The sequence below is a fragment of the Scleropages formosus genome, chromosome 13 (genome assembly GCF_900964775.1).
Source record: "Scleropages formosus chromosome 13, fSclFor1.1, whole genome shotgun sequence".
NCBI lineage: Eukaryota > Metazoa > Chordata > Actinopteri > Osteoglossiformes > Osteoglossidae > Scleropages > Scleropages formosus.
This window is the reverse complement of record NC_041818.1, coordinates 16,109,384-16,170,331: the sequence shown is the minus strand read 5'-3', so window position 1 is coordinate 16,170,331 and position 60,948 is coordinate 16,109,384. Positions and strand designations below refer to the sequence as shown.

General features: G+C 39.9%; 2 protein-coding genes across 2 annotated transcripts in view; both read right to left on the bottom strand.

Annotated features, from left to right (window-relative positions):
• Nucleotides 1-18,949: 18,949 nt before the first annotated feature.
• On the bottom strand, nucleotides 18,950-36,880 carry LOC108929740 (gamma-aminobutyric acid receptor subunit alpha-1-like). Its single transcript, XM_018744478.2, has 10 exons — nucleotides 36,580-36,880; nucleotides 35,032-35,146; nucleotides 33,458-33,570; nucleotides 31,603-31,670; nucleotides 30,232-30,452; nucleotides 28,291-28,373; nucleotides 27,566-27,709; nucleotides 26,372-26,524; nucleotides 20,111-20,313; nucleotides 18,950-19,687 (listed from the first exon to the last, which is right to left on the bottom strand). The coding sequence occupies exons 2-10, from the start codon at nucleotides 35,106-35,108 to the stop codon at nucleotides 19,373-19,375; spliced, it is 1,377 nt and encodes a 458-aa protein (XP_018599994.1). The 5' UTR covers nucleotides 35,109-35,146; nucleotides 36,580-36,880; the 3' UTR covers nucleotides 18,950-19,372.
• Nucleotides 36,881-57,506: 20,626 nt separating this feature from the next.
• Nucleotides 57,507-60,948, bottom strand: part of gabra6a (gamma-aminobutyric acid type A receptor subunit alpha6a) — an 11,828-nt gene continuing 8,386 nt past the window's right edge. Inside the window, exons 9-11 of the mRNA XM_018744373.2 lie at nucleotides 58,860-59,075; nucleotides 58,059-58,072; nucleotides 57,507-57,727 (exon numbers count right to left, since the gene is read on the bottom strand). Coding sequence (XP_018599889.2) covers nucleotides 57,507-57,727; nucleotides 58,059-58,072; nucleotides 58,860-59,075 — 451 coding nt within the window. The remainder of the gene's footprint in view (nucleotides 57,728-58,058; nucleotides 58,073-58,859; nucleotides 59,076-60,948) is intronic.

Here is a 60,948-nt window from a genome sequence, read left to right as displayed (position 1 = left end):
GTGTGGGCGCACGTGCGTGTGTTTTAATGAATGCTTTTGTTCAGAACAGTTTATAATTTCACCCATTTCTATAGTTGAATGCTTTAACATTACAATTCTGAGTGTTTTGTTCAAGGAAGCTATACATTATGGTCTCTTCGGAGATTCACAGCAACGACATTCACTGCTCTTTGCCCTACACGACCTCTCATGCCATAAATTTTATGTTAGTTAATAACACAAACAAAAGAATGAAGGACAAGAAATAAGACAGATAAGGTAGTTCAGGGAGGAAAAATTGCCTAAGGCTATATAGCTACTGAAACCCCCTGGACAGATTTACATTGCACACCTGGGGAAAAGCATTAATATTCTGAAAGCTTTGTATGTCTGCTGGTGTTTTGGATGGCCCCAACTGGTAATGAGGTGATCTTCGGCAGGTCAGACAGTGCAAAATGTGAGGACTTGCAGGTCTAACCTTGCAAAGTCAAAAGAGGACAACAAATTCAACAAATGTTACTATGAATTGCCAAAGGTTAGGCAATATAAAGCTGCACCCACAGGAATACAAACAGCAGTGGGGAAAGCATGAATAGCACCTTCATTATTCTTGAGAAAATTATTGGACTTTAAGTCCAGACTTGATCAACAATCTTTAACAATCTGGTGTGATATGTCATTCTGTAAAACAGGGAACATGTTAAGAAGGTCTGCATTACTAAGGGTTGACCAATATTTTATATTCTTGGAATCATAAGAAACTCCACTTCTTCTGATCAAAGAATTTGTTGTGTTTTGTACATATTTATGACTTCTGATAAATAATTTAGGGCTGAATCCTTCAGAGTATTATATCTAAGAACGTTTTTCTAATAGCACAGCATAAATTCCCAGCTATTTCTAAAATGGTAAAATATGAAACTTAACCATATTTTTCTTTCAAGCAAAAGGACATCTGCATTTCCAGAGTTCTGAAGATTGTTTTTCATCTGTCCATTTTATAATTTTAAGAAAGCATATCTCCAAAGCAACCAAAAGCTCAGTGAAGTTTGGTTGTATCAGTAAAAACATTTGTGTGTCATTAACATATTAATTCATATTAACTTGATCCCTGTATTTGAGTATCTGTTGCAGTAAATCAATAGAGAACAGTATTGGTCTCAGCACTGGATCCAGTGGAACTCCATATTTAACTACAGACGGAGGTAACAGAACAATGATCAGAAGTCTGCACATACCGAAATAGATACAGTTATTCAGGACATTGGTTGAAAATTCAGGTGAATTTTAAAACAGGATATTTTTTTAAGTAAGTGTGGTGAATTTAATGTTTTATTCCTTACACTTGTAGGGTTTCTTTGTGTATTGTACAGCCCTGCAATGAAATCCGTAAGTATGGTACAACACTTTTGTAGGCATAGAGCAATCAAAGAATTTCTCTTAGTTAAAGTATACCAGATCCTTTCTCAAAGCCACTAAAAACCCATATAAGGAAAAAAAAACAGCCACATAACAAAATGAACTATATACAAATAAAACAAAGCTGTATTGTATGTGGGGCGTGTTGATGTGTGGAGGCGCAGTGGGTTTGGCCTGTGCCTGCTCTCTGGTGGGTCTGGAGTTTGAGTCCAGCTTGGGGTGCCTTGCAACGGACTGGCATCCTGTCCTGGGTGTGTCCCCTCCCCCTCCAGCCTTATGCCCTGTGTTGCCGGGTTAGGATCCGGCTTGCCTCGGGACAAGCAGTTTCAGTCAATGTGTGTGTATTGTATGTACTATAGATTAAGTCTCTCGTGGATGATGCCACTGTTAATGATTGCATTGGAATCATTAATTCAAATCTGAAACAGTTATAATTAGGCAGTTTTGTAAACATTGCACACTGCATACAATCCACATACGACACCTGAAAGAAGATGGGTGAGTTCTTCACAAAGACTCTGTAATGTATACTTTACTGTATATTAACAACATAATTTTTAAAATACACATGTATAAAAATATCCTAATGAAAATGTTTATGTGGTTTATTTGGATTTCACAAGTTTATGTAGCTATACTCTAATAGTATTTTTGCTTGATACAATTATCCTTTTAATGGGAACGAGTGAGAAAAAAGGCTTGATTACAGTGCAATATGACTATGAACTGCATGGATTTCATTTTGAACTGTTTGATGCTTTTTTGGTTCATACTGGTTTGTTTTCAGTGTTCTAAATATTTTTTACTAACCCTGACCTGTGGGATATGTCTACACAATAATGAAAATTTAGCCGGTTAAGCCCAAACATAGTGTCCAATATATATTTATATGAGAGTTGAAGATCCGTAGTATAATTACCACATCAAAAAGCTTCCATGTAAATAGATACCTTTCTGTAGAAATATTCACTAGTATGCTATAGACAATGCATTTCTTTTTGAGCTTGAGTTTTCCGCTCATGGATTGAAATTGTTTTACTGAGATGCATATATGAAAAAATAATATAAATAAATACAAAATAAAGTGTAAAGAAAACTGTAAATGAATCCCCCAAAGTACAAGGACTATTAATAATTAATTTTATCATTGAAGTTCATAATAAATATATTTATTTACAGGTTACTTATTTTCTATGAGCAGAACACCAGGATAGTAAGTAGTTGGTAGGAAATCATAACTGTCATACCAGTCTTCCGATTGCACTGCTAGTATGTCTCCATGGAAACATACAAATGGTCAAAGTTCATCCAAAGTTGTTTCAAGATTTATGAAACAGAAAATTTTTTTAGAAACTGATGCTAAATAAACAAAGATGTTTGAAGAATTTAGTGTTTTATTTTTTCATCATTAATACTGAGGCAATTCTGTCATTTTTAAATAATTTCACCAATGCAACTGTCAAAAAGTCAACATTAACAGTAGACAACATGAGGAAACTGAGTCTGTTATTACTCCAGAACCACACAAAAATTAATAGGCAGTCCTCTGATAAATATAAAAAGGGAATCAGCCCAGATAACCAAGGGATCTGGCCCACATCAAGCCAAGAGCTGACACATTTTGCAGTATTTCAACCCTTGTATTCATTTTAAATAACATAAGTGAAATGAGCAATAAGAGGATAAATAATAAAATATATACACACACACACACACACACACACACACACACACACACACACACACACACACACACACACACACACACACAAACACACAAACACACACTTTCAGAACCGCTTGTCCTATACGGGGTCACGGGGAACCGGAGCCTAACCGGCAACTCAGGGCGTAAGGCCGGAGGGGGAGGGGACACACCCAGGACAGGATGCCAGTCCATCGCAAGGCACCCCAAGCAGGACTCGAACCCCAGACACACCGGAGAGCAGGACTGTGGTCCAACCCACTGCGCCACCGCACCCCCTATAATAATAAAATAAATTTTAAAAATTAAAATATATGTTGAGGAATCCAGGAATGGTTGTATAGACAACTGGTAGCTAGTCAAAGTACTTTAAATTGAGTCACTTTTTCATGGTTTCCTTTCCTTCTAACTTTAATTCACTTAATGATATATAATTGTCTGCTGCTGTCTCAGTATACATTGGTGAAATTCAATATTGCCATATTTACTGCGCATTTTATGAGGCCATAAATTGCTTAACACAGTAGAAATGTAGAAATGAAAAAAAAAATCCAATAAAATTACAGAATGCACAGCACACACTCCAGTAATAAGAACAAAAAAGTTGTATGACCTCTTTCATTACTTATTAGCACATTTGTACACCTGGCTGATGTCTGCTCAGCAAAGCTTCTGTGCAACCAGAAATCACGTCCAAAATCATGCTCAGCTGTTGATATCATTCATATAAGAGAGAAGCTTTTTTACAACAATGTGTAGTACATAACACAACAGCATACTTTGGCTCCTAGTGCAGGTGACATTTCCATTACCATGGTTATGAAGCCAGAATCCCTGCAGCCATTGCAGAAGTGACATCAGCAGAAACTCCCACACACAACTCCCAATTAGGCCTGCCCGAAATATAACAGTCCAGAGCACTGAACATTCTTCCCTTGGTCTGTTTGTAGGCAGTAAAACCCTCCTTGATAAATTTTCATACACGTCATCTGGAAGAAAGTAGCGCACACGCAGTGTGACACCCTTTCCTTGAATACAGTATTTATCCACATTGATCAAAGGTCACAGAACCCCTCCGCTCCTCTCTGAAACCGCTACCCTCTGTATTTCTCCACCCTAGAGACAAAAATCTTTATAATTGGAAACAGAAAAAAACAGATAGCTCAAAGCAGGTCTATTTCACACACACACATTTTCAGAACCGCTTGTCCCAGGGAACCGGAGCCTACCCGGCAACACAGGGTGTAAGGCCGGAGGGGGAAGGGGACACACCCAGGATGGGACGCCAGTCCGCCGCAAGGCACCCCAAGCAGGACTCGAACCCCAGACCCACTGGAGAGCAGGACTGTGGTCCAACCCACTGTGCCACTGCACCCCCTCTCCAGGTCTATTTCATTTTGGTTTATTTAACTTTAGAAGCATAGTGAGACTCAGGGAAACAGGGTAACCATATGTCGCGCCTGTTATGCCTGTTATAGCCAAAGCAAGAAAAAAGTAATTTCATGTTATTTCGGTTATTATATTTACCTCAAAAATGACTGAATGTTATAGGTTGAGAGCCTTAATTACCTACAAAGGCTATAGGACCTTAATTCTTTCAATGGTTAATGGAGTTGGGTTTTTTTTTTTTCAATTCCTGAACTTAAACATCTCAGTATTTGTAAATATAGGAGTATTTTTCATTTTTTGTTTATTAATGCATATTCAGTACAATCCCTCGAGGACTAACTCAAAGGAAAGGAAAGGAAAGTATACTACTTCCATGACTATATGCTGGGTGTGGTTGTTAGTTGCAGAGTTCCCAGGCTCAGTCACAGCATCATGCTTTACATATATGGATGAGGAGGGCATGTTACGCTGCTGATGGTGGTTTCGTACCTCTGTCGCATGCAAATATCAGTGTTGTGAAAAGGAAGAGAACAATAGACCACGACAGTGTGGCAACTAGTTTAATCTAATTAAACACTTACACTTACACAATATTGTTAACTGCCAGGGTTACAGTGGGCTGGGGCCTATCCCGGAAGCACAGGATGCAAGGCCAATCAAGGTAAACCCTGGATGCTACAACAGTCTGTCTGAGCCAGCAAATGCATCTACAAATTACTGATAAGTTCCATGTTACTGATATTAACAAGGACATTTATAAATTGTTGTGATTAAATAATTGAAATTGTAATGAGAAAGTTTTGGATTTAGATTTTCTTAGCATTGCTGTACAGTCTATGGCGTTCCATATTAGTGTTTCACGGTGCAGTAATATATATGGATTTCCCAAATTTCTATCTGATTTTTTATCAGCATTGCTGAGTTTTAAATATGCACAGGAAATTAAAATACAAACAGTCACCCGACTAGCCGGAGATAATTGAATTAGGCACTTGCTGAATAAAATGTGACGCATAGTGTGCACGGAGCAGGGCTTCATAATGTTGTCAGAAAGCCCAAGACAACAGTTGACAGAAGCAGCCAACAGTGAAAACAGTGAGAAGAAAACAATGAGAATGGTAGTGCAGGCTGCCACAAAACAAATGACCTATTATCCATTTAAATGTTCTGATAATCCATTATCGCCAACGGTGGTCGACTTACTGTAATGCATTTCAGCAATATACACCCGACTGGAGAAAGTAATATATGACATTAATCAGAGGCTGTCTGGTGTAAATGCACAGCATCAGGTTTCTCTGTTCAGGCTGTGCATCAGGACCACGCAGGGCTGCACTTACAGACAGACGCTATTAGCAGGAAGTGAGGGACTTAATGCAAACAAACTTTTTAAACTTCCGCAGCACCATTACGGCATGGTCTGTTGCCATGGTTCTAGTAAAAGCTGTGAGGCTTTCCCCAAGCTATACGATAACAATAACAATAACAGTAAGAAAGTGAGCGGTCAATGTGGCACCACTTTGCCATTTATGTTACAGGCTGTGGGTTTGAATCTGAGTCTAGAGGGCCTTCCTGTGGGTTTCCGCACTTTTCAAAGCCTTCAGGTGAACTGATGGCTCTCAGATGCCCCAAATTTCTTCATGGTGAGCCTGTACTGTGTTGAGCTTCCCTGCCTTACCCTGGTTGGAGGGAACATCCTATGCTTTTTAAGCTGCAGTAAAAATATCAATATGATACCATATGATTCCAAAGACATGCTGTTCAAGTTCACCCATAGTGTGTAAGTGACAGAGAGAGTGTGTTCCACTGATGTATGAGTGACCCATTGCAAGTAGTGTAATTAGCAGTGTAAATTACCTTGGTAAATAAGGTGTGTGGGCTGATAACACTACATAGAGTTCATTGGAAGTTGCTTTGGAGAAAAGCATCTGCTAAATAAATAAATGTACTGTATGTATGTAAATAAATTTGCACTGCAAGCTATTTACTTTGTATACGTTTATGCAGTTGGTTAATTTTTACTGCAGTAGTTCAGGGAAAATTTCTTGATAAGGGGTATTTCAGCATCAGCAGGGATTTGAACCCAGCTCCCTCAATTGCAATGCTACAGCTCTAACAAGTACTCCACCTGCTGTTTCCACAGTGTATGAATTACAGTTTTCTGCCAGCTAAATTCTGCCACTCTTGTTTCATGCAAATGCCGCACAAATAACACTTAGCAGACTAGCAGACCTATCAACTCTGTTAAAAATAATTTTTATGATTTCAGCCAAAACTTGTGGAACCCCACCTTTGCTATTTCCAACTGAACTGCTTTATAAGCCAGGTCTGTGCACCATTCTCCACTGTAGCGAGAGAATCATTTCTGATGTACAGACAGTGACTTGTTTAAGACATAACAGTTTGGGGGGAAAAAGCCACTTTAGCAGTGGTGGTGTGAAGCGTCACAGAGCGGCACACTGCAAGATCTCCCTCTACTGCAGAGCGACTGCCACAGCAAGAGGGGCTCTAGCCTACAGGGGAACCTGCTTTTCAAGCTCACGTTCAGCTCTTTCTAGGAGTTAAAGCAGCAAACGCACCCATTATACCACATCAGCACCAATAATGCAGCTGTAAAAGTTGACTGGGGCATGTTTTACTTCTGCGCTGCCCTTTTCTCAAACACGATGGCAACTGCCTGATTGCATGGATTTGCAGAGCGTCAGTCAGGGGGAATGATGACATTTGCATGCCTTTTAAGCTGTCTATGATAAGAGTTGACGGCACCTGACTGTAATGTATGAATCAATGGGCGACGACCTCTCTCAAAGTCACCCATCTATATTCACAGAACGTTTGTGGTGTTACGCGCACAAAGGACAAACGAACCAAATTCGATTTCTGCCTCGTGATAAAGGTTTAGAGATTCGAGCTGCACCCCGCCTACAGCTGCCACTGACACAATGGGTGGCTGGATCCATGGGACAGATAAGACAATACAAATCTACAAAGCTCTTTCAGAATTTGTTGGGATAAACCGACAACTAGAGGAAATTTTATTGTTCAAAGAGCACAGGATTCTGCAAAATTGGGGCAGCTGGTAGTGTAGTGGTTAGAGCTACTGCCTTTAGACCCAAAGGTCACAGGTTTAATCCCTACCTCTGGCTGTAGTACCATTGCGCAAGGTACTTACCCTGAAATTGTTCCAGTAAAATTACCCAGCTCCATAAATGATTAAAAGCATATAATAATTGTGACCTTAACATCATAAGTTGCTTTGGAGAAAAGCATGAGCTAACTGTAAATGCAAAAGCCAGTAGAATGTGTACATTTGTAACACATTTTATTAATCAGCTTCAGGGTCACATTTGGTAAAGGCTAGTATAGCAGTGTAGCCTTTTGTAATAAATACAAAGTTGGTGGGTATTTTCATTACATGCAGCAATGAGGTCAAATTTATTTCAAGCAACCAAACCCAACTGACTCTCAAAGCTAATACTTAATAACTCTTTCCAGGAAGGATGTTTTTTGTTGTCCAAAATTAATACAAGTAGAACGTGCCATGTAAATATACATTTATTTCCATACTGTGAGATGAGGCTGCTGAGGGCGTATATAGAACTGCTGATCATGGAAATGGACAGGGCATCTCAGCACAGCTATAACTCGGGTGATTCATTCGAAATGCTCAGGCTTTTAACAGTGTGTCAGTTGTAACAGGATGTGTTACATTTCTCAGGTCTATGTTTGACCCTCATTTGAGAAGAATTAGTAGCAGATGGTAGCAATTTTACACATGTATCGTCAACATCTAATTGAGATGGAAAATAAACAGAAGGTATGTTGGAGGATGTAAAAGACACTTCTTCATGCCAGTTTCTTAAACTTTCCATGACAGTTAATGTCAGAACATGCTTTAATTTTTATCTTTGAGATCATTTTCTTGAAAGGCATTTTGCCGAGAGCGTATGAGTCCGATGCTGTTTAGGAGTAACATTTTGTGGGAGATGTTGGACTCTTTCTCCAGTGCAGTACACAGCATAGTGACCCAGGGGATGGGCTGCAGTCTGTTGCATGCCGGGGTTCTGAAGTGCAGGTTTTTCTGTCTAACGTGTGACTTTGACACAGCTGGCTCTTGCCTGGATAATGAGAGCGATGAGGATCAGAGGCCCAGCTGTGCTGTCAGTGCAGGAGATGGCGAAGGGAAGGGAGAGTGAAAGACAGAGAAGTCAACGATCCACAGCTGGCTGTTTTACATGTCGAAGTTTGGGTTTGTAATACAAGACAGTTCAGCATCAGTCCGCTTCTAAAGTGCAGCTGTGGAAGTCCTTTAGTTTTCTTTTTTTAACCGTCTCAGGGTGAAATTAATACCGGCAGCAGGAAAAAAAATGACTAGCTCGTACTAATTTGCAACATCTGCTTGGAAAGGGTTAAATGTGTGTGTCTATGTATATATGTTTATATATATGTTTGTGTGTCTGTGATTTTGTTATCCTCTATGTTGTGTCATTCCAGCCTTATTATAGTGGTGTTAAGAATCTGTCATTGTCAGTGAAGCGATCATGTTGTTGCCATGTATCTGCTGTACCTTTGAGGACAACCACGTCTGTGAGATATGAAATTAATTTTTTTCTGAAAGCATTTGCTCAGTGTCCAGATAACAGTTCAGCTGATATTCGATAAGCTTAAATTAGAGAAGGGTAAATCTATTTTGAAGTAAAAAAACGCAGGCTGCTTTTCCTCAGATGTAACTTTCTCCAGAGGATGCATGTTTGGCCTTCAGACCTCAAAGTATACGTGTGCACACAAGACCTAGGACTGGTTTTCCCTCTGAGCAGATGTCTCCTTCAGACAGATGTGTGAGGCGGGGCGCTGCCTTTTTGATTTAGCGACTCGCACTGACAGCGGCGAGTCCAGGCACACCCCCCGCGGGGCTTGAGCAGGTCTGCCAAACACGAGCTTGAGGAGGGCTTCAGAAGCACCGGAAACAGCACTTACTTGAACCTCCGGAGCTCAGAAATCTGGAGCAGCAGCAACACAAAATACTTCAAAGTAAACCCTTGACTATTATGGCTTCAGCATCAGTCTTGTCTGTGTTGACACTTACAGGGTATCAGTTCTTACTCACTGTTGTCTCTTTATATTATAACTGTGCCCACCTTTAGAATATTATTGCATGGTATTAATAGTGATCTTAAATGCTTAAACAGTCTTTTCCACACTGACACATCAATTGTTAATTTACTATGAACATTTTAATGACACTGGATGTTCTGCATTACGTAAGATCAACACATTTCTTCTCGGCACTTAAATTATATTCATGACCTGGGAGAGGCTTCATATTTCTAAATTAGGATTCGGCATGAGAAACAGGAATTGAACTACGGCAGAAGAACACTGCGATGTAAAAATGGAGTATAGAAAAATGATGTTATGTAACTTAAATTACATAAACCTTGCCTGCACAATGTGTAGGTGTTGTTTGTAAAACAAAAGGCCTAACTTTTCGACGCAGAAATATATTTGATAATTAAGAGCGAGAATGGGGGAGAAGAAAGGCGACGCAAATACGAAAGAGCAGGAGCGCGGATCTGGGACGAGTCAGTTTCTACTTTAATCACAGAGTCGCCAAGCTGCAGCTCGGCAGAGATGTGTCACATTCCTCCTAGAGGATTCAGGCCTCCAACATGAATAGTAGATACGGTAGGAGGAGGTAGGAGCAAGCCTTTCTTTCCCTCTTGTGCGACAACAAGCGCCCTGTAGATCTCAGAACTTGGCCTGACGTAGTCAAGCTGTGCATGAACACGGTAACATAGAGAGGTAGAGTATTACAGAGCAATATGCTCAGGTAATAGTACAGTCAGTTTTGAAAAACTAGTCAAGTAAAAGTGACTGCCTGAAAATTTACTTATAAGTAAAATCTATTGAAATAATCAAACCCTTTACCCTTTTCAATGATCAGAACCAGTACCAATGGCAGCAGCTTAAATATAGTATTTCAAGTCATGGAAAAATATATCAACATATGTTTTCAATAAATTAAATCTGTTTTAATATTTATCTGCTTTAATATTATATCTGTTTCTAATATTATATGTTTAATATATAATATCTGTTTAAATCTGTTTTAATATTTAATACATTAAATTAAATATGTTTTAACATAATAATATAATATTGTTTAATTTTATCATAATGTTATGGGCAGCATGGTGGCACAGCACTGCTATCTCACAATACCTGGGTGGTGCGAGAGAGTGTGGGTTCAATCCACGCTCAGCCTGTATGGAGTTTGCATGTTGTCTGTGTGGGTTTCCTCCGGGTGCTCTGGTTTCCTCCCACAGTGCAAAGACATGCTGTTTAGATTCCCCCATAGTGTGTGAGTGACAGAGAGAGTGTGTTTCACTGATGTATGGATGAGTGACCCAGTGTGTATCTAGCAGTGTAAGTCACCTTGGTGAATAAGGTGTGTGGGCTGATAACACTACATAGAGTTCACTGGAAGTCGATTTGGAGAAAAGCATCTGCTAAATAAACACACACACGCACATAGTCTGAAACCACTTGTCCCAAGCAGGTTTGCGGTAAACCAGAGCCTAACACGCAATGCAGGGCACAAGGCTAGAGGGGACACACCAAGGACAGGATGTCAGTCCGTTACAGGGAATCCCAAGCGGGACTCAAACCCCAGACCAACCTCAGAGCTGTGCCACCGCATCCTCTTGCTAAATAAGTAAATCTTAATAATCAGTTAGACTCATAAAATAAAAGCAAAACAAATAAAAGACCATATTCTGCTGTGTATTATTACTCACTGACTTGCTAGTGGTAACTGCTTGTTCAGGGCAGCAGTCCATAGCCTTTAATTTAGCAGATGCTTTTCTCCAAAGCGACTTACATCTTGTAGAAAATACAAAGTGTGCATTACATTAGCAGAAAGAGAGACTTAGATGCAGATGCATGATTATTAAGTTATTTTGTATTTCTTTCCACCATATAAGCCAATGCTCATCACATGAGTAGCTGCATAAAGCTTTATCCTAGTATTGACGATTTCTAATGGCCTTACTGGTAATATTTTTTTTAAATATACTATATATATATATACACACACACACATTTTCAGAACCGCTTGTCCCATACGGGGTCACGGGGAACCGGAGCCTAACCCGGCAACACAGGGCGCAAGGCTGGAGGGGGAGGGGACACACCCAGGACGGGACGCCAGTCCGTTGCAAGGCACCCCAAGCGGGACTCGAACCCCAGACCCACCGGAGAGTAGGACTGCGGTCCAACCCACTGCGCCACTGCGCCACCGCCCCATATATATATATATATATATATATATATATATATATATATATATATATATATATATATATATATATATATATATATATATATATATATATATATAAAAACATTTAAGTGAAATTACAGGAGTAGCTGCTTGAAGGTTGATCCATTGTTTAGCAGGCATGATCTCAAAGTTACAGTGCATGAACATTACAGGAACTTAAGAGATGATGGGCAAAGTGAGTCCTCGTTGCTGAGTGCTCCTGAGTGCTCGTCGCTATTTGAATTTCAGAAGTATTTTAATAAGCTCGGAAAGTTAAATAATTTGGCTTGTAAAGTGATATTTTCAAATGGGAAATTCATATCAATTTCACACTTTCACATAATTCATACTTCACATTTTTTTCTAATTAATGTTGGTGTTTGCTTTGATGTGGTAGCTGTAGTATACAGAGCTGTTGCCAAGCAGTCTGAAGGTTCCCTGTTTAAATAACACTTCTGCCATAGTCCCCTTAACAAAAATATTTACCCCATATTAATACACTATAAACAATAATGTAACGACTCGCGTTACCGAGAGTTTGTCGGGAAACGGGCCTACTGTAAATAGCTGTATTGTGGGTCGAATGGAGTTAAATGTTCAGCCGTTGAGGGGGCTTACGGGAATATAAGGGGGTGATTGTGTTTGCCAGCAAGAAAGAGAAAAGCATGAGGGGCGCTAAGCAGGCTGGGAAGGCTGGCTTGAGGTGCAGGTCCTTGAGGAAAAAAGGGTCTTCGGATCATCATTTCCCTGTGTGCCGGTGTTCTAATATAACATTCGTTATGAACGCTGCCTGTGTGTCCTTTTTTGCCCCATTCGAACCCAGAGCGCTGCGCACCACAATATGCTTACAAATGTGTAAATCATTCTAAAGTCACCTTGAGAAAAAATAGCAGCTAAATAAAGACCAATAACCAACCAAACATTGTGTTCAGAGTTCCAAGATCACTGTTTCCAGACTTAATTTTTGTGTATTTGTACAGCACAGGGATCAATAGGGTAAAATGAAGTAGAATGGAAAATCACAATTCCAGCACTCAAAATACAAAGTCTAAACAAATTTTTCTTCTGCGGTGACCTGACTTTCCCTTACTTAAATAGACAGTTCCCAGATAATATAAGGAGAATGTCTTTCAAGGATAAGAGGTGCATGGTGGTGCAGTGGCGCAGTGGGTTGGACTGGGTCCTGCTCTGTGGGGGGTCTGGGGTTCAAGTCCCGCTTGGGGTGCCTTGTGATGGGCTGGCATCCTGTCCTGGGTGTGTCCCCTCCAGCCTTATGCCCTGTGTTGCTGGGTTAGGCTCTGGCTCCCTGTGACTCTGAATGGGACAAGTGGTTCAGAAACTGTGTGTGTGTTTCACTGATGATAAGCTGCTTGTTGGTATACCTGCCCAGGTGTTAAGCCTTCAAGAAGAATAACAGCATATTGCACAGCCAACCAGCCCTAATTCTGTGCTTTTAAAAAAATACATTCAGCATATTGCTTGGAAAAACATTGCTCACTGTCACTTTGAAAAAGACAAAGGAGAACCCCAAGATATATGAAGTAATCAACCCTCTGCTGGCTTCTAATATTAATGGTAGTATAGAAATAAGACATACACAATATAAAATCCACTAAGAGTATTAATAAACAACCTCAACTTGAAATAATTTCCTCACGCACAGCACATTGGATTTATACCGCCTGTCTCATTTTGAACATTTATGTTTTGCAGACGTTTGAGCATCTGAATGTTTACTAGGTTCCTCTGTATTAATACAGCAGTGATACAGTATGATAATGCTAGTTGTATGTCTTTAGCTAAAGTACCATATGTAGCTGAATAAAAGGAAATATTTTTAAAGATGTTGAGCGCAGACATAGGTGTGCTATGAATTTCCCAGTGCCTATTCACACTAGATATTGTGCTTTTCTAAATAGTCTTCCATTCGGTTTTCATTATATCCATGCCGGGAGAAATCCGGAGGGAGAAAATATCTCTGACCCTGTAGAAGTCAGCTGACCCCACCGCCTTCAATAAAGTTACATCACAGCTTCAACACACACACACACACACACACACACACACACAGACCTTGGTCAGTGCTTGCATACTGATTTGTGCTAACTAACAGCAAGTGGGTGTTAAGTTGTATATTTGCATTATATTGAGCACATTTGCATTTTCCCATGAAAGCAATCTATGGACCACCGCAGTAGCATTGTGGAGGCAAGTTCACAGAACCGTGTTCAAATGAGAATTGTGTGCCAGTGATGTGAAAAGGTAGGCTTACTATGCTAGCAATAATCAAGGATTTTTCAAAGTTATGCCCCTTGATTCCTCTCAGGGATTTGCCTGCCGCTTGGAGACAGCAGAAACCATTTCCCAGCAGGTCTCCAGGTTCTACAGCCTGCCTTAAGACATTGCGTCTGACTGGACTCCTCAATTCACATCAAGGCTGTGCGAGGCTTCTTACTACTGTGTAGAGTGCCAGTTTGACATCTAGTTACCATCACCAATATAATGGACAAGTAGAAAAGCTTAGCTATGAGACTTACTTCATGCTTACTTCAATCAGAATAAAGAAGATAAGAGTAGGTAGTAGGTGGCGGTTGGCAGTAGGTAGAGCTGTTTCCTTTGGACCCAAAATCTCACCTCCGGCTGTAGTACCCTTGAGGAAAGGTACTTACCCAAAAATTGATTCAGTAAAAAAATGGATCTATAAAAGGGTAAAAAGATTAACAATGTAAGTCGCTTTGGAGAAAAACATCAGCTAAATGGATAAATGTAAGAGTAAGTTCCTTCCTTTGGCAGAGTGTGCACTGGATTCACTTATTTGTTTTTCTAAACGTCTGAAAGCATCTTTAGGTCATAAGCCCCTCCATGTTCCCATGGACACCTGCATCCAGTGACATAATTGCAGCAGTGTTAAAGATGAGTGTAAAGGTTTGGTGGTCATCCGTTGTACATTTCCAGAGAGTCATCCGATAACAGGGGGTAGTCAGCTACTCTGCTCCATCCCTGATTGAAAGTCTTGTGCGACCTTGTGGAGTGGAGGAGTGGGAGTGGGAGGAGTAACAAACCTGGGTACACACTCATGACATCTTGGACCCCTACCTCATTTCACACTTTTCTAAGGCTCATCCAGATTGCTCTGTGCCTCATCCTTGGGAATACTTCTAGCTTGTTGACAATCCATGGCTGGAGCTACTCATAGGAGAGAGCAGTCATGAACTCTAGTGATAATACCTTAGGAGAACACCAGATGTCCCCCTTTCCAGAATTCAAGCAGGCCTCCGGCTCACCTGATCCACACCAGCTTATGAAGACTGTCTATGTAAGGAAGATGGTAAAGACTCTTTTGTAGAATTTGGACAGTATTTTGACTGTGTTCCTGTTGATCTGCTCTATTGCAGAAGTTTCTACTATCTTGATTTTGTGTCTCTTGACGGTAGAACATCTGAAGATTTGTTTTCATTTAAAGTGCTACAGCATTGTCACTGTAAATAAAGGAAAAGTCTGATTATAAAGGAATAAAGGAATAGTTTGTGTTATTGAAAAGACAAATAATTTCTTCTCTTCCTCTACATTTTGTTCACTGTGTTAACACACTTTGATTGAAAAGCTCATGGTTTCATAAAAGGAAAGCGACATATGAACACTTGTAACACTATAGTAAGGATACATATTCTGATGATTAGTCACAAGTTTGTCTAACTTCATCCTTCAGTAATTGAAATTTGTAATAATCAACATAAAGGCAAAAAGGTTCCAGTAAACTTAATTAGCTACATTTGGAACACTTTTAGAAGTTGTATAAGTGGGTCATGAGCTTGCGTTGATTAAGTCCCTGCCCTTTGTGCACACCGCCCATCACTACTACCCTTTAGATGGTTTAGTGAGGTCTTTCGATCAGCCACGGTGGGGTCAGCCACGGCCCTGGCGGAGCACCAAGAAGATGATTGAACTTGACTATTTATTCCTGGAGGGGGGTGTAGTGGCGCAGTGGGTTTGACCAGGTCCTGCTCTCTGGCAAGCCTGGGGTTCAAGTCCCGCCTGGGGTGCCCTGCAACAGAATGGTGTCCCATCCTGGGTGTGTCCCCATGCCCTGTGCTGCTAGGCTCCAATTTGCCACAATCCCACTTGAGACAAGCAGCCTCAGACAGCATGTGTCTCTTTACTCATTTAATGTACATACACATTCTTATGCATCTCAACAAAAAAAAAAAAAAACTTATTAGGAAGGTGACCAGGAATAATCAATATTCAGAAAGTTTTACGCCGCTAGTCATGTGACGAACATTGGTTCATATGATGGAAAGTAACAAACTAACTGTACTTAAGAATCACACGTCCGCATCTATGTCTCTTTCTCCTAATGTAATGCACACGCTGTATTTTCCATGAGATGTACATCGCTTCAGAGAAAAGCATCTGCTAAATGAATAAATGTAAATGTAAATGTATAGTTGTCTGAAGTCTATCTACTGAATATTTCAGACATTTCAAACTCAGAATTTCCCTGTCATTTCCTCCATGTATTTTACATAAACCTTCTGGACTATTCCTCTGTAACCCAGTTGCTGAGATATAAGGAAGAGACATTAAAGCACTAGAGAAGAGTAAAGATCAACTCAAAACATCACTATCATCATCATCATCCTCCACAAAAGTGCCTGCATGTGCAGGGCAACAGTGATGGTAAGTGTGAATTGCTGCGCACTTTATATCATCTACAAGCATATTGTCAGAAAGCATGCCATTAAATCAAACATGCCTCCACTGTTTAAATCATTATAAAATTCAGTTGTAAGATGATACACCCGCAGTTCTGCTCAGACTGTAAAATATACTGCATAGTGAGGCCTTTTCATAATTGCTGGAGTGAGGTAAAATTTTTAAACGAGGCCAAATGGAAGCCTTTTCTTTCCTGCAGAGGGTGCGTTGAAGGAAATCCATATGCAGTATTTCAGTAATTTTTACGTGTATTCCTACATTCGTAAAGTCTTGTTTAATGTTGAAATAGCAAACAGTTTGTGTGTGTTGACAGAACACAATAACTGAAGGGTGAGTCAAATCCAGAACAGCACAGAACCACAAAAATATTTAAATAAGGTCCGCACATTTTCTACAGCTAAAACTCTTAGGAAATAGCACAGCAAAGTTTGCTTTCTTGGTAATGTGAACAAACTTTATTATTTTACCACAATTATCACAGTGTACCTTTCTGCAGTACAATGCCACATCCTTGTAATCATATATTTAGCGCGTGGAATCTTTAACCTGCATTTAAAGGAAATGTATAATACAAATAGTCTTGGTTAGGGTTAGAGATCCCTATTCACCTGGACAGCAGTGGGGGACTAATGTAATATTAAATAAGAGACAAACTTAAAACCATATTCTTGTTAGTTTCAAGTAGCACAGAATACTTTCCTCCATTTATTGTACTGCAATAGACAAAATCTTCATAACTACACAAACTTACCTATACTTAGATTAATTAGGAATGACACAGTTCACTGGATGGAAGATATTTTCTCCAAAAGATAAAGCGCTCTACTTTGCATCACCATGTCATGCAACATATTTTCTGGTTTAATCAGGAATAACTAAAATGTTTCTGCAAAGATTTTTTGATTAACGTAACAGGTAACAAAACGTTATAAAAGGATGCATTATGTCTAAAAGTTTGGCTTTATACACTATTTAAACACAACGAGGAACAAAAAAATGTGGTTCATAGCTGTTTTTGCATAGCACAAAACAGTTCTACTTAAATTATACCTCTACTGTGCAAAATGCATAACAATATATTGATAACCAATTTTTATTATATATGAAAATGTATTTTTAGAGCATGATAGGAAATATCCATACAGTTTATTTAACCAGTAATACCTACACATTTCTGTAAATACACTATATATTTATATGGACTTCATTTCTACAGAGGGTAGTATCTACAACCACCTTGAAACAGATCGGTCCCTTTACTTATTTTGGGCACACACCAGATCCAAAGAGAAAAGACAAACTAATACAAACCCAGCATTAATCTTTCTGCCACTGTATATCAACTAGGAAATATTGTAAACAGTCATTACTGAGACCTTCAAATTAGGATTGCAGATTTCAGAAACTATGGCAGGTTTTAGCACAAAGCTACAACTGATGTTAACCCATATAAATGAAACTCTGCATGTTCGTATTTTCACAAAGCACCAGCTACCAATATTCATGTTAACTGAAATATCTTGATATGTAATGTATATCAATTTTTAAAGAAATATTTAAATTCCTTTTTCAAATTAGGAAAAATGTAACACAATAAACCACCAGTAATTCACAATAATTTGTTAAAAAAAACTTTCAATAATCTATGTCTATAGTCTCAGTCTGGGCTACCTGACTACAAAAATAAGTACAGTAGTTATCAGAAAAATAAAAGAAGACATCATTATGTGCAGCACACTATGCTAACCTATAAGGCTAGAGTGTTTTCCTTTTCATTATCAAGCAGCAATAAGGTTCTAGGAAAAAGAAAGTATCTGCTTTTCAAGGGCATTTGTGACTGAAGGCAGTGTAGCTGGTATATGTAGAACGCAGTCCAAAAGTGGAGGAGTTAGAAAATTAGCATCAGTTTGTTAAATGGAAGTTTTTATTTTTAGATGATATCCTTTCCTAGCTGAATCCTAAAAAGGTAAAAGGCACTGCTCTCTAAGTGGTCACACCCTGCGGGTTACTAGCTTGACACCAAACTTATTACTTAGCAGCATGCCATCTACATAAAGGATTTGGAGCTCCTCTCCAAACTTTAGAATTGTGTGCAGGAGTTCACTATGCCACGAATGGACATATCACAAAATAATACTAAAATAATGCTAAGTATAAAATGCATTCCTACAATGAAATGTTGCTTACATTCTGCTTTGCCACACCTTAGCTTTAACACCATTTTAAAACCATCTGCAAGTGTTCCGATCAAACTGTTATTCTCTTTATTTTTTAAAGTTTTGTACTCAGACCTTTATAAGTTTCTTCTTTGTTTTAGTATTTTAATACTTGGTTTTGACATTTTATGAAGTTTTGTTTGTTACACTTTCTATTTACAGGATATTAACAAATTAAATATTAAATTCAATCGAAAGGGGTATGTTTTATTGCTATTTCTGAAAAAATTTAAAAAAAAAGATGCCAACAATGTATCATATGGAAGAAAACAATAAAGCTCTCTTTGTTTATTAGATAACAGTTTTTTTACTCAACTTAACTAGTCATAAGCTTGTCAAACGCAAACCGATACTTCTCCGAAAAACTCAGTTCATGCAAATAGTTGTTTATCTTAATTTTTAACATCTGATCTCAGGTAGAAAAAATTTATAAAGCAAGATAGTCATTGTGTGCATTTTTAAATACAACATTTTTTCCACATATACTTTATTGTAGCATCATTTTAAATGTTTGCTTCTACTTTAACCCCGCTTAGACTCCAGCTCAGTGCTCATCACCTGTCGTCTGTCCTCACCTTAAACCATTAAATGTACTCTGAATGTATGTGTGCATGGGAGACATAGCAATTAATGGGGCTGGAAGAGCCCTTGTATATTAGGCTCTCTGTTCAGATAGGTGGCCCAGTAGACAAGGTTAAAGGTTCCAAAGAGAAGTGGGAAAGCAATCCTGGACATCCTGTCAATTTTGCTCACACTGTTGAAGGTTTTTTTGGCCTCAGGAGCCTTGGATTTGGGCTCCTCTTTAGCCTCATTTGGGGGCGGTGGAGCACTTTTGGCGATGGTTGCAAGAGCTGGGTCCCGAGCAATATTGGGGGCGTAGGCTGTAGCAGTGGCAGTGTATGTGTTGTTCTTCTTGATCAGAGATTCTTTCTTCTTCTTTAGCTGAAACAGACAATGGGATTTGAGTAACCCAATGGGTTTCCATAAAACCCTAAAGGAATACTGTCAGTATGAAAACAGTAAATAAGACTAAAAATGAAATGTGCCATATTCAAATAGAAGACTTATATTCAGCTCTCAGTTAATGCTGTTTTGTTAGGGTCAGTTTAAACACTTCAGTGCTTTAATGCAATTTATCTGCATCAATCACAAAATTCTATTACATGCATAATGCTATTTTTCTTGAATTACTTGATGTTTACGTATATTTATATCGCAGCCCGACAAATCATGGAATTTTAGCAGAAAATTATAGTGTCACTTAATATATTTGCATATGATCCTGCAGAACAGTAACTTTTCTGCACTATTGTCTAAATATTAAGGCTGTAATATTCATTTTCTATCTTAAATTGCTAAACAGACCTTTTCAGGAACCACACTTTTCCCATCCCAGGCATAGCTCCGCTTGGTAAAGTAGTTGACAGTGGCGAACTCAATGAGGGCAGAGAAGACAAAGGCGTAGCACACGGCAATGAACCAGTCCATTGCTGTGGCGTAGGCCACCTTGGGCAGTGAGTTCCTCGCACTGATGCTGAGAGTCGTCATTGTCAGCACTGTGGTAACTCCTGTACGGATGCAAGTCACAGAGTTGAACTGTTGACCACGAGAACATCTAGGCCATCCATTTAAAGTTGTGAGAGCACAGTTATGTAGTACAATGTCTTATCCTTTGCTTGAATGACAAGAACAGAAGGGAACCATTTCTGCTTGCTGTAAAGCATTCAGTTGGTGACACTGCAAATCTTAAATTACTACCAGCACAGCTGCTAAACTGGAAAGCCGTAAGTTGCCATTCTGTTGACAGCACGAGTATAAAATTTTGATTAGGGAAGTGTGAAACTTGCCGGTACACCGAATGTGTTCGGGATTCCCACATCGAGCACTGCGTGAGCAATGTGACTGGCACAGTATATGCTTGTGGTTCCAGATATGTACTTAGACAGAAATAATCAAGGTAAAAGCATGTAGTATTGCTGGTTGATTTTTAGCTGTAAAATAGCGTAGTGAAAGAAGCTAAGTTGAGAAAGTTGAGTTGAGAAAGAAAGAGACAAAAAGAACACCAAATAATAAGACACATATCCCAAGAAGCAGTTCAGTGTAAGACCGCATTTGATAAAGCTTGAAGCAGGGAAGTGCAACCAATGGCTATGGGAAGAAGAAGAGTTCCTCAGGCGACAAATCCCTCGTGGACCTAAACTGCAGATGTTCACGCCACAGAACCGAGGAATTTCCACTTGTGCCAAAGTTGTAAATAAAATTCCATCCAAAAACTCCCAGGGGGGTTATTCAAACCACAAGGATTGTTTCAGCTGAGCAAAAATGCTGATACTGGGCTGAAACATTCATACGCTGGCTGTGTCTATATGACCTGACAATTTGAAGCACTGTTTGTTTTACAGTAAACTATGTTTACTATATAGAGGAGTGCGAAATCTGTTGTGAGCACAGATGATATTTTTTCTGTAGGAAGACTGACTTAAACCTCAACGGTGCCATTATCTGAGAAATGCATAGCAGAGCATTCTAATTACACCACAGTAGCAGCAGCTGCATATTCCCACATCTTTTTGAAAGTAATTTAATTTTCAATCATCTGCAAGAGGAAGTCCAAAAAGGTTGTGTAGATTATTTTTAAACACAATGCAACTGGTAACTATAAGCCATGCCTCTGTGCTTCACTGAAACGAGCCAGACGGCTGTGATTTCCACTGGGGTCCTCTTAATGGAAGCCACAATGATTAGAGAGCTTTGCTGCCTGAAAGAGTAAGGGCTCAGACATGGCCTGGTGGTACTGTATTAGGCCAAAAAAGTCACATTTCTCTTGCACATCAATAAGAAATACTAGCCGATTGTGTCTGTTAAGATCCTCGATCCCCATCGTTGTCTCTCTGGGAACCCTGGGTTCAAGGTTATGGATGCAAGTCTCCAAAATCCAACAGTCTTTTGCAAGTGTTTCACCTGGAGAACGCAGTTTGCCATAATTTCCTGGCATCACAGCCATTTCAACATTGAGCCATGGGGGATGCGTTGAGAGACGGGAGGCAGGTGTTGTGATGTGAATTCATTCTTAATGCTTCTGCTTCTGTGGGCCATGCATCCCCCAGAGCAAGAGAAATAACAATTAAAAGTACATTTAAAGACAAAACTCAAACCCTGCTACCAAGACAGAAGCCCAGTAAGACAGGCTTTGTGCTTTATTCAGTTCAATTCAATTTATTTTTATAGAGCGCTCTTCTTACACAGTGACACAGTTACACTTTAGTACCCTCCTGCACTGCAACTGCCTGTCTTCTCTCTGATTTCACCTTAAATGTTACTCATTGTACTCCTTCTTTATAATGATTAAATGCAGTATTAATTCCCATCCTTGTATCTGAATGAGATCTGAAATGAATAGACTGCTACATAACAGGCTCCCGCTGTGATAGACCACCGCCAGGTTTTCACATTAAAAATGGTTATAAAAAGGTAACTCTGCTCAGTTTTACCCACCTTATTAAGCCTGTCTTTCTCTCTACTTCTTTATCTCTGTGGATCGTAGCAGGGCAATCCCTATTTTCCATATCGATGCAGCAGCACTTGGACACATGTTTCTACTTATCCCAGTGGACTGCATAAAACCACATAACTTTCCAGTCCCCATTCATTTAGTTGGCACAGCTCAGTGAACTATAGTAGAAAATGAGTAGAAATATGCTTGTAAAAATAATGAAGGCCCATGTTTCATGATACCTCCACATGGCTCTCTTTATGTATAATGGTACATTTTTTTCCTCACCATCACCTTTCCAGCTACTTCTCTTCTGGGGCATTTCTTTCCAATCTGCACAAAGTTCTCTTTGCTTCTATGTATGTAATGCATGTACAGAAAATCATCAGCAAGCTCCTTTTTAACTTCATCTTAAGTTGTTTTTATTTAATCAACTGTAATTTGTTCTGTTAGCCAATTCAGCCAATCAGTTATGAGCCATTCAGCACTCTGAACTGCTCTCCATAAATTATTTGCAATTACAAATTTACATAACTCCTGAAAGTCTTCAGTCTCCCTCTAGTGAAAAAGAACAACGTCTTGTTACATTTATCAGGAAAACTGAATTACAGTTTATTAATTATAAATAATAAATTTGAGCTCATTTTTGGTGTTTCAGTTTTCATTTTATAATAGTAATTGGATGCAATTCTCCATTTTCCATTGTGATACATCTTGGACATTAGAAGATTTTGTTCATAAAAATCTACAGTTTATAGGAAGCTAAACATTGAACTATTGAGTTTACTAAACTTCTTTACTTCATAAGAACAATGCCGGTGTGACGGTGAGAGGGTGAAGTGAAATAATAGGCAAAATACATTCCTCAAAATACTGCTGACAGATCATTTCAGAAACCAGTCACAGCTGCCTTTAGGTGTTTTAAGTAATGATGCTGAAGACCTCTTACAAAGCAATTCCTGTTTCAAAGAAGGAAGCCCACACTTTATCAATGCACAGCAAGACAGGAAAAAAGTTTTGTTTCTCTGCCTTGATGAACTAACTGATCTTGCTCGTCAGACCTGGAATCACTCAAAAGAATTCCATGGTCCTGCATGGACTGTGACAAGCTGTATCTGCGACACATCTCAGAAAAAGAATTGTTTTGCTCCAGAAAACCAAACATCAACCCATGTCATCACTGGACAAGTGGATAAATAATATACCATAGATGACTCTACAAAAGTTTAATCTATTTAAGGTTTTATCTTTATCCAAAAATTTGATATGGGCACATTAAATTTGGTTATTGATAGGTATAATACAGTAATCTTTAATACTTTAATACTTTAAGTACCTATCCATCCATATTAAATAAATAAACTGAATTTATGCCCAGTCCAATCCAATGGCTCACAGCTCCTTAGCTTTCGATTTGAATGTGGCTTTGAATTTTCCAAGTCTGCTGGTTTTCTCCTCTAGTCCAAATACACCTTTATCAGCTGAAATGGTCAGTATAAATTGAGTTTAGTGAGTGACTCTGGATCACTGTGCACATGGGTTGACCTATGATATGGCCCAGTGCCCCAGCCAGGGTGCCCCTTGCCTTACTCTCTTTTGTTCCTAGGACTGGATCTGAATCATTGCAACCTTGTGCCGGATAAGTGGTTCTCAACAATAAATGGATCAGCTTTCATGTTGTAAAACAAGATCAGTAAATATTATTTACAGGATATTGCGTGACCTCTGATGCTCACACACTATATACTTATACTGTTAAATACTGTGCATTTATGAGGTAGTTAGAAGTTAGTGTTATACATTCTAGCCATAGACCAGTTGTTATCTGAATCTGTTTTAGATAATTACCGGCAGCAATGGCTTTCACACTAAACTGCAGAACACATTTGACAGATTTTATTAATGCTCTGCAGTGAATTATTCCTTAAGTACCACCCTGCATTTATGTTCTAATATTGATATACAATGAAAGCAAACCACCTTTTTAGATGCAAATTTATTTCCATTTCAGGAATAATTATTCTTGAGTAAGTAGATTCATTTTTTTCATGTTCGGTGGAGTATAAAAACAGAAAAAAGCCACTGTGCGAGCTTATGAATTCGCTGTTTGTATTAAGTAGCTGGACATGCACTCCAAAACTCAATTGTGCTCCTGAAGACTGGTTGTGTGCTCTGCACAAGCACAAACAGCCACGCACATTTTCTGGCACCCACAGCAGGGTCCTAGCACTCGCATAGTCACCCACACCCCCAAAACCTGTTTCTACACCTCAGTCACATCCCCCCATATCCCATTTCCTCATCATCCTTCCAGCCACATTGCTCATGCAGCAGAGTCTGTTAACCATCCTGCTGCTGGGCAACCTCTGTGCCCAGAGGCTGACATACATTCTTACTGCAATGGACAAGGACTGACTGCAGCTGAATTGAAGGCAAACGATCATCCAATCAGACATTCTGCACAAATTCATGGAAGAAGCAGACGAAGAGGCAGGAAGACACAAAAGATGTCCCATGGCATGTTTACTGATGACTGAACACATGAAACAGAGACTACGCTAAGCCTGAGTGCAGTGCAACCTAAAGGAAAAGGATGAAAGACAAAGCACCGATAGGAACGATGTCCGGAAGAAAAATAATGATATGATACATAATACAGAAGCAGAACCTCCTGCTTCCATCCTGCACTAGTTATTGAACACCATGTTGTGACTGTGCAATTTCATTGTTTTCACTCTAAATATCTACATGGCAGCATACTGAAAAATTATTCCTAATAAACTGACTGAAAAACGTATCAACTACCAGTTTCATTAAAAAGCTAAAGATATCTGAAGAGTAGCTGTGCTGATTAAATGAGTACTGCATTTGGGTGAAGACTGCATTTGACCAGCAAGTGTTCTACAACCCTCTGATCACTGGGGAAATGCTAAACTTCATCCTTGATCGGCCTCGCAAAACTACCACTTCCACCTAGTATAGTTAGTATTCTATTCTAGTGTGGACCCCACCACAAACTGACGATGCAACCTGCCTGTTGCTCACCGTGCTAAAAAATCCTGCTTTTGCTTAGTTCATCAGCAGGTCCTTTAGCTGGGAATTTTTTGTGTTGTCTTCACCCTTACAGGGATATGTTATGTTTCCCAGTTCTGCTTTAACACAGCCTTGACACCCATCACCCCGTTCGTCTTCGGCTTATTCATGTTGCATCAATATCTGGACCAAATGTCAAGCCATTTAAATGTTATTTTTATTTTTTGACTTTGTTATATAAAGAAACTTCTCAAACTTGTTGGCAGTGGCAGAAAGTATAGTTGGGGTGGTAAGGTAGCACAGTGGATAGCGCTCGTGTTTCACAGTGCTGTTTAAAATGGGTTTGATTCCCATTCAGTGTGTGTGGAATTTGCATGTTGCCCCTGTGTTCACATTGGTTCTCTGCCTTGGGCTACAGTGTCACCTAACAGTCCAGTGTCAAGAGTTTCAGGGGAAATTGTGAGTAATTTGCTCTCACTGTCTATGTACGAATGTGGTACATGGCTCTGGTGTACAGGTGGGTGAAAGAGTGTAGGGAGTTTAGTGGAAGCATGTCTAGCACTGTAAGTCACCTTGTGTAAAAGTGTCAGCTAAATACTACATACTGGTAGTAATCAACAATGTTCTTTTGGAGAAAAAAATCTTTTAATAAATGTAACTGATTTTGCTGGAACAGTTGGAAAATTGACATTAAGGCCATATGGGATATTTAAAACATTCTCACAGTATTCTTTAAGAAATTAGTCTATTAGTCTTTAGTAATAGAGAGAGAAAAGTTGACTCAAGAACAACAGACAAAGCTGAATTAATCTTAAGCTCTACAGATCTCTCCTTCCTTCATGACTTAAAAAAGACTCAAAATAAAAATATAATTTGGATAGTTCTGAAATTTCATTTTACTTCTGTAGTTGAGATGTTTTACCACAAATTCATTATGAATGGAGGACTGGCTGGTAAATGGTACTGCAACGTGTATAAAGTAGAATCTACTTTAAAAAAATACCTTAGCCCACCAAGGTCTTCTGCCTCCTTTTTATTTAGAGTGTTTGTTTTCTGAATTATAATTAACTCTATCAAAGAGGTCTAAGACGTGTACTTACCAAACACAGTCCTTGCTGGGACAGACTCTCTATTAAGCCAGAAAGACACCTGGGACAGAATCACTGTCATTATGCATGGCAAGTAGGTCTGGATAACAAAATACCCAATCTTCCTCTTTAAGTGAAAGTGTGTCGTCATGACAACATATTCTCCTGCAACAATGGGAAGAAAGGTAGAAAATTTGTGAGAAGAAAATATACAATGGAACAAGAGATCATTTCATATGTGTGTGTGTGTGTGTGTGTGTGTGTGTGTGTGTGTGTGTGTGTGTATATATATATAATTGAACTTTAGGTGAACATGAAATCTGCTCTGTTTGCATAGTAGATTGTCAATACTGTTGTCATGACAACTATCTCCCCAGTTCCACAGAGCCCTGGTGAATAAATAGAAAAATGAATCTCTCTTTCATACCAACTCGGCTTGGCTTCTACTGTTTATCAGGAATTTTTAACATGTGAAGGCACCAAACAGAGTGAAATCGGCTGATAAAGTTTAATGTATATGAAGATATTAAAATTTGAAAGCTGCCTTATTAAATGATGCAGGGTGACTTATTTTTAAGTCAAATAACAAATTCGGACTATGTAAGATGATACAGACAGCATTCTTGATATGTGTACGAACTGAAATGCTTTACACCTGATAATGTTATTCACTTAGAAATAGATCCACACAAGAAACCTATTTTGATCTACATTGATTTGAAAGTTTTACATATACTTTTTAAAAAAATCTAACCAACAGAATTGCTAAAACAACCAAGACCATTTTAATGAATGAGATATATTTTAAACAGCTTCTGCCTATGATATAAAGAAATAACCTGACATAAAACTATGATGTGGCCAACTTTAAATGTCAGGTGAAAACCAATAAAATAATATTTATTGTCAGGTAATTTTTATACTACACTTGGCTACACTACACTGAGTTGGGAAAAGTAGTAAAATATGTATGTTTATGCTTTTTGTAATACCTGAAACTAAGAATATGTTTAGTTTATTAACTAGTGAAAACCTACGTAGCTTCAAGAGCAACTGTACGACAGAACTGCCAATTGATTCACTTTCAGTTTATGCTTTGCATCAAGAACGTTAAATTAGAAATACAAGCTACAAGCATTACAAGACCATTAGAAGAACTAAAACATGACTGAGATGCGAACTGAAGCTGCACTTTAAGAAACTGACCTGTGCTGGACTGCACTATTCCAGAGTCAACAGTCTGTCCCAGCAGGTCGTATTGGTTGAGTCGAGACCCATCTTCAGCTACAACTACAGACTGCTGTGCCCCCCTAGTCCAAACATATACAACCTCGGCACGTGTGTAGGCATCTAAAAGGGGAAAAATCAGTTTAAAAGTCAGAATGACAAACTGGTTTCAATTTATTCCAGTCATTAATTGATTTAGACACCTAGTGACTTTCCTACATGTTACTGTCAGTGCTTCTCAAGGCTGGATCTACTCACAAGCTGTAGAAAACTGATACATTTCAGTTCACAGCAGCTTAGGTGCCCAGCGATTCATCCATAAAGTAGTTCTCATAATTTATACTCAGGCATTCAGTTCCTTCAATAAGGTTAAGTTTGTCTCCCTGAGATCCAACTTTATAGAAATTGGAAATGTTGTAAGATTTTTTTTTTTCTCCAGAGAACACTGAAAGATTTGGCAAACCTGACTGAACCAATAGCTTTTTCTCCAAAGATGACTCTAGAGGGCAGTTGTGCAGTCATGCTCATCAGAGTTGAAATGTTACAACAGGACAACAGCAAGGCACTCAAACAGCTGAAAAGTGAAATCTCTATGCCAGAAACCAATTCATTTTTGAGAGTCCCTCTCTGTTTAAATGTACGCAGAGAGTTGCCAGGCTGTGGATGAGTGTGCACATGCAAAGGATGAAAAAAGCTATACTTACAGCTACCAAATTTCAGCGGGCAAGCATGAGCATCCATAGGGAAGTCCTCGAGGTGCATTGGACACTCTGCCCTCACAGTCAACCTTGAAAGAGGTGGAGATGGACATGCAATGAGTAAGAAAGCCTGTAGGAGAAGAAGGGATGGCGGGATAAAGAGGACGAAAGTTACCTGACACCTACCACCCAAACTCAGTGTCTTTCTCCTCAGTAACTTAATTAATGAGTTACATTTATCATTACTTTTTTTTTTCAAATGACACCCATAATGACACTGATCCATGGATTGAAGTTGAACCCAGGTGCAGATGGTGAGAATAATTCATAGCTTTTGGGTAATCGTGAGAGTGGTCATCAGGAGTCTTTTTGGCACTGACAGACAAACAAACAAGGCTACATACAGAGCTCCGTCTGCTGGAATCCTTTTCAAGGCAACCCTGGCGGTGTGGTGGTGGCAAGGTGGGCAGTTACAACTTCAAAGTGGGGAACCTTTGGTGGTTTCACCAAAATACACAGCGAGGTCATTTTGTACTGGATAAATTCAGGATAAGTAGCTGACCAAGCACACTGCAGCAGGAGCAAGGATATAAACCCTTTCTAATCGCCACACTATCTGCACAATCCTCTGTTCAATAAATTCTGCAGTTTGAATGCACCTGTGCATGAAAGTGTGGACAGCCCTTGGTCAAATGACATATTTTCTTGATTTCTAAGTGAAAAGAAACAATCTGTCAGGGGACAAACAATCACATTACACATTTCTGAAAATTGTAATGTGCAATTACTATTTATTTGCTGAAATGGAAAGATTGGAAAAACATGGAACATAAAACAGGACAGCTGGTAGCATGGTGGTCAGTGCTATTCCCTTGGGATCTAAAGGTCATAGGTTTGATCCCCACCTCTAAGTGTAGTACTCTTGAGAAAAGTGCTTTGCCCTAAATTATTCCAGCAAAACTGTATAAGTGTAAGTTAATAATTATAACTTTAACACTGTAAGTTGCTTTGGGGGAAAGTATCAGGTGAATGTGTAAAAGTTGCACACCCTCCCATTTAATCCACCAAGGTTTTTTTCTGAAAGGTGTAGAACTGGATTTATTAGGCTGTAATCTAAGTCAGGTGAAGATAATTCCAGAACAAAACCTTTAGTTTGACCAGGGGCATCCAAAAATTTTACTCATGGCTATATAATATCTACTTGGACTAGTCAGGACTGAGGAATCAATTTAAAAGAATCTAAATTGACATGCAGCCTGCAGTATCTTTGCAGGTACTCTGACAACCCATATTTAACCAAATGCTATGAGTTCTTCAAACATTTGTCATTCGTCCTGTATTTCTGTTCTTACACTGAGCAATAATTGTCTAATAACCTTGCTTAGAAGATGATTTATGAGGCTCTCCCTGTAAATTACACACTACAGTATACTGCAAACATTCAAGATTTGTCTTCACCCTGTGGCTCAGAAACAGGAGTCGTACTCCATCTCTGCACTCCTGGATCCTGCCGATTAATTCTCTCAAAATCAGTCATTTACGAAGGAATGAATCATTTGAATTAATACACAAACTGCTACAACTGATGAAGTCGGCATCATGGAAAATTGGGATGTAGTACTGTAAAAAGGGAGTGCCACATCAGCCGCAAGCTGTGTTCAGAAACACCAGCTGTTTGGTGTGGCAGCTTGAAATGATGAAAACCATGACTTTTAATTATTATTCATGTCATTGGTTTATGTTTATTCCTTCTGTTTTTCCCTCTATGGATTACACTACACAACGTTTTAGAAGAAATTTCACGTTTCTTCAAACAGCATATCCCCATACTAACATATGGTATTGCTGGAGAGTTGCAAACTTTCAGGTTTCGATTTTATTTGTTCACATATAATTTTGTTGTTTTAAGCGCAATACCCCCTTTGCCCAGCTCCCTGCGCTCCTTACCTCATTGTATACAGCAGTGTCCCATCCTCGGTGATACGCAGTAGTTTATTGGGCATGGTCATATTATGGGCAACAGACTTCTTTCCATTGTGGAAGAATGTATCCGGAGTCCAGATTTTGCTGGCCATTAAATTGTTCAGGCGCAGCACAGTCATTGGACCTTTGAATTTGAGCCGCTCATCTCTCCAGCTTTGTCGGAAAAAAACATCAATGGTGTATTCCTAGAAAGGGGAAGAAAAATGGAGGCAAAGTAAGCAGAGGAAATATTATTACTCCTTTTTGTCAGTAGGAATATTTTGAAAAAACAAAGAAAAGCATGTAAAATGTGTCACTTTGACTCTCCTGCTAAATGGCAATGGCCCATTTTCCTTACTGTAGGTTGTCTTTTCAACCCTGGGAAGGAATGAACTGGCTTTAATAAAGATTATAGTGCTTAATTGGATGTGCTCTGCAGTGTGTTATAATGCATCCCTGCTTATTAATCTGTAATGTGTTTTCCTTCAGAATCTCAAGATACTCCAGCGCCAGTTTAGCTATAAATAGTACGATATGTCAGGAATCGAGGACTAAATCATTACTGAAAAAGCTTTGAATCCAATGTAGATATGCATGGATAGACATACATTTATTGCATATATAACTCCAGCTTATAGGGTTCAGTTTCTTACAACAAAAACGATATCATAAGGTTAGAACTTTAGAAATTGTAATACAAAACCATTCTAACATGGTCAGTATCCATAAGGCCCCAAATTTAAATTACAGGAAACATTTAACATTTACATAAAGAATCTGCTATGAAACTTTGGCAACAATTCACATTTTATAACACAGACAGATTTATCATTACTTCTTTATTTATTGGCACTTTTCTGTAAAGCAAATTAAAATATGTTTCTATATTAAACTACTGCAATTTCTCACAGCTGGGCGAATTCTTCGGTCTTTCCCTTTTTATTCTGGGTAAGAACACTGCTAAAGTGCTACAGACAGAGCAAGGATTTAAACCCAGGTCACCTGATTGGAAACCAGCACCTAACCACTGAACCACCTGCTGTCTCATATAATGTAAACTAGATACAAAAAGACTAGTCATTTTTACTGAATATCAGCAGCAAGCCAGGCTCCACTTACTGAGAACTATACGTGCAGCAGTTGTGTTACTGAAATAGTGTGTGAAGGTTCAGTTCTGCTACTTAATGATATAATACCAAATAATAATTATGATCCACAGCAACCAAAGGTAAGGAATTCACCACCACCAGCACTCAAAAGCAGCCAATGAATGGTAACTGGCACAAACTGTGGGAGCCAAAGATGAACGGGAAATGATGTAAGGGGTGAAGAAAAATAAGAGAGTGGAAAACATACCATATCATGGTCTGAGACGGGCCCAAAGCTTGTCACAAAAATGTCCGTCTTGACTTCAGTTAAACGCTCTGTTGAAGCAGGAAATTGAGAGAGTCAGCGATAATCCTGTCCACTGTCCTTCATTAGACCCCAAAACTCATAAATAAAGTGATACTTTTCTACATTTAACTCTTGGAAGCTGCTTTTACATTTTGGATGTATACCAATACTTGACAATTTAAACATTGTTGTTAGAATATATACAAATTTCTGGCATTCAGTATATACAAAAAGAGCAGCTTTACCTCGGAGTAACATCTCATAGAAAAGTTCAATTGACTAAAAATTTTTCCATTTATTGAGAAAGCAAGAGTGAAAATTAATAGGTTGTAAGTCAGTCTCATGTCCCACACCTACCTGAACAATAAGACATTTTGGAAGAAGAAAACAACTGCTTACAATAATTAAAATGTCCTTCTGTGAAGCACCTTAGTAATTAGCTATGAGCTAAAGAGCTTGATAGTCTATTCTATAAGCTGGAGCATTAAATGTTTTACTGTAAAGACACAGCGTATATTGCAGTGGCCCCTTGGGGGTTTGACTTACTGCTGGAATGGTGAGGAGCTAGTGTTAGGGGTTAGGGTTTGAGTCTGCAATCTGGTGTTGCATCAGAGTTTAATCCTTTAATTCTCACCATGGGTTATCCACAGCAGAGTAGATAAAATATCACATTTATTTATAGTATTGCTAGTAGGACAACATGAATCCATTATATTTCTTAATATCTGATACTGAGGCAAATTAAAGAGTGCTGAAACATATCTGTTTTCCATAAAGCTCATTATAACTAAATTTACATACAAACACTGTCCTATGGCAAAAAATTACAGGAAAAGGTTTCACTTTTGTTTCAACTTGTTTAATTACGTAGTTACAATGAACCCTTCCTTTTATGTAATTTCCACATATTACAAACCACCTTGTACTGAACACATTTCTCTCTTAGTGGTTAAAACTCTCCACGTGTTGCTGGTTAGGCACCCTGTAAGAAAATCTGATTTTTTCCCTTGCATAGAACTACATTCTTGAGACCCAGTGAAGATTATACCTTTCCAAATTGTTCGTAATAAACATCCAACTCATTAAGCAGGCTTGAGAATTTGGTTCGAGAGTACGAGACGTCTCTGGGAATATCCTCACTCATCTCACTAAATGTTTCTCCCAGGCAGTGGATTTAATAAACTCCAGTAGCTCATAGTGCGCATCTATTCATAATGCTGACGTCAGACATGCCTGAGCTAGGATCAGTCAAAGAGACTTGCACCACATGTGGATCACTGTACATTTGAAATTATAATATTTCCCTCCAATAAATAGTTTATTATATGTTATTATTCAGTCTCAGTACTGGGACTTGCTACAAGTCTCAGTCTTTGACAAGCTTCCTCACTGCATAGGTGTCTTTAAGCCATAGCTGCAAAATGTCTCATTTAAAAATTATTCCTATGGAATGACTTCTAGAAAAGCTGTTAAGCTTCATTTTATATAGTTTACTTTGAACTGATTTCCCTTCAATGGGTTATTTATCATCACAGAGGTCAGATACAGCAAAAACACATTGCATTTGCTTAGTTTCACATCATTTCTAAGGAACACTCTAAGCCAACTACCAAAACAGATAGTAAATGAAGTATGAGCTATGCCAAACACTAAAATGTACAGAATACTTGTCACCAAGAGGAGAAATCTTTCTTGTGTATGAAATTGATAAGGATCAGCCCTTTTCTGAAAAGAATGGTGTAATAAACCCAGCCACACAGTTAGACTGCCTGCTGTTAGGAGGATGTGTCAGATGAAAATGGAATGGGAAGTGTACCTCCAAGGCCAGGTCTGAGCCGATTGTCGTACCCATCAAGCAGACTGTCCAGGATCCGGGTGAATACCGTGGTATTGTCTTTCTGCTCATCAGAGATGCTGCTCTGCACAGAGCTTGAAAGACATTGCAAACAGTGATTCCATTGAACACTCTGACACAAGTTCTAAACACACAATGTCCATATGCAGATGTTTGCAGTGAAATATTATAGAGCAATATATGATGTTTTTTTAAAAAAGCCAAGATGTATCTTAAATATTGCATTTGTGTTGGCAAATGTCTTCCAGTGCAGTTTCAGTACCGCTGTCAGATAAAATATTAAAAGGTGTGATCAACCCATTCATCCATCGATTCGCCATAACTGCTTATCTAGCAGTCAGGCTTTCTTACTACATCTGAAAGACTGGTGAAAGATACCATATGTTTGAAAAAACAGAAATGGAGGCCTTCAACTCATAAAAATGCTTTAATACATTACCAAGGAATTTCTGAATAGTATGCACGCACACACACACGCACACACACACACACACACACACACACACACACATTTTTTGAACCACTTGTCCCATACAGGGTCGCAGGGAACCGGAGCCAACCCGGCAACACAGGGCGTAAGGCCGGAGGGGGAGGGGACACACCCAGGACGGGATGCCAGTCCGTCGCAAGGTACCCCAAGTGGGACTCGAACCCCAGACCCACCAGAGAGCAGGACCCGGTCCAACCCGCTGCGCCACCACACCCCCCCTGAATAGTATGCTTTTTCTATAAACAAACTGGACAAACAACAGGTGAAACTTCTAAATGCAATTGGAAAATTAATTAATCCAGTGGTCACATCAAATGAAAGTACAAGAATCAGACAAGGAAGGGAATGGAAACTACATTCCATAGTGTCAGGAACAGGCTTTTTAGCTATTAAATGGTTTTTTTTCCCATTTGACATTTCAAATAAAAATATATAACAATAATTTAAGAAAATATATAACAATGATTTAAGATCTCGTTCAACAAATACATCCTTCGGAGATGCTTATATTATGCTAATTAAAATACTAACAAATTTTGATATATTGAGGAATTTAAAACCAGAAGACCAGTTAACAGCACATAACGTGGATGGGTGCAAAGGTGTTCCACCTGCAGAATGATTTATATAAATTAGAGATGTGTTTTGGGGAAAATAGCACAGAGCTGAAGCGAAAGCTCAGCTGCATCTGCATCCGTGTAAAACATTGTGCACCATCTCCATCTACAGGTCATCTGAACAGCAACAGTACTTCCTGCTGCACACTGCAGGCTTTCAGAGAAGCCGCTCAGCACATCAGTCTCCTTGGTACCATCCTATCATTTGGCCAAATTAGTCTTACCTTTTAATTAACATATGTAATTAGAAGTCAGCGCAGTGATACTAATCAAACTCTCTACCAAATTTCAAGGAACCATATAACATGTCTCTTAGCAACACTGAAGAGAAGCACACACCGTAGTATTCAGGATGAGACTGTTCTTATAGTTTTTTTTTTTTATTTTTGCTGGCAATGAAAGCATTACTTGTTCGAAGGAACAATTACCTTTTGCCACAGAAGACACTCAGAACTTGCATACAGGCCCATACACACATGAGGATTTTTCCACTTCTCCCCAACATGGTTTCAGATTGCTGCAAACTGTTCTTCAAGAATTATACTGCAAGAAGAAAATGTAAGTAAGTGCGAAGTAAACAACAGTAAACAGAATGCAAAACACAGTTACATGCAGTCACAGCACTCAAAAGACGGTGCATTGTGTGTTGCAGGAGCATTCAGCCCAAACGGTCAGTGAGTGCATGCTTAAGTTTTGAGACAGTTTAAGTGCACACTCTATAATCTTGAAGGCATGTAACAGTGTCATGCAGCATGACTGCATATGATCGCTTGTTCAGTGTACAGTATATCATGCTGCATGAGAGTGCTGTGCTTTTAATGCTTGGCACTCTTTACTGACAGCAGCAGGACCGCCACTGCAAATCACATACTGTGCAATTACAAAGCCTTCAAGTGCGCATTAGTCTGGCATCGCAACCCATTTTAAACACTGTCCGAAAGAACATTTTTCAGAGTGCCAGTGACAAACAGCATACTTAATTCTCAAATGCCTTAAAAAAACACACACACTAGCACACCACTGACCAAGGAAGATGGAGAAAAAGACAGACAGAAATATAAGCGGTTTAATAGCCATTAATATGATTAGACAACAAATTAGACATTTAAAGCTGTCTACGTGTCTTACCCTTTTCGTTATTATCATTGTTGTCATTATTTACATGGGTGGAAGCTTATTTTGTCTTTATCACAAACAATGGGCAGTCTCTTACAATTAGTTCATATGGAACAATTTTGTGGATGGTGTGTGTGTGTGTGTGTGTGTGTGTGTGTGTGTGTGATTCCCGCCAAAAAAACATCTAATTAACAGGAGAAAAACAATAGCTTTCTTCCACGGGCGACTGGATGCATGATTAACAACAAGTTGATTCATTTGTATAAATCATTCAAGTCATGAAATAAAACGTCAGTAATGGCAAAAGGCAAGTAGCAGAATAATGTGTGATAAAATTAGGCTAATAAAATTTTCCTCTGCTCAACGGGGGCTCTGATACATCAGGGACCATGTCGCTTAATTATTTCCAACGAGCAGATGTTAAGGATAAATGAGAGATGAATGGAATGAGATAAAATACAGCTAAAGTTACTGGACCTATATATATTATATATACTGCATGTGCAGCGATCCTTCGCACGCGCCTATTGTAATTCATACATGTTGATCACTAAAGCAACAGTGTATCCTGTAGAAGCAGTCAGCACACACACTCCAAGTGCCACGAAGGAGCCACTCAGAGAGATTGACGGAGCGGCAACGTGCATGATCTGCAACAAGAGCCACTGCAAACAACAGCGACGGTCACTTCACCTTTGCACAAGTGCTTTGCTATCAGTTTGGACGAGAGCTAGAAATCCACTCAGTGCCAGTTCTCTCACCACCTTCCGCGCGCATCCGGTGGATCAAAGCATCAAACTGAGGGAAGAAAAACACACACACACACACACAAACACACACACACACTCGCAGTCACTTACTGAAATGTGGCAGAAAACTTTCAGAGATACCCTTCATCCGCGGCTGCCCTTCTTTCTCCGCGGAACCGCACGAGATGTGAAATCTGTTGAATTCCACCCCTCCGGGCTCGAGGAGCGGTGGCTCGCGACGGCTCAGGCTCCCGCAACGTCTCGCGCGCGCGCGCGCGCCGCCGCTGCGGGGAATTTCAGTCCCGGTGCCCGCAAATTGGCTCCGACCGCAGAAGGCGCCGGAGTAGCAGAGGCTGGGTGCAAGCAACGCGCGCGCGCGCGCGTGTGTGTGTGAGTGTGTGTGTGTGTGTGTGTGTGTGTGTGTGTTTTCTCAGGCACACAGCAGTGCGGTGTCCCTGGGTAAACCGGATGTGAAATAGGCGGTGACTTCATGCAGCGGAGATTTTATTTCGGAACGAAGGTGGAAGCAGCGCTGCGGCTCAGAGCCGGTCCGCCCATCGCTCTGTCCAACTTCAGCGCTGTCCGATCTGCGCTCCGCTCGCACACTCAGCCGGTGCCCCAGCGCTCCCCCTTTCCTGTTTCTGGTACTTGCTTATACAGGCATATTGCACGTTGCATTCTACTTATAAATAATAGTTTCTTCTCATGTGTGAAAAACACCTTGCTCTGGGAAAGCACTGGGGTACAGCTGGTATTCTCAGCAGGAATGGTGGTGTTTGAGGAGGAAAAATGCAGGTTGGAGAAGTGGGTATAGAAGTCCATCAGTAATACTGTGTATGACTGCAACTGAGTTTTGCTTTGAAATCCAGGCCTTTCAGAAAATCGCCTTTGTTTCTTTGTGCGCAGTGTTGACCGCAAGTAACCTTAATAAGTAAGTAGCATAGATACTACAGTCGACAGAGATGTGCTTATGTTTCTTACAATGACTTCTGTAGAACGCTCTGTCAAGGACTGGGGAGCTCCTTGGAACTAAATATGAATAGTATAAGAAACCGATTAGTTCTTTATGGATCTACACTTCAAGTCCAGCATCAAAATACTGGAAAAAATGGCATTAGGAGCATTTAAAGCACCTTTCATTAAAGAAAAAAGCAACCCATTATAATATCCATCCATCCGTCCGTCCGTTCATCCATCCATCCATCCATTTTCAGTAATTGCTTGTCCTCATCAGGGTTGCAGGGCTCCTCAGCCATCCACGACAGTTAAGTATTTCGGTTGTAGCACCCTTTAAAGTACACATGTGATTTTGTGCGCTATGTATTTGTTGACTTGCCAAAATCATATATGAACAAGGTTGAAGGTGTCAATGTGTCTGTTACAGTAAATATTGTGATGCCTACAGGTAGTTACAAAGTTTAAGTGGTCAATGAAGGCCTTTTAGTTTCACCCTTTACTGGTGGAAACTTAGGATCTGCAAAGCAAGCAGGGCAAACAATCCCATTCATACTTAGCAGCCAGTGATGTCAGGCATTAACACTGTTAAGCAAATAATGACATCAGGTGTGAACAGGGATGCATCTCCAGGGAAACTCTTATGATATCAGACATGACTTTGTCCCTTTGTCTACAGAGAATATGAGATGCAAACAGTCCATCAGTGGGGGTATCCATATCTGTGGTTTATGATGTTCAGGGTCCATGTGGGCTGCCTTTATGTTATACATCATCAACCATCCTTCCATCCTTCCATCCAATTTCAATAGCTGCTTGTCCTGAGCAAGGTCACAGTAAGATGAGGTCTATCTTAGAAACACTAGGCACAAGGCTGGCTGGCGTACATCACAGGGTAGCCACACCTGCAAACATTCATTCACCCATTCACACACTAAGGGCAATTTATGTCACCCATCCACCTGAACTACATGTCTTTTGTCTGTGGGAGAAGAACAGAGCATCCGGAAGAAGCCCACACAAGGAGAACATGCAAACTCCACACACACTGATCAAACCCCCGGTTCTCTCACCCCTCAGGCTCTTGTTATTATTTGAGTTGTGCTGTTCTTTACTGGGGGATGCGGTGGTGCAGCAGGCTTGGCTGGATCCTGGTGGGTCTGCGGTTTGAGTCCTGCTTAGGGTGCCTTGAGGCGGACTGACGTCCCGTCCTGGGTGTGTCCCCTCCCCCTCCAGCCTTGTGCCCTGTGTTGCTGGGGTAGGCTCCGGTTCGCCACGACTCCATTTGGGACAAGCGGTTTCAGACAGTATGTGTGAGTATAGCACATATGTGAAAGATTTCAGCACCAGGAACAGCTCCCGGAAGAGCGACATTCAACAAGTCAGCTGGCAGGTTAGGACTGTCAGAAGGTCTGTGGTTCAATACCTTCTCTTAAAGTACTATGGCTGAGCAAGGTGCTTACCTTGAACTGTTTCAGAAAAAAAAATTGCCCACCTGTACACACACACACATTTTCAGAACCGCTTGTCCCATACAGGGTCACGGGGAACCAGAGCCTAACCCGGCAACTCAGGGCGCAAGGCTGGAGGGGGAGGGGACACACCCAGGACGGGACGCCAGTCCGTCGCAAGGCACCCCAAGCGGGACTCGAACCCCAGACCCACCGGAGAGCAGGACTGTGGTCCAACCCACTGCGCCACCGCACCCCCTCGCCCACCTGTATAAATAGCTAAATAACTGTTAAGTTGCTTAGTGTGCAAACGTTTATAGTTGTTAACAGCCTCAGAAAAAGGTCCCAGCTACATGAATAACTGTCTAGTAAAAGTTTGAAGTTACCAAATTCTTATGCAAAGAAAACAATTTTAGCAAAGCCAACCTTAAAAATAGTTGGACAAAAACCTTAAAGTTATTTTTTGTGTTCTTAGGTGCAGCAGATGAGTGGAACTCAAGATGCTGGAAATTGGGAAATAATAATAATAGGGCAGAAGATGTGAGTTATTCTGTTTGGCAGAAATCCATAATGAATGTCCTGGTTTCTGTGCTGTTTTATATTAATGATGCATTTTAACCTATATTAATGATGCATTTTAAGCTTTGTGTATTAGGTAGGAATAAGTCTCCCCTAATACATGATTTTATTTCATTTTATTTTATTTTACAAGTGACATATCAAATTTACAGCTTTAAATGGTGACACATAAATAACAGTCTTAAATGCAGTCATGAGATCCAAACAATTCAGCTGTAGTGGGAGTTGTAGAGTAAGTCAACTCTGACTCAACTGTGAATCACTGTCTTGAGGTGCAGAAGAGCTGTGCGATGTCAGTGAGCTGCGTGGAGATTTTATCTGTTAGTGATTTACTCAAATCGGCCTTAAATATTCTCCAGTGGCACAGCACAGCAATAAAACATTTGAAAAGCTCAAGGTCAAATATATTGAAAAGATACATTAAATGTCTTATGAGTGCATGGTGACAGGGACTGTACCTTAATTTTATATTAGAAAATGTAAATTTTACAGGTACTGTCTTTTATGGTGTGGTGTAGATCTTTCCATGTATTTCAACAAAGGAAGGATCAAATATACTTCAAAATTTCTGCCTCTTTTAACACGTCTCCACTCCCAGAATTCCTTCAGAATTGGCCTGTTGTATAAAGTAAAACTCTTTTGCATCCAGCATTATCAAATTTGTTGTAAATTTGACATTTTGGGCTAAAATGTAATGTATTAATTTTTTCCTGGAACTGATTTTTTATGTTTGTCATTGCTTTGTGTGGAACACTTACTGCGTAGTGTGTGTGTGTCTATATATGTTCTATAAATAAAATCAATATAAACAGGTTACACAGAAAAAAACAGCAATACAAGTATGAAGGTTTCCTTGTACTATTGGTCTGTCAGCTTTTATCCCTTTATGTTCTGTAAATTATGGCTCACAAAATGACCTCTTTGGAGCTTAAATGGTGCTCCGCTGTACTGCAGTTCCCATTGACCCCCACGTTCAAAATGCCCTGTGCAACACAAAGGCTGTTTTCCTTCCTTCCACCTTCCTCCTAATGCAATAAAATGGAAAAAAAAGTGTGTGCCTTTCAATGTCTAGCTGTATATATGTATATGTGTGTGTAGGTGTCAGTGTGTATGGCATTTGTGGCTTTACGTAAGCAGTACACTGCCTAAGTTAAAAAAAAAAAAATGTTGGTGATAAATGTGGTCACCTCACCATCATTGATCCCTGGGTAAATAATGCCATAGTGAAGTAATTAAGCCAGATAACTTTAGGTCTCTAATTGATTTTATTTAGATACATTTCCAACCCACTTTTAGGGCAGAAATGATTCTTTTCACAGTGGTGAACTGCTAATTAAATTGTTCTATAGCATAATACAGTGCTTTGAGTTGCATGAATAAACGCATTGTATTAATAGCAGTGGTACAGCAGCCTGAAAAGGATTTATTTACAACAATAAATGTTTTTACAGCCTGAAGGCAGTTCAATTTGAAATGCTTCATTGGTTTGAATGTAAAATGACAAACATTTTTCAGCAAAATCCTCCTCAGTCTTTGCCCATGTCAGATATTTTGTGCTTTATTTTTTAATTTAGCTTTTCAAGCAACGTTGTTCTGCACTTAAGTTATAAAAGTTGCATTTCTCTTGTTTTTATATTCCGTACATGAATTACAGCCTTATCCTCACCACCAATACCGCAAAACATGATGGCTTTCATCAATATTCACAACATTACCACAAGGTTAGCAAATATCAGCAATGCAAGTCATAGCATTTACCTTGCAGTAAAAACCTTGGTCACCTTTTTTCATGTTCATCTCAGATCTCATTTCACAATAGTGACCTTCACTTAAGCAGGCATTTAGGAGAGAGGTCATGCAGTACTAACAAAAAGCATTTTAGTGTTTCCTAAATGAGTTACAACCCTTCAGTTAATCCTCCTGCGTTCTGAACAATAGAAAGTGGACAATAACCAATTCCAGAGAGTGGCGCTTCACTTAGGACTTCCTTCACAAAAGACATTTCTTATTGTTTCTGTCATTAAACCAAAGCTGATATTAACTTTAACTGAAGAGAGGGTTCTGCCCAGTGGTGCAGTGGGTAGCGCTGGTGCCTCACAACTCCTGGGTTGTGGGTTTGGATGTGGGTTTAGATGTCGCTCAATCAGTGTGGAGTTCTCTCCTGACGTTTATGTGGTTTGCCCCTGCATGCTCCAGTTCCCTCCTTCAGTCCAACGATGTGTGTTTCAGTTGAAATATGATTTTAAATTGCCTGATGTGTCTCTATGTCTGAGTGAAAGAGTTTGTGTGCATGTATCCCATCCAGGGTGTATCCTGCCTCATACCCTATGCCCTGCTGCACAGGGAGCTATTGATTACACAGACAAATGCAGGGGAATCATCACTCTCTATTGGTTGATAAGAATTTACAATTCTAGCATTGTGAAGCACCTTGAATAAAGGTATCGGCCGAAGGCTACATCATAATTGTTGCGTGTTACTTTGAAGGGTGCTGATTGAATAAATTTACATGTAAGATCTGCAAAGAACTTACATCTCTGACTAGTTAACATTTCAGTAATTGCCATGTTTTGCAACTGACATTATAAACTGCAAGCATTTTATATAAAGGTTGGATGGTTTTACGTGAACAATCCCTGATTGCCGAAGTTTCAAGGAATAGTTATGTTAATTTTGTAAAATTTTCATGGTTGTGTATTGACATGACTCAGAAAATAATAATAAGAGTAGATTAATGGATCATCTGCTGAATAATATAATTATGTACTGTATTCATTGGATAAGAGTTTGAATTCTGCTTTAACACAAATCGGTTTTCTGTATAGTCTCCTTTTAAAGATTGGTTCACCTGCTATCAGAGGCCGAACGAGAGTCTTTCTGAATTCACCGGGCATGCAGTACGGCTAGTGTTTGAAGAGGCACAGCAATCTGTGCAAATCGCACAGCGGTGCGTCTTCTGACCTCATCACCTCCTGCCTGACCAATCACTGCTAATCAAAGAAAGGTCCTGGCAACTATGTGCTGTGTGCTGGCATACACATTCTTTTATACTCTGACCTTCTGGAAATTTGACTGCAGATAACACACCATCATATTTATTATAGTGGTGAGGAGAAGAAAATACGTAAAAGTATATCAGTTTTCCATATGTATACTGCATAAGGTGTCTTTCCTAAAAAGGCTGCTTCAAAGTGCTTAGTAAAGCATCGATCAAGTCCAACAATACAAACCATAGTGCAACAAATGGCATTAATAATAACAACAACAAATGGCAGTGGTAACAAATCACAGATGGATGCACAGCCAAAAGCAAGTGTGAGCTTAAAAGCCAGAAGGCAGTGGAGGAGAGGAAGCAGAACTCCTAAGGTTTGAAAAATTGTTCGAGGCACTGGATCAGAAAGCGTAAAAGCACAGAGGCCTCTTCGCACTGTGTAAGCTCTTCCATGTGCACTTTTTAAACACACAATGTCAGTTCTCTCATGGAGATTGTATAAAAAACACTGCTCTCTGATGTCGATCATATGAAGCACAATGTGCCAGTGCTCCCATGTGGTTCATGTTATACAAAAAGGATTTCATAGTGAGCCATTAAGGATCTTTATCAGGAGCAACAGTGTCACATGATTTGTGCTTCATATGGTTATGCAATTTTTTTTCCCTTTTCCCCTTTGAAGCATGGCACCTACACTGGCTCGCAGGGGGTGATTACAGACACACACCTCCTCCATTGTCCATGCTGTGAGCTAAATGCTTATTTTCACTATACAGGCTGCAGGCTTCATCCCACGATGTAACGGGTATGGAGGAGAGCACTATCCCCACGATCCCCCCCGGCCCTGCAGGTGTCCAGCTGACCTCAGGCATCGCTATGAGCAACAACAGGGAGAAGGAAACAGTCATCGCTCCCACACGAGGGAACGTGGCCTAATTTGCGTGTCTTGGGCTTTCTCACCACACGTAACCGGTGTAGCATGGCAGGAACTCGAACCAGGGTGCCACCTTAAGGTGCATGACAATTTACTCATCCGCCAGTGGAAAGGCTGCCTGGCTGAACAATTTAAAGACCGATTTGGAAATGTGTCAACAGGTACAGGTTTTAGCAAACTGGTGTTCCAATCCATAAATCGTGTAGCAATTATTCTTGGTAAATTATCAAAAACTTTACATTTCAAAGAAACAGAGGAGTAAAAAAATGTAAATATCACCTTCATACATTCAACAATTATCAGTGCTCCCTTACACGATGTAGGGTTATGGTGTTCCAGACCACATCCGGGAAGCATATATTTACAAGTATCATTCCTGTTTCGTTTTCCTCTTTAAAGTATGATACTGTAGCCATAAAAATAGAAACTATAAACAACAAAGAAATTGGAAGGCACTTTTTTGTACATGTCTATTCCAGCCCCAAAACAGGAATCTTCCGTACATTAATGCATTTATCACTTAGTATTACACATGCAACAAGGTTAACAAGCAACACACAAGCACATAGTATGAGTTATGCATGTAAATACTGCCACATGTGCTTGGTTAATCCACTTTGACATTTTATAATCCAAGCGACAGTGACAGGGACCCTTTACACGCCTGTAGCTATGATAAGGCTGCCACTCAGAGAGCGGTGATGAGCAGGGTGCTGAGACCTCCTGTAGCCTGGAGATAGCCTAGCAGTTCAGGGTTGGCATGTCTCCTTTCAAGCAGTGATAGCTCTGAAGCTACCCTCTTACCGCATCTCGTTGGCTGAGAGAGACGACGCACAAAGAAGTACCTTAAAAACGACGTGTAAAAAATAAATCTCACAAAGGCCCTTTAAAACAACATGTTTAATCAATACGAAAAACACAATCTTTTGCCAGTGGCTGATAGTAATGCACTGATTCTATCACTGGAACAGTGTTCACTTAGAGCCTATTAATTTGGCTGGGAAAATGTCCGATGAGTGCAGTTGTATGTTAAATGTTGTTTTAATGCTGTTTTACTACATATACATTTTCTGAGGTGCAAAGTTCCAATCTGTCTGTCGGCACACATTGGTGGGGTAATCATGGGTTTGTGCGACGATGTTTTCTAACAGGAGGCCACAACAAAGCGGCAACATGAAAGAGGAAATAATCCATTATAAACGCACCATTTCGTGGAGGTCATATACAACAAAAAAAAGAGAAAAGAAAAAAGCCATACATGCAGACAGAGATGTTTGAAAGCACAGCTGTGTCTCTTCAACTGCCTGCCATTCTTATGATTATTAGTCATAATTTGGGAGTGTGACGCAATCTAAAAATAGTTCTTCCAGATGAGCAGGTACCCTCTTGGTGACCTTGTCCCTGGACCGTGTCACATTTGGTATTAATCACCCTCATACTCATGTGACCTTGAGTGACAGCGGGATCAACAACCTGACTGACACCTCTCCTTAGACTATTTTGTTAAGAATGATTAATGGCGCAATACAAGCACCCACACAACAGGTGACATGTCATGGCTTTTCTAAACTCTGCCAGAAATCAAGTAAAGCTTTACCATTATGAATTAACTAGACAGTGTTTTTTTATCGTCAAGTGAGGCATGTAAGGGAGAAGAAGTTTCCTAATTTGTCTTATTAATCATAAGGGTGACATCTCTGTCATTGGTAAATCATCAATAAAGCTAATTTAAACAGGATAGAGAATTAGTGCAATGTGTTTTGTTGGTTAAACAGGGGAATGTGATTGATATTATTGCACTGTATCGAAACAGCGATCTTGGTGTTAAACTGCAAATCAGACAGATGGAAACCTAGAGGAGTGAATGTAAAATGTAGTTTTCAGTGCTGGACTTCTGTGGGAAATATATAAAAAAAAAACAGATGAGAGACTGGGCCACAAAGGAAATAATTAATTCTAGCTCCTTTACCAACATCCATTTCATTTATAAAGGAATGCATGGTCTGAGACCTGTCCTCTCCACCTGTTAAGGCATCTTGGTGAATTGGATTAATGTCTTCTCAGTTTCAGAGATTCACATCTTCTCAGGCTGACTTATAAGCAGTTTAGGCTATGAAAAACCCAGAAGAATGCCTGTTTGACATTTAAGTGCCTTTTCCCCATAAATAAAATAATTTTTGATACCTATGGGTGGAATTCATTTCTATTCATAACAAAGACTCTCTTCACTACTGCTGTTAATAAGATGTATGCTTGCAAAGTAAGCAAAACATATGCATTGCTTGACGGATTGCCAAATGCTAATGCTTTGTTCTGTCATCCTTTGTTGTGCTGACTGTAATATTGTGGTCTAGCCTGCAAACAAAGAGCAGGGATCAAATTACATATGACAATCACACAAGCAAGCAGTAGTTTGTGTTTCGTATATTAAACAGCTGCAGAATGAATTCCTATTTATGTGTTCTTTGTTGTGTCTGTTGTCCCACAAACGCAATTATTATACAGCTGAATTACAATTTTAAAAAAACGTTGAAGTGTATTGTAATCCAGTTGTAGCAGTGGTCAATGTGCAGTAGTCAAGAGTCAAGCCGCATTGTGAGTGAAAAAAAATATTCCTCTCGGATAACTTTTCACTTCCTGGAATCCTCATGGTTGCATAGCACAGATATGTTTAGCAAACCGCCCGCTCCTTGGAGCGATTGTTCTGCAGAACAACTTTTCTGAACAAATAGACAGCATGGAACTGAAATGGCACAGGGAGAACATGAAATTGATTTTTCTGAATGGAGGGGCAAAGCTGAGCTAGTCTTGGCGGTCTTGCTGTGGTTCCCTGAGTGTGTTTAGCCCTCCGGCACACCCCTTTGCTCCTTAACGTCCAGACCCTGAACCATAGGAGACTTCATGTTACCGATCCACAAGCAAGGCTCAGATGAAATACTGCCAGTTTGGGAAAGGTCTGCTCAACCAAATTATACGAGGAATTAGTTATTTAATACATATGCATTTTAAAATATTTTGCTGTGACCTCTTTGAGAAATTTTCCTTAACAAAACAGTCTGTGCATATGCAACAAGACCACTGTGGATCAGAGACAACATATGGTGATTAATAAGATTCCTGTGCTTAAACCTTAAAGGCATGCTAGCAAATGGCATGCAAACAGCCATAAGAAAGCTTGAGAAAATAGATTGGGGTTATCCAAAAAAGAAGCTGGAGCAGACGTTTTTTTACTGCTCTGGTGTGTTACTATGGTTATCTGGAACAGGCCTCATTGAAACCAGCCTTTTCTGTAACATCCTTTACCCTCGAACTTCCCTCTTGAAAGCAGACAGCACCAGCCACCAAGACTGTGGCTCCAAGTCTAATTTTGAAAAACACTGTAATCCATGCCTATCAGCAAAGTAGACTGTGCAGAACTACCCAGTCACTCTCCCAGTTAAGTTACACAAAGACAGTCCAATGGTCTTATTATTTTTTTAAAAAAAATCAAGACTCTTTTCAAAATGTAGGCATCATTTAGTATCAAAAATGTATAAATTCTACATGTTAATCACTATTCTATATGTTACTAAATTCTACATGTTAATCACAAAAAAAAAAACAAAAAAAAAACCCATTGATATCAAATCTTACCTAAAAAATGTACCTAAAATTTTGATCTATACATATTATGGTATATTTCGAATCCCGATCAAAAAGCAATTACATATGTTATTACATGTCTACCTCTAACGAACAGAAATAAGGAGAAAAATGAATGCAATGATGACAAAAATAGTTTTTTCTTAGTCTCAATGGCAACACGCCTCTCACCTGCCACAAACCAGTGAAAGCAGAAGTGAGGATGAGCATGATATTGCAGCTCAGCTTGAACAGGCATCAGACTATTCTGGAGATGCCACGTTAGTGTTTTAGCAAGACCAGATCAATACTGCATCATCTCAGGATTTGCAGGCTGACCTAGAGACGGCAGTAATTATTCAAGGTTTGCAAGCAAATTTTGACAGTTCACCATCAGTGGTGATGTATCAAAGCTATTATAATAAGGCCTCTCTAAATACAAATCTGGCCTGACCCCACTTATCCCTAACATTGGGTTCATTTAGATGTCCGAGAGATGAATTATGAGGATTCATCCTTAACCTTTCAAGAATTCTTAATAGAACAAATTATTCAAAACCTTCCTTGTGTTTTGTACAGTTGATAGAGGAGCTGAAATGTTAAGATGCATTCAAACCTTCCATCCCTCAAACACAGGGAGAACATCCATTAACATGTAAATTCTGTATTTAGCTCTTTGTCATGTTGCTATGGAGTTTTTTTTATAATGCTTGAGACTATTCTCTATGGTAAAATCTGGCAAGAGCATAGCTTGTTTGGGGGAATTCAAATTAGTCCAGCATTGCATTCTTCTATTTTTGTACATAGGGGCAATTTGAGCATGAATATGTTGTCTAAGCATGCAAAATGTAAATTTATTGCTAATTTGTATTTGCTTTTGAGTCCAATTTTAAGTAAAAAGATTATAGTTACCCATTAATCAAAGATTATGTTTGCAATTACTCGCTACCACACTTAATAGAAAAGACTAATGGAATATATATATATATATATTTTTTTTTTTTTGAAATCTTTAAATATAGCTTTAATCTTCAAAAATCAATATGTATGTTTCCCTCTGAGTGCCTTTAGTTCTGTACCTTGGATAAAGAGATAAAACTGGTTACATGTTCGATAGCAAGGAGTAAGTTATTATTTCTAGTCAGAGAAGCCCGAGGATAACGGCAATCTGTGAAGAACTCTTTTAGGGAGATGCCTTGGGGATACCTCTCTTCGAGACTGGGGGATCTTCTGCAGAGAGATAGGAGGACATCACATGGAAAACAACTCTGGCGTTAGTAGGTGGCACATGTAGGGCAGATGGTTCCTTTTCACACTCAGCATTTTTATTTAGCATCGACGAGAGGAGGTTGATAAATCATGGACAAAAAGACTACCTTCACAACTCTCCATGGACTCTGCCTTTTTATGCAAGTGCAATTTGGATTATGCAATGCTCTTAGATTTTCCATAAGTGCCTTTTACTGTAAAAATACATTCTATCCAAAGACTTTGTTGAGAAAGTTCTTAATTACAGTGCAGGAAATGAAGCAAAGGTAGCAGATGTTGAAATTATGGCTGTATTACTGCTTCAAAGTATATAAATCACTGGAAACAACTTCCCCTTAAGACAAACACTCGAGAGATCAACATTTTGAATGCACCGTTGTTCCTGAGCGGTATTCGAGTAGAGTGACGGTCTGAACTGGGGCTGTCATATATGTGGATTGACAAAAAACCCACAATGATCAATCAGTGACAGGAAAAAGGATCGGGGTAAAATATGTTGTAACCGCATTTCATTGGTTTCATTTCATAGCTCATTGTTGTCAGAAATCAATATAAATGGCTTTATGCTTGAAGGGTGCAAAGCCAGTCACCTGATCACTTGCTACACTCCTCCCCCTCCGTCCACTTTGTGGTTTAACGCTTAAGAGGCCAAAAATCAAAAACACAAAGGTTTTCGGTTCTGACTCCAGCGTGATGGAATGACCACCCCCCTCACTCAGAACTGCTGGATCTCTTTCTACATTTAAGAAGAGTTTCAAATCTCACTTCTTTCGGATTCACTTCTCCTCTGATCTCACAAGTGCTCAATAAACGTGTGTGTTTGCTTAATATTTTAATAATTTGTTTAATAACTGAAAAGCCTACATGCAGCTACTCATGTAACGTATGCAGCTTCAATTAGGTATCTGACAAACTGATTGTGCTCAAGAATGTGTCTGCAGGCAAATCTCTCCTTCTCTTGATGTAGACGATTTGTATTGTTCTCTGACATATACATTGAGTTATTCATTTGCTAAATAAATAAATGTAAATGTAAGTCAAAGATACTCTTACAAAATGAGAGACCCTGCAGTGGAAAGCATTTCTGCAGGTCTGACAGGACTCCAGCAGAGTGCTGTTGGCTGCATAACTACTGTTTGATAGGGGTCTTCTGTCAAGCTTTTCAAGTTATTTTTAACAATGCCATTTGAGGGACTTTAATTAGAAAAGCCTATTCCCTATCAAATTAAACAAGTACAATTCTCCTTATTTTATTATTCAATGGAAAATGAACACACAACAGTTAATGGGATTAACTTTCATAATGTAATATTCTCAGTTTGCACAGGGTTTTTTTCTATATCTGCTCAAGAGATATGAATAATGTATATGTTTGGTTTATAATGCAGTTGTAGCTGAAAATAATTCTCATTTAGATACACATTAAATACACATTTTAATAAAGCTGCAGCTCAGTAAACAAATGTAAAAGTGATTTGATTTGAGCAATCTGAATTTCATTACTGTGCTATGAAAATATGAAGGATTAGGCTTTTCACATTCCTACAGTTGCTCACTATTGAAAACTATGTTTGTGTAAAAAATGTCTTATTTTTGTGGAAAAAAATATAATGGAGACAAACACATACTGTATATATGCTGGAATGAATGACGGTATGGCGATATGTCTTTTAATTTGAAAAAAAAAAACATGCTTTCAATCTTACACAGACATACATCAATGAGGGCCATTCTCAATAAAATGACAGGAAAATAAATATTTATTTATCAGGCATCATTTGTCTTCACAGTAGATGATTCTGATTCATGTTGATGGACAGCAGTGCCTCCCTTCTGGACATAAATAAAACGTGATATTTGTGTTTTGTCAGGTAGGTAACTGTCTCTTCATAATCTGCGCGCTCAGAGTCAGACAAGAAAAGGAAAAACATGAAGTCATGCCTTCTGCAACACAGAGGTGCCTTTCTTAAATAAATAGTTCATTTATTCATGCTATTTTGAACACAGAGTTGTGCCGAGTGTAGACAAGTGCAAGACACTTGATTAAGATGAATATTGCAGGGCTACATTTTCTTAGGGCTGGCTTGGCTAATCAGAAAAAAGAGATGAGAGAGTTCTGCACCATAGATTTTGATCTTTGCTCATTCTTCATTTTTCCTGCACAGCCTGTTTCTTTCTCACTTTGCTCACTTTGGTTCCATCAACCTGTCTGACTGAATCAAATCTGTTTTACAGCCTGCTATTGGAACAAAGCAAACATTGTTGATATGCTGATGTCTGGTAGACTGATAAAAAGCATAAAAAATGATCTCAGTCCACTGGATCCTACATATTGTATATGAAGACCTGTGCATAAATACAAATTAATTTGATAAAATATGCATCAGTTAAAAGACAGGATTCAATGTGCTTCTCTTGATGGAAGGAGCAGACAGAGTACTTTCATCGACGTGTTCCCGGAGGTAGAGCAGGTACAGCTGGAAGGTTGAGCACCAATAGGTGGCACTCTACCCATTTTTACTGTTAAAAAGTGACCAAGGCCCTTTGGACACTGCGGGCATTGTGTGTCTGACAAACTCCAAATGTCATTTTCTACATCTGTGTTCTCATTGGGTGAATATGAAAATCATGGGTAACATAGAGTTTGTGCTGCAAAAAATAACTGAGTAAGACTATTAGTTTCACTTTCACTGTATATTTGTATGATATGCTGTATATCCTCATAAATCAGTGTCCTCCACTTCAAAAGACATAACTGCCAATTCTTCCGTGCTAAATAGTAAACTATGAGTGTATTAAATACAGGGCACTGTGTATACAATCTGCTATATTTCATAATAAGACAAGGAAACAGCAGAACAAAAGCATAATTCTTGTGTTTTTTAATATTCAGAAAACTTCATTCACAGCAGTGAAATCATTTTACAGTGACACGCTAAGCATACACTTTCCGAACCGCTTGTCCCATACGGGGTCGCAGGGAACCGGAGCCTACCCGGCAACACAGGGCATAACTCCGGAGGGGGAGGGGACACACCCAGGACCGGATGCCAGGCCGTCGCAAGGCACCCCAAGCAGGACTCGAACCGCAGAGGAGGACCCGGTCCAACCCACTGTGCCACCACACCCGCATGCTAAGCAGTTTAGTGCAATTCAAACAGACCCAGTAAATCCTGAAAAGTGAGCTTGCTCCTTTGTGGTGTCAAGCTCTCCATCATTTCACAGCAATTTACAGGTGCAGATGTGAAAAACACAGGAACTTCTGCACACATTATCGGGCTGCCAACGCGAAGCACCACAACAACAGCCAACATGAGAGTATGGTCAGTTGTGAAATACAGGCTCACACCAGTAATAAGTAAAAGTTTCACCTGCATATGACCGACTGGTATATTGCAATATGCCTGCTGCAATGACCTTTCAGCCCTTCCATAAACTGAACATGAGACCTTACCCCTTTACTAAAATGAACCTCGATGTACAAACGCTGTTCTGTGTGGATATAACTGTACAAATATTTACACCTTTTCCCAAGGAATTATAATTCATCAGTTGCTTGCAGTGAATCTAAAACTTCAGGCTTATCATAGCAGGGCTGCAATGTTCTTAACTGCAAGCGTTAGGCCTTAAAAATAATGGCTGAGTTTCGGACCTGTTCCATTATTTATTTTTTACATTTACTAAGCGATCCAGATTGTATCAAGTAGTTTCTGAGGTTATGTTCCCATTGAAGAGATTTACAGACTGGGATCCAAATTGAACTCTTATCCATTTTTTAAAGATACGACATTGTCAGAGATCAGTCAGAGTTGTCTCCCAAGCTCATCGGGTCATTTTCATAAAACTGATGGGTTGTTTGAGAGACTTCCTGGATGGCTGAACCATTTTGGTAAGATGGACAAGCCTAATAAATTAAACCACCCTAACAGAGAGAGGCACCGTATCATTTCTCAAAAGTCACAGCATCAGCTCCTACGTCCTGTAATGTTCTACATGTCATGACTTTTCTCATCATAGTAGTCATAAAGCTACAGAAAAGATACAGCATCATAAATTAACCTATATATAACATTTCACACAATGAGTCCATGTAGAAGTACAAAATACATTTACACTGGCTCCACTTCCAAATCCTTAAATTATGAATTTTGGAAGATATGAACATTTTCTAGTTTATTTTTATATTTTAACCGTGTTTTCATCACTGATTTGTTTTTCCTAGAATTTCTCTCTGTTGTAGAGCAGGAGGGACCTGCATTCCTGCACCCAGCTGTTAGTTTGTTGCTATAGAACGTACCCCAAAATGTGGGAGTGGTGGATCACATTCATTCAATACACTTCTGCAATGTTTGCAATACATTTGGTGTTTGGGATCAACAACATGGTGAACAGTGCAAATACTTACAGGATGAATGGGTTAACAACCAGCATCGAATAGGAGTTCGGAGACACACACACACACACACACACACACACACACACATTTTCGGCACCGCTTGTCCCATACGGGGTCGCGGGGAACCGGAGCCTACCCAGCAACACAGGGCGTAAGGCCGAAGGGGGAGGGGACACACCCAGGACGGGATGCCAGTCCGTCGCAAGGCACCCCAAGCAGGACTTGAAGCCCAGACCTGCCGGAGAGCAGGACCCTGTCCAACCCACTGCGCCACCTCACCCCCCACGAGTTTGGAGACAATGTATTTTTATTTTCTGTCATTTTAAGTGTACCTCAGAGCTGAATGAAAAATTGAATAAAAAGTATAAAAAGATACTATTATGTATAGCTATACCCAAGATTATATGAAATCAAACTGTGACTAAATCGAGGAATATCTGTATTATCTACTTTCATTGACCTTGACTTTTGTGGTAAAAGTGATTGTGGAATAACAAAGAAGCCAAGAGACAGAAACTGACTTTTGGTCTTAACTGTGTCCACTGATTTCTCTTATTTTCAATAACAGTGTGTCTTGGTCAGGGATGCAGTGGACTTTCCTGAAATCGTTGTGCACAAGGCAAAAGGTGTACATGCTGGATGGGATGCCAGCCTCACACACACACACACACACACACACACACACATACTGCAGGCAGTTTAGAGTGGCTAATTCACCTGAACCACATGTTTTTGGACTGTGAGAGGAAATCAGAGCACCCAGGGAAAACCGTTTAGCCATGGTGAGAATATGCAAACGCCACCAAGACTGAGCCGAGTTTGAACCTACCTGCTGCGGCACTGTGCTACCACCTGTATTCTTAAGCAGCATAGTGAGATGAGCAAATGTGTTTTTTAAATTCATATACTTATCCCAGTTTTACACACATCTAGTGATTCAAAAATTTTAAAAAGAGATTGTATAGCTGTTAGTAGAAGGCCTTAACAGCATAGCTGAGGAGTACTTTTCAGAAAATCCAGTGAGGATTTAATGGAGGATCTTTCTGTGAATTGTCCTCCGATGAGAGTCAGAAATAATCTGCACCTTTTTCCCATTATTGAATGAAAGAGTGTGCATGTTCCATTCTCACTACAAGTCCAATTCCTGATGGGTGATGTCATTGTTTCTGACAGTGGTTAATGAAACAACCACATTTGTCTAAATACTGAAAAAAGTACTGTACCAACTAGCATTGTCCTTCTACTTTCTTGGGGTCATCACAGATATACCCCAATTCAGTGAGTGATGTTCATGTTGAAAAACATTTGCAAAAAATGTATAAAAATCAAATGTGATAACACGTTAATCGGTTAAGCATACTGCACCACCAGCTGAAAACAGGGTTTTGTGGGATAACCAAAAATGGCGATATATTCAACAAATCTTTCACTGTCAATGTTTAGATGTTATCGTCCAGCTAAAGAATAATTTAACTCACTGAGAAAAAATAAGTAGATAAATAAGCATAGAAAATTTATGTAACACAATCTAAGGTACTTCTAAAAATTTCTGTGTTATTTATAACTAGATCCTAACATATTAAATAAAGTTTCTTTAAATGACACATTCGTAAGCCACCAAAAAAAAACAGTACCCTTGAATTTTTACAATAACAAACGTGCGCTTTCATTTGCACAGCAAAGAAATGTTATTGCTAGAGCAGGACAGAGATGTGACTCTTTATATTTAAAGTGTTACTTTGCTGTGGCACAATTACCTGATGTTCTTACAACTATAATTATGCCAGTTAGCGTTTGTAATGCTCTATATATATCATGCTTCTTTTTAATGTCGGTATGTTTCATGACATAAAGGCTGAAATAAAGAAATGAAACAACAATGTGAGGCAAGGCCAATGCCTTTTTACTGTTCGAAGAAGTGACCGGAGGGGTAATGATTCCTCCTCCTCAGACAATATGGAGTGGTGGGTCCCACTCAGTCCAATCTGACCCTGTCCACAGTAAGTAAAAACGCAGGTTTGCTCTCCAAATACCTGTTCAACAACAGGAGACTGATGAAACCAGGGATGCTGTCAAATCGGGCCCTTAGTTCACCACATTGCCGGTTTATTCTTCAAAATGAAAGTAGATCCTCAAACAACAAACCACAGTCCTACTGACTAGGTAATACAGCTCACTTGTCCTCTTAACTGTCAACCAAACCACAACACTTGCGTGACTTTTAAAGAGAAAATCATTCACAGGACAGTGCAATACTTGTATTTCCTAAATCACATTTAGCACAATAACCATGAGATTTTTTAACTATCACCACAAATTTTTCTGCTACCACTTACAGTTACATTTATTTATTTAGCAGACACTTTTTTCCAAAGCGACTTCCAATGAACTGTATGTAGTGTTATCAGCCCACACACCTAATTCACCGCAGTGACTTACACTGCTAGATATACTACTTACACTGGGTCACTCATCCCTACATCAGTGAAACACGCTCTCTCTGTCGCTCACACATTATGTGAGTTACTTACGTGCTAATGCACTAAAGGAAAAATCTGGAGGAATAGGTAAAAGCTACAGTTTTGTGTTTCTTATTATTACTGCCTGACACCCTTGTATTTTATTAAATGAATGCAGGAATATTGCATAAAGAAATTCATAAAACAAAATTTAAAGAACTCTCACACACAACTTTCCAAAAGTGCAATGACTGACATTTTAAAGCCAAATAAACTGAAAAAGAAAGGCTTGAACATCTTTCTTCAGAGTGTGGTTAAAATCTGCACGGTCCATGGGTTTAACCTTGGTTTAACTTTTTTAAAGTGATATTTTGACTTCTCTTGTCATTGGCAATTCATTTCAAGTCATCATTTAAGCAATGAGCTACCAACGGTTTCAACCGCAGCATCAGCTTCCCACGGTTTTGTGTTTGTACTGGAAGACCTCCGTAGTGTCCCCGGTTCAGGTGAGGACACTGCTCTGGTGCCCTTGAGCAGAGTACTTTATCTCAGTTGTCCTATTAAATGTCCAGCTGATTAAAAATGAGGAGCACAATGAGTACAGCGTCGGACTGTCAGCACTGTATCCTGAACTGACACCAATATATTCTAAAGCTGTAGGATTTGTGATCTTATCAGTGTGCTGAAACTTTAGCAGTCTCGATAGCCCTTTAATACAGTCGACTAAATTAACTCAGTCCTCTCACTGTGGCCGAAAAGAAAAAAAAATTAAAGAAAAGAATGAAACGCTACCAAATTTTCAGAAAAAAAAAAAAAAATCTGCATTACAAGTGATATTAGTAGTCTTCATTTTGTCAATTCCTTTATCTAAGATGACTTACAGTGCATCTAAATTTTTATAATACATAAGTGCTTAACTGTGACATTTACCTTCTGATATGATAGGCATACCGGTTTATAGTGCTGCTGAACCTCATTTATACAGTGTCATGCAGGAAAAAGATTGAGAGTCCAAACAAACACACAGAGGAACAGCACAATAAGGGAAGCATATCGACAGGACGCCTTTTCGTGTGCTTCTGTGCTGCTGACGGAGTGAGGGGGAGGTCAGTCCTTCTCCCTGTGAGGGAAAGACATGTGGTGTGAGGGGATTACAGAAACAGGCCGTTCACACGGATTGTGCAAGAAAATGGAGAAGCAAGGATGCCTTGGCTTCAACGGGTCGGGCAGAACATACAGAGGCACAAGGTAAAGATACAGAGGAACGAGGTAAAAGTTTTCGTGTAAAGATAAGATTATGAGGGGCTGGAATTGCCTCTTAGAAGGATGTGAATGCAGGAAGCAGCTCTCTCAAAGGAGATTCCTCACTACGATAAACCATTTAAATACTGGAATCAGAATTTACCATGACAGTAACTGTTGTCTTTGTAAGCACACACTACAGCTGTGATTCAAATGACTAAAGTTTAAAAATTGATATTAAAACCTGGTACACATTTTGCCAAAGCAAAACTTTTGATTTCATTGTTATCATCAGTTAAATTAACATAATGGTGTATAATTGTATAGCTGATCCAAAGTTCATGTAACAGGAAAACGGGCAGCGAGGGAATTCCAAATCATTTGCATGAACGCTGACTTTCATACAACAATCAAAACATTTACTAGGGTTTAATACAGAATTACACGACATTAACATTTTAACCTGTTTTAAAACTGAGTAGTGAAATGACTATCCAGTTTAAATTTATTTATTTAGCAGATGATTTTCGCCAAAGGAACTTTCAGTGTTAAGGTACCTACAATTATTTACCCATTTTTACACCTGGTTAAATTTTGCAGGCGCAGTTTTTTGGGTAAGTACCATGCTAAAAGGTGCTACAGCTGGAAGTGAGATTCAAACCTGTGACCGGTGGGTCCAAAAGCAACAGCATAACCAGTGTGCTAGTAGGTGCCCTGGGTCTGTAGGGATTACTTTTTTACCCAGGAGCATGGTGTTTTTATTGTCTGAAGGTACATTTTGCACACATAAGCTCCATATCTAAGCTTCTCTAGCTCACCAAGAACACTAGGGTCTCCATATTGCTCTTGTCATTTTTGGAGATATCTTTTAAAGACCCCTTCATTAATAAAAGACCATCGGAAAGGCAGAGCCCTGGAATATGACAGCCACTGTGAATTGTCAGTGGAATTCTATTTGTGCTGTTAAATATGAGCCCCCCAAGAATGGTGGTTTTTCTGTGGAATAAAGTCTTATCCTCTCTGCCTCTTTAAGATATTACATATAGTTTAACCGTTCACAAAACTGACAAGCAGCCAGTGGTATGTGGTTGGATGGGAACTGATGTAAGAGGGGTAGGTCAAGCGTAACACTGATGTGGTTTTACTTGTTACAGTGGTGCTTACTGGGACTCGCTCCAGTAGCCATGTCGATTCCCATGCTCTCCAAGTCAGCACTGTGACAGTCACCTGGGGCTTGGTGCCATGTGACACTTTTGACGTCACTGCCAGGAATGGGGGTGCTCACTGTCAAGGACGGCCTCCTTTTGATTACTCCTCTAGCATCACGGTCACACTGCAGGTAAGTGTGAGCGTGAATGTGAGCTGAAGGAAGCACAACGAGAGGAGCACATGTGTGCAACCATACTCTCCTTGCACGCACTGTATTGTCATCAAGGCCTTGGGACAGTCAGACTCTTGTGATTTCTCTGCATTTAAAATCCACACACATTTAGGAATGTATGGAAAAAGACCCATCAATAACAGTGCAGTTTTAATTAATTAGGTCAGGACTACACATGGATTGTGGCTGCTCCATAATTTATGGTCTCTCAGGCATTGTCTTAAATGAGAGCAGATAGGCTCCCTTATGGGCCCCAGTGGGCAGGACTGTGGCACCTGATCAGACTTCCCCGACTGTCAGGAGGAAAAATACTTTCTCCTCTCTGCCTGACGTGATGAAAGATGCACCAAAGCCAGAGGGCATCACTACCACAGGCACAAACATTCATGTTTTCCCATGAAGTAAGTGGGTGCTTCTTACAGCTATGTTAAGTCTTCAATGGAAGGGACTAGATGCTCCCCAGAAATAAATGTGAGCTGTAGCTCTTCACGCTGTTCATTTCCAGTGCTGTGATTTAATGCACAGTATGTTCTTTGATGTACTCCAAAAAATTAAAGCACTTCTACACTTCAGAAAGCATCTTAAAAGGCCTAGTTCTTAGTTCTGTATGCCGTTGCTAGTGCTATGTATGCTGGCAAAAACGATGGTATTGGACTAAGCGACCATACTCTGAAAAATGCATATTTGGATGAGTTTCCCTTTTGGTGAAATGCACTTTTGTTTATTCTGAGCTGTGTGCCACTTTGGAGGAATTTGCTAAATACATCACATTGTACACAACCACTTGCCCCAAGACAAAATGCTAGTCCACTGCAGGGCACCCCAAGCAGGGCTTGAACCCCAGACCTGCCACACAGCAAGCACAGGGCAAAGCTGCCACACTACCCTGCCCCTTCTCCTGAATGAATAAATGTAAATACATAATTTTCTTAGAAATAATGGTCAGTACAAGTTCCAGCAGGTCCCCTGGAATTGTACTCTTCCGAAAAGGTGCTTATTCAGTGAACAAATACAGTGGTATAAAGTATGAAACTCTAGAGTGTAAAGAAAAACTTAGTTCCTCTGCATAACAACAAACAGTAATAATAAAGTAGCCAAGTGGAGGTGGTTTACCTTAAGGGCTCCATGGTGTCCTTCGTGAGATAGACAACCCAATAGATCAAATTGAAAGCCCCGAAGGACAGGGGAAAGAGGATTCGAGCGTATTTGTCGATGGGGCTGGTGTCGCCCATGAAGGCATTGGCTGGAATAGCAGAGCCTTGTAAGAAGAAGGCTGGCACCTGCACTGGCATGAACTGTTCACTACGCAGCGAGCTCATCCTCCTCGTTCTCGGGCACCGGTTATCACCTGGCATCTATAGGGCAATCAGCGGATGGGAGAGAAAAACAGTAGTGGTTACAGACATAGGCTTGTAAACTAGCGGCTATTGGTTTAGATCCTTGGACTTGATCTGATTGTTTTGGCAAAACAACCCATGTCAAAGTATAAGTCACTTTGGGCAAAGCACACACACACACACACACACACACACACACATTTTCAGAACCGCTTGTCCCATACGGGGTCACGGGGAACTGGAGCCTACCCGGTAACGCAGGGCGTAAGGCCAGAGGGGGAGGGGACACACTCAGGACGGGACGCCAGTCCGTCGCAAGGCACCCCAAGCGTGACTTGAACCCCAGACCCACTGGTACTGTGAAATTAAACATTAAGAGCAGCGTCTTCCTTTCCAGACAGCTATACTCCCTCAGTCATAAATGCCACTGTATTTCTGCTCTCAAGAACATTTACAACATATACAGTACCAGTCAAAAGTTTGAGTACGCTTTAGGAACCTGGGATGAACTGGACAGGCAAGTTAAAACACAGCAACCCGCAAGTGTCACGTAAAAGAGCTGGGAGGACAGGCTCCTTTCTTGATCAAACTTGTAAAGCAAATTTCACACACATTTTCAGAACCGCTTGTCCCATACGGGGTCACAGGGAACCAGAGCCTACCCGGCAACACAGGGCGCAAGGCTGGAGGGGGAGGGGACACACCCAGGACGGGACGCCAGTCCGTCGCAAGGCACCCCAAGCGGGACTTGAACCCCAGACCCACCGGAGAGCAGGACTGTGGCCCAACCCACTGCGCCACCGCACCCCCTGTAAAGCAAATTCTTTGTAATAAAGAAGAAAAAAAAAAGTTTTGTTGAAGTGCACTCACAGTTTTGACTGGTAAAGTACAACTACATATGCATCTATCCAGTCTCCATTTCAGGTTTGGGTTGCTGAGCTCCTCCATGGCGTCACTGCCTTCAGACTGCCACTCATCAGCAGAGACCAGCATGAGTACTAGTGACACAAGGCATTTATAGGTTGTCAGACAGGTATGGCACAGGTTTTGTACCATAAAAACTGACAAAGGAAAACTGATAAAATGAGACTTGTGACAATTATATTTGAATTTGCTTCAAAAAAAGGCTAAGAAGTCATTTTGGCTGCGATTTAATTGCTCATCCTAATCACAGTGAGCACGCGGCTCCAGAGGAGTACAGTCGTGGCTCTGCGACAAAACAAACTGAGAGCAGTACGTAATGGCGGTAACATCTGTGACCTTTCTTCACATGGTTAGAAAATATCAGGTACTAAGAAGACTGGGTAATGGAAAACAGTTTAAGATATAGCATGTAATGCAATAAAGAGTAGAATTTCAGTAACAGAATGAATATTGCTCTTTACGACTGAGTGGACACAGTGGATATTAGCCGGTATGAATATGCAACAATGAAATGGGGATATTGTTAATAAAAAGTGCTCCTTCAGCTTTAAGAGTAGCTTGGAGGGCTCCAAGCGCGGCGTGGAGACAGGCTGTGGGTGGCGTGGGTTTTTGAATGCCGTCCATCGCAGGCCAGGTTGCGGCTGCAAATGTCAGGCGCCAAGGGCTGTGCGCACTCAGTAAAGGTGGGGGGAGGCGGTTCGGCGGGGCGGCATCGAGGCACACTGAACCGTGGCCATCTCTAAAACGATAACAACGAGCTTTCCGTGTGGCCTTCGTCCCAGGAGGCCCAGTGCTCATTTCACACCCCGCTCCTTTACGGCATGTGGCGCGCCGGTCCCCCAGTGAAAAAGGAATGAGCCCGGCACTGGCGTGATCAGGAAAGATGCTGGGCCTTTTCCTGCGTTGCGAATAACCTTCTGGGAAAAAAGGTGCACAAGGCC

Bases quoted from the DNA above. Each gene is read 5' to 3' on its own strand.
- LOC108929740 (XM_018744478.2), bottom strand. From the start codon at position 35,108: ATGTTGGGGAGAAGTGGAAAAATCCTCATGTGTGTATGGGCCTGTATG. The intron at 30,453-31,602 runs GTATGTTTTCCA...TCCCCTTTCTAG, and splicing joins CCGTCTCAGACCATGATATG to GAATACACCATTGATGTTTT. The intron at 20,314-26,371 runs GTAAGTACACGT...GCATCCGTACAG, and splicing joins CCCAGCAAGGACTGTGTTTG to GAGTTACCACAGTGCTGACA.